Genomic DNA, 72,089 nt, shown 5'->3' with positions numbered 1-72,089 from the left:
CACCCTGAGGCCACGTGAAGTGTCGAACGCCCGCTGGCAGGAGGTCACGGGGCAGACCCAGGTGCCACGGGTCGACTGACTGAGATGACTGGCTGATGCACCACCTGTGCCCCCTACTGTGCCAACCTGCTGTGCTTTAGCCACCCGGCGCTCCGCTCGCTGTTGTGAGCGTCTCTCCTCCGCCCTCCGTTGTTGTTGGAGGGCGACTGCCTCCAACTGCCCAGTAGCATCCTTCACGAGCCTCCTCCACAGCGGCCGATCTTGACACCGCTGGTACCAGTCATCGGCAAGTCCACTCAGCTCCACGTCCTCCTGTACCACATCACTCCATCTCTTCTCTAGCCCGTGCCGCGCCCGCTTAGCACCCTCAATCCAGCCAAACAAAAGCTGTTTCGGCATGCGGTGGCTGGGCATGCGGGCTACATGACCCAGCCATCGCAGCCTTGCCTGCCGGAGGAGCTCACCGATGGGACCCTGCCCAGATCTTTCAAGGATTTGTGAGCTCCTCACATAATCCAGTCTGGTTAAACCCAGGATGGATCGTAGGCAGGCCAGCCTAAATGTTTCTAACCGGCGAAGATGTTCCATTAGGGGGGTCCACGTTTCGCAAGCGTAGATAAGGGAGGGAATGACCGTGGCCGAGAAGACCTGAAGCTTAGTGTGGAGCGACAGACCAGGTAGCTTCCACACAGCGTTACGCAACCGATGAAAAGATATTGCCGCTCGACTGATTCGGAGTGAGACCTCTGCTGTTAAACTGGAGCCAGTCATAAGCACACTGCCCAGGTATGGGAAACTCTCCACTCTCTCCACAACTGCCCCATCACCGATTGGGAGTTGTGGGGGTGGAGTGTCCGATGGTACAAAATATCCAGGCAGGTGCTTAGTTTTGGTGGGGCTGATGGTAAGGCCCCACCTCTTCGTGGCATGCTCCAGTCTCAGCAGCAGCGTCTCCAACTCCTCCTCTGACTGAGCAGCTATTACCAAGTCATCAGCATACATAACGTGGTTGAGCAATAGGGAGCCATCCCTTGACCGCACCCGGGCATCGATTAGCCTCCCATTATATCTGTACCATATGGAGATTCCCCCGGTACAGCTATTGAAGGCTTCACGAACTACGTGGTCAAAATAAATGTTAAATAATGTGGGAGCCAGAGGACATCCCTGTCGCACCCCAAGGTGTACAGGGAATGGCTCTGACTCCCGGCCACGTAGTTTTACCCGGGCCCGCTCACCATCATGAAGGTCCTTAATGATCGTGAGCAGAGGGTCAGGTACTCCAAAAGCACGAATAACGATCCAGAGCCCAGGCCTACTGATGGTATCATAGGCCTTGACCAGGTCAATAAAGCAGAGATGTAGGTCTTGTTGGAATTCCCTACACCTCTGCTGTAGCAGACGGACAGAAAATATGGCATCTGTGCAGGACCGCCCTTTCCTGAAACCGCATTGGGGCTCCGCAAGCCTCTCCTCAGCGTGCCTGGCAAGGCGATGCTGAATAATCCTTGCCAGGACCTTTCCCGGCACACTGAGGAGTGAGATGCCCCTGTAGTTGTTACAGTCTGTGCGGTCCCCCTTCTTAAAAAGGGGGACCACCAGGGCATCCTTCCAATCCTGCGGAACCCATCCAGTGGTCCAGACTGTTGTTATGATGTCATATAGGGCAGTCTGTGCACAAACGCCACCCTCCCTCAGCATTTCGCTTGGGAGATCATCTCTGCCCGCTGCCTTTCCTGGTCTCAGACACTTACATACAGACACTTACATACAGACACTTACATACAGACACTTACATACAGACACATACAGACACTTACATACAGACACTTATATACAGACACTAAGACACTTACATACAGACACTTACACACAGACATTTACATACAGATACTTACATACAGACACTTACATACAGACACTTACATACAGACACTGAGACACTTACATATAGACACTTACATACAGAAACTTACATACAGACACTGATATACTTACATACAGACACTTAACATACAGACACTTACATACAGACACTTACATACAGACACTTACATACAGACACTTACATACAGACACTGAGACACTTACATACAGTCACTTACATACAGACACTTACATACAGACACTGAGATATTCACATACAGACACTTACATACAAACACTTAACATACAGACACTTACATACAGACACTTACATACAGACACTTACTTAGACACTTACTTACAGACACTGAGACACTTAAATACAGACACTTACATACAGACACTTACATACAGACACTTACAAACACACACTGACATACAGACACTGAGACTTACATACAGACACTTACATACAGACACTTACATACAGACACTTACATAAAGACATTTACATACAGATACTGAGACACTTACATACAGACACTTACATACAGACACTTACATACACACACTTACATACAGACACTTACATACAGACACTTACATACAGGCACTTACATACAGACACTTACATAGACACTTACATACAGACACTTACATACTGACACAAACAGACACTGAGACACTTACATACAGACACTTACATACAAACACTTACATACAGACACTTACATACAGACACTTACATACAGACACTTACATACAGACCCTTACATACACACACTTAGACACTTACATACAGACACTTACATACAGACTCTTACATAAAGACACTTACATACAGACACTTAGACACTTACATACAGACACTTACATACAGACTCTTACATAAAGACACTTACATACAGACAATTACATACAGACACTTACATACAGACACTAAGACACTTACATACAGACACTTACATACAGACACTTACATACAGACACTGAGACACTTACATAGACACTTACATAAAGACGCTTACATACACTTACATACAGACACTGAGACATTTACATACAGACACTTACATACAGACACTTACATACAGACACTTAGATACAGACACTGAGACACTAACATACAGACACTTACATACAGACACTGAGACACTTACATACAGACACTTACATACAGACACTTACATACAGACACTTACATACAGACACTGAGACACTTACATACAGACACTTACATACAGACACTGAGACACTTACATACAGACACTGAGACATTTACATACAGACACTTACATAAAGACACTGAGACACTTACATAGACACTTACATACAGACGCTTACATACAGACACTTACATACAGACACTGAGACACTTACATACAGACACTTACATACAGACACTTACATACAGACACTGAGACACTTACATACAGATGCTTACATACAGACACTTATATACAGACACTGAGACACTTACATACAGACACTTACATAGACACTTACATACAGAAACTTACATAAAGACACTTACATACAGACACTTACATACAAACACTGAGACACTTACATAGACACTTACATACAGACGCTTACATACACTTACATACAGACACTGAGACACTTACATACAGACACTTACATACACTTACATACAGACACTGAGACACTTACATACAGACACTTACATACAGACACTTAAATACAGACGCTGAGACACTTACATAGACACATACAGACGCTTACATACAGACACTTACATACAGACACTGAGACACTTACATACAGACACTTACATACAGACACTTACATTGAGACACTTACATACAGAAACTTACATACAGACACTGAGACACTTACATAGAGACACTACTTACAGACACTTACAAACATACACTTACATAAAGAAACTTACATACAGACACTTACATACAGATACTTACATACAGACACTTACAGACACTTACATACAGCCACTTACATACAGACACTTACATACAACAACAACAACCGCCATTCGCCACTAAGTGGCGGTGACGTCACCACGACGCTTGTGCCAGGCTATGTGCACCCTGAGGCCACGTGAAGTGTCGAACGCCCGCTGGCAGGAGGTCACGGGGCAGACCCAGGTGCCACGGGTCGACTGACTGAGATGACTGGCTGATGCACCACCTGTGCCCCCTACTGTGCCAACCTGCTGTGCTTTAGCCACCCGGCGCTCCGCTCGCTGTTGTGAGCGTCTCTCCTCCGCCCTCCGTTGTTGTTGGAGGGCGACTGCCTCCAACTGCCCAGTAGCATCCTTCACGAGCCTCCTCCACAGCGGCCGATCTTGACACCGCTGGTACCAGTCATCGGCAAGTCCACTCAGCTCCACGTCCTCCTGTACCACATCACTCCATCTCTTCTCTAGCCCGTGCCGCGCCCGCTTAGCACCCTCAATCCAGCCAAACAAAAGCTGTTTCGGCATGCGGTGGCTGGGCATGCGGGCTACATGACCCAGCCATCGCAGCCTTGCCTGCCGGAGGAGCTCACCGATGGGACCCTGCCCAGATCTTTCAAGGATTTGTGAGCTCCTCACACAATCCAGTCTGGTTAAACCCAGGATGGATCGTAGGCAGGCCAGCCTAAATGTTTCTAACCGGCGAAGATGTTCCATTAGGGGGGTCCACGTTTCGCAAGCGTAGATAAGGGAGGGAATGACCGTGGCCGAGAAGACCTGAAGCTTAGTGTGGAGCGACAGACCAGGTAGCTTCCACACAGCGTTACGCAACCGATGAAAAGATATTGCCGCTCGACTGATTCGGAGTGAGACCTCTGCTGTTAAACTGGAGCCAGTCATAAGCACACTGCCCAGGTATGGGAAACTCTCCACTCTCTCCACAACTGCCCCATCACCGATTGGGAGTTGTGGGGGTGGAGTGTCCGATGGTACAAAATATCCAGGCAGGTGCTTAGTTTTGGTGGGGCTGATGGTAAGGCCCCACCTCTTCGTGGCACGCTCCAGTCTCAGCAGCAGCATCTCCAACTCCTCCTCTGACTGAGCAGCTATTACCAAGTCATCAGCATACATAACGTGGTTGAGCAATAGGGAGCCATCCCTTGACCGCACCCGGGCATCAATTAGCCTCCCATTATATCTGTACCATATGGAGATTCCCCCGGTACAGCTATTGAAGGCTTCACGAACTACGTGGTCAAAATAAATGTTAAATAATGTGGGAGCCAGAGGACATCCCTGTCGCACCCCAAGGTGTACAGGGAATGGCTCTGACTCCCGGCCACGTAGTTTTACCCGGGCCCGCTCACCATCATGAAGGTCCTTAATGATCGTGAGCAGAGGGTCAGGTACTCCAAAAGCACGAATAACGATCCAGAGCCCAGGCCTACTGATGGTATCATAGGCCTTGACCAGGTCAATAAAGCAGAGATGTAGGTCTTGTTGGAATTCCCTACACCTCTGCTGTAGCAGACGGACAGAAAATATGGCATCTGTGCAGGACCGCCCTTTCCTGAAACCGCATTGGGGCTCCGCAAGCCTCTCCTCAGCGTGCCTGGCAAGGCGATGCTGAATAATCCTTGCCAGGACCTTTCCCGGCACACTGAGGAGTGAGATGCCCCTGTAGTTGTTACAGTCTGTGCGGTCCCCCTTCTTAAAAAGGGGGACCACCAGGGCATCCTTCCAATCCTGCGGAACCCATCCAGTGGTCCAGACTGTTGTTATGATGTCATATAGGGCAGTCTGTGCACAAACGCCACCCTCCCTCAGCATTTCGCTTGGGAGATCATCTCTGCCCGCTGCCTTTCCTGGTCTCAGACACTTACATACAGACACTTACATACAGACACTTACATACAGACACTTACATACAGACACATACAGACACTTACATACAGACACTTATATACAGACACTAAGACACTTACATACAGACACTTACACACAGACATTTACATACAGATACTTACATACAGACACTTACATACAGACACTTACATACAGACACTGAGACACTTACATATAGACACTTACATACAGAAACTTACATACAGACACTGATATACTTACATACAGACACTTAACATACAGACACTTACATACAGACACTTACATACAGACACTTACATACAGACACTTACATACAGACACTGAGACACTTACATACAGTCACTTACATACAGACACTTACATACAGACACTGAGATATTCACATACAGACACTTACATACAAACACTTAACATACAGACACTTACATACAGACACTTACATACAGACACTTACTTAGACACTTACTTACAGACACTGAGACACTTAAATACAGACACTTACATACAGACACTTACATACAGACACTTACAAACACACACTGACATACAGACACTGAGACTTACATACAGACACTTACATACAGACACTTACATACAGACACTTACATAAAGACATTTACATACAGATACTGAGACACTTACATACAGACACTTACATACAGACACTTACATACACACACTTACATACAGACACTTACATACAGACACTTACATACAGGCACTTACATACAGACACTTACATAGACACTTACATACAGACACTTACATACTGACACAAACAGACACTGAGACACTTACATACAGACACTTACATACAAACACTTACATACAGACACTTACATACAGACACTTACATACAGACACTTACATACAGACCCTTACATACACACACTTAGACACTTACATACAGACACTTACATACAGACTCTTACATAAAGACACTTACATACAGACACTTAGACACTTACATACAGACACTTACATACAGACTCTTACATAAAGACACTTACATACAGACAATTACATACAGACACTTACATACAGACACTAAGACACTTACATACAGACACTTACATACAGACACTTACATACAGACACTGAGACACTTACATAGACACTTACATAAAGACGCTTACATACACTTACATACAGACACTGAGACATTTACATACAGACACTTACATACAGACACTTACATACAGACACTTAGATACAGACACTGAGACACTAACATACAGACACTTACATACAGACACTGAGACACTTACATACAGACACTTACATACAGACACTTACATACAGACACTTACATACAGACACTGAGACACTTACATACAGACACTTACATACAGACACTGAGACACTTACATACAGACACTGAGACATTTACATACAGACACTTACATAAAGACACTGAGACACTTACATAGACACTTACATACAGACGCTTACATACAGACACTTACATACAGACACTGAGACACTTACATACAGACACTTACATACAGACACTTACATACAGACACTGAGACACTTACATACAGATGCTTACATACAGACACTTATATACAGACACTGAGACACTTACATACAGACACTTACATAGACACTTACATACAGAAACTTACATAAAGACACTTACATACAGACACTTACATACAAACACTGAGACACTTACATAGACACTTACATACAGACGCTTACATACACTTACATACAGACACTGAGACACTTACATACAGACACTTACATACACTTACATACAGACACTGAGACACTTACATACAGACACTTACATACAGACACTTAAATACAGACGCTGAGACACTTACATAGACACATACAGACGCTTACATACAGACACTTACATACAGACACTGAGACACTTACATACAGACACTTACATACAGACACTTACATTGAGACACTTACATACAGAAACTTACATACAGACACTGAGACACTTACATAGAGACACTACTTACAGACACTTACAAACATACACTTACATAAAGAAACTTACATACAGACACTTACATACAGATACTTACATACAGACACTTACAGACACTTACATACAGCCACTTACATACAGACACTTACATACAACAACAACAACCGCCATTCGCCACTAAGTGGCGGTGACGTCACCACGACGCTTGTGCCAGGCTATGTGCACCCTGAGGCCACGTGAAGTGTCGAACGCCCGCTGGCAGGAGGTCACGGGGCAGACCCAGGTGCCACGGGTCGACTGACTGAGATGACTGGCTGATGCACCACCTGTGCCCCCTACTGTGCCAACCTGCTGTGCTTTAGCCACCCGGCGCTCCGCTCGCTGTTGTGAGCGTCTCTCCTCCGCCCTCCGTTGTTGTTGGAGGGCGACTGCCTCCAACTGCCCAGTAGCATCCTTCACGAGCCTCCTCCACAGCGGCCGATCTTGACACCGCTGGTACCAGTCATCGGCAAGTCCACTCAGCTCCACGTCCTCCTGTACCACATCACTCCATCTCTTCTCTAGCCCGTGCCGCGCCCGCTTAGCACCCTCAATCCAGCCAAACAAAAGCTGTTTCGGCATGCGGTGGCTGGGCATGCGGGCTACATGACCCAGCCATCGCAGCCTTGCCTGCCGGAGGAGCTCACCGATGGGACCCTGCCCAGATCTTTCAAGGATTTGTGAGCTCCTCACACAATCCAGTCTGGTTAAACCCAGGATGGATCGTAGGCAGGCCAGCCTAAATGTTTCTAACCGGCGAAGATGTTCCATTAGGGGGGTCCACGTTTCGCAAGCGTAGATAAGGGAGGGAATGACCGTGGCCGAGAAGACCTGAAGCTTAGTGTGGAGCGACAGACCAGGTAGCTTCCACACAGCGTTACGCAACCGATGAAAAGATATTGCCGCTCGACTGATTCGGAGTGAGACCTCTGCTGTTAAACTGGAGCCAGTCATAAGCACACTGCCCAGGTATGGGAAACTCTCCACTCTCTCCACAACTGCCCCATCACCGATTGGGAGTTGTGGGGGTGGAGTGTCCGATGGTACAAAATATCCAGGCAGGTGCTTAGTTTTGGTGGGGCTGATGGTAAGGCCCCACCTCTTCGTGGCACGCTCCAGTCTCAGCAGCAGCATCTCCAACTCCTCCTCTGACTGAGCAGCTATTACCAAGTCATCAGCATACATAACGTGGTTGAGCAATAGGGAGCCATCCCTTGACCGCACCCGGGCATCAATTAGCCTCCCATTATATCTGTACCATATGGAGATTCCCCCGGTACAGCTATTGAAGGCTTCACGAACTACGTGGTCAAAATAAATGTTAAATAATGTGGGAGCCAGAGGACATCCCTGTCGCACCCCAAGGTGTACAGGGAATGGCTCTGACTCCCGGCCACGTAGTTTTACCCGGGCCCGCTCACCATCATGAAGGTCCTTAATGATCGTGAGCAGAGGGTCAGGTACTCCAAAAGCACGAATAACGACCCAGAGCCCAGGCCTACTGATGGTATCATAGGCCTTGACCAGGTCAATAAAGCAGAGATGTAGGTCTTGTTGGAATTCCCTACACCTCTGCTGTAGCAGACGGACAGAAAATATGGCATCTGTGCAGGACCGCCCTTTCCTGAAACCGCATTGGGGCTCCGCAAGCCTCTCCTCAGCGTGCCTGGCAAGGCGATGCTGAATAATCCTTGCCAGGACCTTTCCCGGCACACTGAGGAGTGAGATGCCCCTGTAGTTGTTACAGTCTATGCGGTCCCCCTTCTTAAAAAGGGGGACCACCAGGGCATCCTTCCAATCCTGCGGAACCCATCCAGTGGTCCAGACTGTTGTTATGATGTCATATAGGGCAGTCTGTGCACAAACGCCACCCTCCCTCAGCATTTCGCTTGGGAGATCATCTCTGCCCGCTGCCTTTCCTGGTCTCAGACACTTACATACAGACACTTACATACAGACACTTACATACAGACACTTACATACAGACACATACAGACACTTACATACAGACACTTACATACAGACACTAAGACACTTACATACAGACACTTACACACAGACATTTACATACAGATACTTACATACAGACACTTACATACAGACACTTACATACAGACACTGAGACACTTACATATAGACACTTACATACAGAAACTTACATACAGACACTGAGATACTTACATACAGACACTTACATACAGACACTTAACATACAGACACTTACATACAGACACTTACATACAGACACTTACATACAGACACTTACATACAGACACTGAGACACTTACATACAGTCACTTACATACAGACACTTACATACAGACACTGAGATATTCACATACAGACACTTACATACAAACACTTAACATACAGACACTTACATACAGACACTTACATACAGACACTTACTTAGACACTTACTTACAGACACTGAGACACTTAAATACAGACACTTACATACAGACACTTACATACAGACACTTACAAACACACACTGACATACAGACACTGAGACTTACATACAGACACTTACATACAGACACTTACATACAGACACTTACATAAAGACATTTACATACAGATACTGAGACACTTACATACAGACACTTACATACAGACACTTACATACACACACTTACATACAGACACTTACATACAGACACTTACATACAGGCACTTACATACAGACACTTACATAGACACTTACATACAGACACTTACATACTGACACAAACAGACACTGAGACACTTACATACAGACACTTACATACAAACACTTACATACAGACACTTACATACAGACACTTACATACAGACACTTACATACAGACCCTTACATACACACACTTAGACACTTACATACAGACACTTACATACAGACTCTTACATAAAGACACTTACATACAGACACTTAGACACTTACATACAGACACTTACATACAGACTCTTACATAAAGACACTTACATACAGACAATTACATACAGACACTTACATACAGACACTAAGACACTTACATACAGACACTTACATACAGACACTTACATACAGACACTGAGACACTTACATAGACACTTACATAAAGACGCTTACATACACTTACATACAGACACTGAGACATTTACATACAGACACTTACATACAGACACTTACATACAGACACTTAGATACAGACACTGAGACACTAACATACAGACACTTACATACAGACACTGAGACACTTACATAAAGACACTTACATACAGACACTTACATACAGACACTTACATACAGACACTGAGACACTTACATACAGACACTTACATACAGACACTGAGACACTTACATACAGACACTGAGACATTTACATACAGACACTTACATAAAGACACTGAGACACTTACATAGACACTTACATACAGACGCTTACATACAGACACTTACATACAGACACTGAGACACTTACATACAGACACTTACATACAGACACTTACATACAGACACTGAGACACTTACATACAGATGCTTACATACAGACACTTATATACAGACACTGAGACACTTACATACAGACACTTACATAGACACTTACATACAGACACTTACATAAAGACATTTACATACAGATACTGAGACACTTACATACAGACACTTACATACAGACACTTACATACACACACTTACATACAGACACTTACATACAGACACTTACATACAGACACTTACATACAGGCACTTACATACAGACACTTACATAGACACTTACATACAGACACTTACATACTGACACAAACAGACACTGAGACACTTACATACAGACACTTACATAAAAACACTTACATACAGACACTTACATACAGACACTTACATACAGACACTTGCATACAGACCCTTACATACACACACTTAGACACTTACATACAGACACTTACATACAGACTCTTACATAAAGACACTTACATACAGACACTTAGACACTTACATACAGACACTTACATACAGACTCTTACATAAAGACACTTACACACAGACAATTACATACAGACACTTACATACAGACACTAAGACACTTACATAAAGACACTTACATACAGACACTTACATACAGACACTGAGACACTTACATATACACTTACATACAGACGCTTACATACACTTACATACAGACACTGAGACATTTACATACAGACACTTACATGCAGACACTTACATACAGACACTTACATACAGACACTTACATTGAGACACTTACATACAGAAACTTACATACAGACACTGAGACACTTACATAGAGACACTACTTACAGACACTTACATACAGAAGCTTACATACAGACACTTACATACAGACACTGAGACACTTACATACAGACACTTACATACAGACACTGAGACACTTACATACAGACACTTACATACAAGCACTTACAAACAGGCACTTACATACAGACACTTACATACAGACACTTACAAACATACACTTACATACAGAAACTTACATACAGACACTTACATACAGATACTTACATACAGACACTTACAGACACTTACATACAGCCACTTACATACAGACACTTACATACAGACACTTACATACAGACACTAAGACACTTGCATACAGACACTTACACACAGACATTTACATACAGATACTTACATACAGAAACTTACATACAGACACTTACATACAGACACTGAGACACTTACATACAGACACTTACATACAGAAACTTACATACAGACACTGAGATACTTACATACAGACACTTACATACAGACACTTAACATACAGACACTTACATACAGACACTTACATACAGACACTTACATACAGACACTTACATACAGACACTGAGACACTTACATACAGACACTTACATACAGACACTTACATACAGACACTGAGATATTCACATACAGACACTTACTTACAAACACTTAACATACAGACACTTACATACAGACACTTACATACAGACTCTTACATTAAAGACACTTACATACAGACACTTACATACAGAAACTTACATACAGACACTGAGATACTTACATACAGACACTTACATACAGACACTTAACATACAGACACTTACATACAGACACTTACATACAGACACTTACATACAGACACTGAGACACTTACATACAGACACTTACATACAGACACTTACATACAGACACTGAGATATTCACATACAGACACTTACTTACAAACACTTAACATACAGACACTTACATACAGACACTTACATACAGACACTTACTTAGACACTTACTTACAGACACTGAGACACTTAAATACAGACACTTACATACAGACACTTACAAACACACACTGACATACAGACACTGAGACTTACATACAGACACTTACATATAGACACTTACATACAGACACTTACATAAAGACATTTACATACAGATACTGAGACACTTACATACAGACACTTACATACAGACACTTACATACACACACTTACATACAGACACTTACATACAGACACTTACATACAGGCACTTACATACAGACACTTACATAGACACTTACATACAGACACTTACATAGTGACACAAACAGACACTGAGACACTTACATACAGACACTTACATACAAACACTTACATACAGACACTTACATACAGACACTTACATACAGACACTTACATACAGACCCTTACATACACACACTTAGACACTTACATACAAACACTTACATACAGACTCTTACATAACAACAACAACAACAACAACCGCCATTCGCCACTAAGTGGCGGTGACGTCACCACGACGCTTGTGCCAGGCTATGTGCACCCTGAGGCCACGTGAAGTGTCGAACGCCCGCTGGCAGGTGGTCACGGGGCAGACCCAGGTGCCACTGAGACACTTACATACAGACCCTTACATACAGACTCTTACATAAAGACACTTACATACAGACAATTACATACAGACACTTACATACAGACACTAAGACACTTACATACAGACACTTACATACATACACTTACATACAGACACTGAGACATTTACATACAGACACTTACATACAGACACTTACATACAGACAGTTACATACAGACACTGAGACACTTACATACGGACACTTACATACAGACATTGAGACACTTACATACAGACACTTACATACATACACTTACCTACAGACACTTACATGCAGACACTGAGACACTTACATACAGACACTTACATACAGACACTGAGACACTTACATACAGACACTGAGACACTTACATACAGACACTTACATAAAGACACTGAGACACTTACATAGACACTTACATACAAACGCTTACATACAGACACTTACATACAGACACTGAGACACTTACATACAGACACTTACATACAGACACTTACATAGAGACACTGAGACACTTACATACAGATGCTTACATACAGACACTTATATACAGACACTGAGACACTTACATACAGACACTTACATACAGACACTTACATACAGACACTTACATACAGACACTTACATACTGACACTGTGACACTGACATACAGACACTTACATACAGATACTTACATAGAGACAGTTACATACAGAAACTTACATACAGACACTTACATACAGATACTTACATACAGGCACTTACATACAGACACTTACATAGACACTTACATACAGACACTTACATACTGACACAAGCAGACACTGAGACACTTACATACAGACACTTACATACAAACACTTACATACAGACACTTACATACAGACACTTACATACAGACACTTACATACAGACCCTTACATACACACACTTAGACACTTACATGCAGACACTTACATACAGACTCTTACATAAAGACACTTACATACAAACACTTAGACACTTACATACAGACACTTACATACAGACTCTTACATAAAGACACTTACATACAGACAATTACATACAGACACTTACATACAGACACTAAGACACTTACATAAAGACACTTACATACAGACACTTACATACAGACACTGAGACACTTACATAGACACTTACATACAGACGCTTACATACACTTACATACAGACACTGAGACATTTACATACAGACACTTACATACAGACACTTACATACAGACCCTTACATACAGACACTGAGACACTAACATACAGACACTTACATACAGACACTGAGACACTTACATACAGACACTTACATACAGCCACTTACATACAGACACTTACATACAGACACTGAGACACTTACATACAGACACTTACATACAGACACTGAGACACTTACATACAGACACTGAGACACTTACATACAGACACTTACATAAAGACACTGAGACACTTACATAGACACTTACATACAGACGCTTACATACAGACACTTACATACAGACACTGAGACACTTACATACAGACACTTACATACAGACACTTACATACAGACACTGAGACACTTACATACAGATGCTTACATACATACACTTATATACAGACACTGAGACACTTACATACAGACACTTACATACAGACACTTACATAAAGACATTTACATACAGATACTGAGACACTTACATACAGACACTTACATACAGACACTTACATACAGACACTTACATAGACACTTACATACATACACTTACATACTGACACAAACAGACACTGAGACACTTACATACAGACACTTACATACAAACACTTACATACAGACACTTACATACAGACACTTACATACAGACACTTACATACATACCCTTACATACACACACTTAGACACTTACATAGAGACACATACAGACTCTTACATAAAGACACTTACATACAGACACTTAGACACTTACATACAGACACTTACATACAGACTCTTACATAAAGACACTTACACACAGACAATTACATACAGACACTTACATACAGACACTAAGACACTTACAAACAGACACTTACATACAGACACTTACTTACAGACACTGAGACACTTAAATACAGACACTTACATACAGACACTTACATACAGACACTTACAAACACACACTGACATACAGACACTGAGACTTACATACAGACACTTACATACAGACACTTACATACAGACACTTACATAAAGACATTTACATACAGATACTGAGACACTTACATACAGACACTTACATACAGACACTTACATACACACACTTACATACAGACACTTACATACAGACACTTACATACAGGCACTTACATACAGACACTTACATAGACACTTACATACAGACACTTACATACTGACACAAACAGACACTGAGACACTTACATACAGACACTTACATACAAACACTTACATACAGACACTTACATACAGACACTTACATACAGACACTTACATACAGACCCTTACATACACACACTTAGACACTTACATACAGACACTTACATACAGACTCTTACATAAAGACACTTACATACAGACACTTAGACACTTACATACAGACACTTACATACAGACTCTTACATAAAGACACTTACATACAGACAATTACATACAGACACTTACATACAGACACTAAGACACTTACATACAGACACTTACATACAGACACTTACATACAGACACTGAGACACTTACATAGACACTTACATAAAGACGCTTACATACACTTACATACAGACACTGAGACATTTACATACAGACACTTACATACAGACACTTACATACAGACACTTAGATACAGACACTGAGACACTAACATACAGACACTTACATACAGACACTGAGACACTTACATACAGACACTTACATACAGACACTTACATACAGACACTTACATACAGACACTGAGACACTTACATACAGACACTTACATACAGACACTGAGACACTTACATACAGACACTGAGACATTTACATACAGACACTTACATAAAGACACTGAGACACTTACATAGACACTTACATACAGACGCTTACATACAGACACTTACATACAGACACTGAGACACTTACATACAGACACTTACATAGACACTTACATACAGACACTTACATAAAGACATTTACATACAGATACTGAGACACTTACATACAGACACTTACATACAGACACTTACATACACACACTTACATACAGACACTTACATACAGACACTTACATACAGACACTTACATACAGGCACTTACATACAGACACTTACATAGACACTTACATACAGACACTTACATACTGACACAAACAGACACTGAGACACTTACATACAGACACTTACATAAAAACACTTACATACAGACACTTACATACAGACACTTACATACAGACACTTGCATACAGACCCTTACATACACACACTTAGACACTTACATACAGACACTTACATACAGACTCTTACATAAAGACACTTACATACAGATACTTAGACACTTACATACAGACACTTACATACAGACTCTTACATAAAGACACTTACACACAGACAATTACATACAGACACTTACATACAGACACTAAGACACTTACATAAAGACACTTACATACAGACACTTACATACAGACACTGAGACACTTACATATACACTTACATACAGACGCTTACATACACTTACATACAGACACTGAGACATTTACATACAGACACTTACATACAGACACTTACATACAGACACTTACATACAGACACTGAGACACTTACATACAGACACTTACATACAGACACTGAGACACTTACATACAGACACTTACATACAGACACTGAGACACTTACATAGAGACACTACTTACAGACACTTACATACAGAAGCTTACATACAGACACTTACATACAGACACTGAGACACTTACATACAGACACTTACATACAGACACTGAGACACTTACATACAGACACTTACATACAAGCACTTACAAACAGGCACTTACATACAGACACTTACATACAGACACTTACAAACATACACTTACATACAGAAACTTACATACAGACACTTACATACAGATACTTACATACAGACACTTACAGACACTTACATACAGCCACTTACATACAGACACTTACATACAGACACTTACATACAGACACTAAGACACTTGCATACAGACACTTACACACAGACATTTACATACAGATACTTACATACAGAAACTTACATACAGACACTTACATACAGACACTGAGACACTTACATACAGACACTTACATACAGAAACTTACATACAGACACTGAGATACTTACATACAGACACTTACATACAGACACTTAACATACAGACACTTACATACAGACACTTACATACAGACACTTACATACAGACACTTACATACAGACACTGAGACACTTACATACAGACATTTACATACAGACACTTACATACAGACACTGAGATATTCACATACAGACACTTACTTACAAACACTTAACATACAGACACTTACATACAGACACTTACATACAGACTCTTACATTAAAGACACTTACATACAGACACTTACATACATAAACTTACATACAGACACTGAGATACTTACATACAGACACTTACATACAGACACTTAACATACAGACACTTACATACAGACACTTACATACAGACACTTACATACAGACACTGAGACACTTACATACAGACACTTACATACAGACACTTACATACAGACACTGAGATATTCACATACAGACACTTACTTACAAACACTTAACATACAGACACTTACATACAGACACTTACATACAGACACTTACTTAGACACTTACTTACAGACACTGAGACACTTAAATACAGACACTTACATACAGACACTTACAAACACACACTGACATACAGACACTGAGACTTACATACAGACACTTACATATAGACACTTACATACAGACACTTACATAAAGACATTTACATACAGATACTGAGACACTTACATACAGACACTTACATACAGACACTTACATACACACACTTACATACAGACACTTACATACAGACACTTACATACAGGCACTTACATACAGACACTTACATAGACACTTACATACAGACCCTTACATACACACACTTAGACACTTACATACAAACACTTACATACAGACTCTTACATAAAGACACTTACATACAGACACTGAGACACTTACATACAGACCCTTACATACAGACTCTTACATAAAGACACTTACATACAGACAATTACATACAGACACTTACATACAGACACTAAGACACTTACATACAGACACTTACATACATACACTTACATACAGACACTGAGACATTTACATACAGACACTTACATACAGACACTTACATACAGACACTGAGACACTTACATACGGACACTTACATACAGACATTGAGACACTTACATACAGACACTTACATACATACACTTACCTACAGACACTTACATGCAGACACTGAGACACTTACATACAGACACTTACATACAGACACTGAGACACTTACATACAGACACTGAGACACTTACATACAGACACTTACATAAAGACACTGAGACACTTACATAGACACTTACATACAAACGCTTACATACAGACACTTACATACAGACACTGAGACACTTACATACAGACACTTACATACAGACACTTACATAGAGACACTGAGACACTTACATACAGATGCTTACATATAGACACTTATATACAGACACTGAGACACTTACATACAGACACTTACATACAGACACTTACATACAGACACTTACATACAGACACTTACATACTGACACTGTGACACTGACATACAGACACTTACATACAGATACTTACATAGAGACAGTTACATACAGAAACTTACATACAGACACTTACATACAGATACTTACATACAGGCACTTACATACAGACACTTACATAGACACTTACATACAGACACTTACATACTGACACAAGCAGACACTGAGACACTTACATACAGACACTTACATACAAACACTTACATACAGACACTTACATACAGACACTTACATACAGACACTTACATACAGACCCTTACATACACACACTTAGACACTTACATGCAGACACTTACATACAGACTCTTACATAAAGACACTTACATACAAACACTTAGACACTTACATACAGACACTTACATACAGACTCTTACATAAAGACACTTACATACAGACAATTACATACAGACACTTACATACAGACACTAAGACACTTACATACAGACACTTACATACAGACACTTACATACAGACACTGAGACACTTACATAGACACTTACATACAGACGCTTACATACACTTACATACAGACACTGAGACATTTACATACAGACACTTACATACAGACACTTACATACAGACCCTTACATACAGACACTGAGACACTAACATACAGACACTTACATACAGACACTGAGACACTTACATACAGACACTTACATACAGCCACTTACATACAGACACTTACATACAGACACTGAGACACTTACATACAGACACTTACATACAGACACTGAGACACTTACATACAGACACTGAGACACTTACATACAGACACTTACATAAAGACACTGAGACACTTACATAGACACTTACATACAGACGCTTACATACAGACACTTACATACAGACACTGAGACACTTACATACAGACACTTACATACAGACACTTACATACAGACACTGAGACACTTACATACAGATGCTTACATACATACACTTATATACAGACACTGAGACACTTACATACAGACACTTACATACAGACACTTACATAAGACATTTACATACAGATACTGAGACACTTACATACAGACACTTACATACAGACACTTACATACAGACACTTACATAGACACTTACATACAGACACTTACATACTGACACAAACAGACACTGAGACACTTACATACAGACACTTACATACAAACACTTACATACAGACACTTACATACAGACACTTACATACAGACACTTACATACAGACCCTTACATACACACACTTAGACACTTACATAGAGACACATACAGACTCTTACATAAAGACACTTACATACAGACACTTAGACACTTACATACAGACACTTACATACAGACTCTTACATAAAGACACTTACACACAGACAATTACATACAGACACTTACATACAGACACTAAGACACTTACAAACAGACACTTACATACAGACACTTACATACAGACACTGAGACACTTACATAGACACTAACATACAGACGCTTACATACACTTACATACAGACACTGAGACATTTACATACAGACACTTACATACAGACACTTACATACAGACACTTACATACAGACACTGAGACACTTACATACAGACACTTACATACAGACACTGAGACACTTGCATAGAGACACTACTTACAGACACTTACATACAGAAGCTTACATACAGACACTTACATACAGACACTGAGACACTTACATACAGACACTTACATACAGACACTGAGGCACTTACATACAGACACTTACATACAGGCACTTACAAACAGGCACTTACATACAGACACTTACATACAGACACTTACAAACATACACTTACATACAGAAACTTACATACAGACACTTACATACAGATACTTACATATAGACACTTACAGACACTTACATACAGCCACTTACATACAGACACTTACATACAGACACTTACATACAGACACTTACATACAGACACATACAGACACTTACATACAGACACTTACATACAGACACTGAGACTTACATACAGACACTTACATATAGACACTTACATACAGACACTTACATAAAGACATTTACATACAGATACTGAGACACTTACATACAGACACTTACATACAGACACTTACATACACACATTACATACAGACACTTACATACAGACACTTACATACAGGCACTTACATACAGACACTTACATAGACACTTACATACAGACACTTACATACTGACACAAACAGACACTGAGACACTTACATACAGACACTTACATACAAACACTTACATACAGACACTTACATACAGACACTTACATACAGACACTTACATACATACCCTTACATACACACACTTAGACACTTTCATACAGATACTTACATACAGACTCTTACATAAAGACACTTACATACAGACACTGAGACACTTACATACAGACCCTTACATACAGACTCTTACATAAAGACACTTACATACAGACAATTACATACAGACACTTACATACAGACACTAAGACACTTACATACAGACACTTACATACATACACTTACATACAGACACTGAGACATTTACATACAGACACTTACATACAGACACTTACATACAGACACTTACATACAGACACTGAGACACTTACATACAGACACTTACATACAGACACTGAGACACTTACATACAGACACTTACATACATACACTTACCTACAGACACTTACATGCAGACACTGAGACACTTACATACAGACACTTACATACAGACACTGAGACACTTACATACAGACACTGAGACACTTACATACAGACACTTACATAAAGACACTGAGACACTTACATAGACACTTACATACAAACGCTTACATACAGACACTTACATACAGACACTGAGACACTTACATACAGACACTTACATACAGACACTTACATAGAGACACTGAGACACTTACATACAGATGCTTACATACAGACACTTATATACAGACACTGAGACACTTACATACAGACACTTACATACAGACACTTACATACAGACACTTACATACAGACACTTACATACTGACACTGTGACACTGACATACAGACACTTACATAAAGATACTTACATAGAGACAGTTACATACAGAAACTTACATACAGACACTTACATACAGATACTTACATACAGGCACTTACATACAGACACTTACATACTGACACAAACAGACACTGAGACACTTACATACAGACACTTACATACAAACACTTTCATACAGACACTTACATACAGACACTTACATACAGACACTTACATACAGACCCTTACACACACACACTTAGACACTTACATGCAGACACTTACATAAAGACACTTACATACAGACAATTACATACAGACACTTACATACAGACACTAAGACACTTACATACAGACACTTACATACAGACACTTACATACAGACACTGAGACACTTACATAGACACTTACATACAGACGCTTACATACACTTACATACAGACACTGAGACATTTACATACAGACACTTACATACAGACACTTACATACAGACACTTTCATACAGACACTGAGACACTAACATACAGACACTTACATACAGACACTGAGACACTTACATACAGACACTTACATACAGCCACTTACATACAGACACTTACATACAGACACTGAGACACTTACATACAGACACTTACATACAGACACTGAGACACTTACATACGGACACTGAGACACTTACATACAGACACTTACATAAAGACACTGAGACACTTACATAGACACTTACATACAGACGCTTACATACAGACACTTACATACAGACACTTACATACAGACTCTTACATAAAGACACTTACATACAGACAATTACATACAGACACTTACATACAGACACTAAGACACTTACATACAGACACTTACATACAGACACTTACATACAGACACTGAGACACTTACATAGACACTTACATACAGACGCTTACATACACTTACATATAGACACTGAGACATTTACATACAGACACTTACATACAGACACTTACATACAGACACTTACATACAGACACTGAGACACTAACATACAGACACTTACATACAGACACTGAGACACTTACATACAGACACTTACATACAGCCACTTACATACAGACACTTACATACAGACACTGAGACACTTACATACAGACACTTACATACAGACACTGAGACACTTACATACAGACACTGAGACACTTACATACAGACACTTACATAAAGACACTGAGACACTTACATAGACACTTACATACAGACGCTTACATACAGACACTTACATACAGACACTGAGACACTTACATACAGACACTTACATACAGACACTTACATACAGACACTGAGACACTTACATACAGATGCTTACATACATACACTTATATACAGACACTGAGACACTTACATACAGACACTTACATACAGACACTTACATACAGACACTTACATAAAGACATTTACATACAGATACTGAGACACTTACATACAGACACTTACATACAGACACTTACATACAGACACTTACATAGACACTTACATACAGACACTTACATACTGACACAAACAGACACTGAGACACTTACATACAGACACTTACATACAAACACTTACATACAGACACTTACATACAGACACTTACATACAGACACTTACATACAGACCCTTACATACACACACTTAGACACTTACATAGAGACACATACAGACTCTTACATAAAGACACTTACATACGGACACTTAGACACTTACATACAGACACTTACATACAGACTCTTACATAAAGACACTTACACACAGACAATTACATACAGACACTTACATACAGACACTAAGACACTTACATACAGACACTTACATACAGACACTTACATACAGACACTGAGACACTTACATAGACACTGACATACAGACGCTTACATACACTTACATACAGACACTGAGACATTTACATACAGACACTTACATACAGACACTTACATACAGACACTTACATACAGACACTGAGACACTTACATACAGACACTTACATACAGACACTGAGACACTTGCATAGAGACACTACTTACAGACACTTACATACAGAAGCTGACATACAGACACTTACATACAGACACTGAGACACTTACATACAGACACTTACATACAGACACTGAGGCACTTACATACAGACACTTACATACAGGCACTTACAAACAGGCACTTACATACAGACACTTACATACAGACACTTACAAACATACACTTACATACAGAAACTTACATACAGACACTTACATACAGATACTTACATATAGACACTTACAGACACTTACATACAGCCACTTACATACAGACACTTACATACAGACACTTACATACAGACACTTACATACAGACACATACAGACACTTACATACAGACACTTACATACAGACACTAAGACACTTACATACAGACACTTACACACAGACATTTACATACAGATACTTACATACAGACACTTACATACAGACACTTGCATGCAGACACTGAGACACTTACATACAGACACTTACATACAGAAACTTACATACAGACACTGAGATACTTACATACAGACACTTACATACAGACACTTAACATACAGACACTGAGACACCTACATACAGACACTTACATACAGACACTTACATACAGACACTGAGACACTTACATACAGACACTTACATACAGACACTTACATACAGACACTGAGATATTCACATACAGACACTTACATACAAACACTTAACATACAGACACTTACATACAGACACTTACATACAGACACTTACTTAGACACTTACTTACAGACACTGAGACACTTAAATACAGACACTTACATACAGACACTTACAAACACACACTGACATACAGACACTGAGACTTACATACAGACACTTACATACAGACACTTACATACAGACACTTACATAAAGACATTTACATACAGATACTGAGACACTTACATACAGACACTTACATACAGACACTTACATACAGAAACTTACATACAGACACTTACATACAGGCACTTACATACAGACACTTACATAGACACTTACATACAGACACTTACATACTGACACAAACAGACACTGAGACACTTACATACAGACACTTACATACAAACACTTACATACAGACACTTACATACAGACACTTATATACAGACACTTACATACAGACCCTTACATACACACACTTAGACACTTGCATACAGACACTTACATACAGACTCTTACGTAAAGACACTTACATACAGACACTTAGACACTTACATACAGACACTTACATACAGACTCTTACATAAAGACACTTACATACAGACAATTACATACAGACACTTACATACAGACACTAAGACACTTACATACAGACACTTACATACAGACACTTACATACAGACACTGAGACACTTACATAGACACTTACATACAGATGCTTACATACACTTACATACAGACACTGAGACATTTACATACAGACACTTACATACAGACACTTACATACAGACACTGAGACACTTACATACAGACACTTACATACAGACACTGAGACACTTACATACAGACACTTACATACAGACACTTACATACAGACACTTACATACAGACACTGAGACACTTACATACAGACACTTACATACAGACACTGAGACACTTACATACAGAAACTGAGACACTTACATACAGACACTTACATAAAGACACTGAGACACTTACACAGACACTTACATACAGACGCTTACATACAGACACTTACATACAAACACTGAGACACTTACATACAGACACCTACATACAGACACTTACATACAGACACTGAGACACTTACATACAGACGCTTACATACAGACACTTATATACAGACACTGAGACACTTACATACAGACACTTACACACAGACACTTACATACAGACACTTACATACAGACACTTACATACAGACACTTACATACAGACACTTACATACTGACACTGTGACACTGACATACAGACACTTACATACAGATACTTACATAGAGACAGTTACATACAGAAACTTACATACAGACACTTACATACAGATACTTACATACAGACACTTACAGACACTTACATACAGCCACTTACATACAGACACTTACATACAGACACTTACATACAGACACTTACATACAGACACATACAGACACTTACATACAGACAATTACATACAGACACTAAGACACTTACACACAGACATTTACATACAGATACTTACATACAGACACTTACATACAGACACTTACATACAGACACTGAGACACTTACATACAGACACTTACATACAGAAACTTACATACAGACACTGAGATACTTACATACAGACACTTACATACAGACACTTAACATGCAGACACTTACATACAGACACTTACATACAGAAACTTACATACAGACACTTACATACAGACACTGAGACACTTACATACAGACACTTACATACAGAAACTTACATACAGACACTTACATACAGACACTGAGACACTTACATACAGACACTTACATACAGACACTTACATACAGACACTTACTTAGACACTTACTTACAGACACTGAGACACTTAAATACAGACACTTACATACAGACACTTACATACAGACCCTTACTTAGACACTTACTTATAGACACTGAGACACTTAAATACAGACACTTACATACAGACACTTACATACAGACACTTACATAAAGACATTTACATACAGACACTGAGACACTTACATACAGACACTTACATACAGACACTTACATACACACACTTACATACAGACACTTACATACAGGCACTTACATACAGACACTTACATAGACACTTACATACAGACACTTACATACTGACACAAACAGACACTGAGACACTTACATACAACAACAACAACAACCGCCATTCGCCACTAAGTGGCGGTGACGTCACCACGACGCTTGTGCCAGGCTATGTGCACCCTGAGGCCACGTGAAGTGTCGAACGCCCGCTGGCAGGAGGTCACGGGGCAGACCCAGGTGCCACGGGTCGACTGACTGAGATGACTGGCTGATGCACCACCTGTGCCCCCTACTGTGCCAACCTGCTGTGCTTTAGCCACCCGGCGCTCCGCTCGCTGTTGTGAGCGTCGCTCCTCCGCCCTCCGTTGTTGTTGGAGGGCGACTGCCTCCAACTGCCCAGTAGCATCCTTCACGAGCCTCCTCCACAGAGGCCGATCTTGACACCGCTGGTACCAGTCATCGGCAAGTCCACTCAGCTCCACGTCCTCCTGTACCACATCACTCCATCTTTTCTCTAGCCCGTGCCGCGCCCGCTTAGCTCCCTCAATCCGGCCAAACAAAAGCTGTTTCGGCATGCGGTGGCTGGGCATGCGGGCTACATGACCCAGCCATCGCAGCCTTGCCTGCCGGAGGAGCTCACCGATGGGACCCTGCCCAGATCTTTCAAGGATTTGTGAGCTCCTCACACAATCCAGTCTGGTTAAACCCAGGATGGATCGTAGGCAGGCCAGCCTAAATGTTTCTAACCGGCGAAGATGTTCCATTAGGGGGGTCCACGTTTCGCAAGCATAGAGAAGGGAGGGAATGACCGTGGCCGAGAAGACCTGAAGCTTAGTGCGGAGCGACAGACCAGGTAGCTTCCACACAGCGTTACGCAACCGATGAAAAGATATTGCCGCTCGACTGATTCGGAGTGAGACCTCTGCTGTTAAACTGGAGCCAGTCATAAGCACACTGCCCAGGTATGGGAAACTCTCCACTCTCTCCACAACTGCCCCATCACCGATTGGGAGTTGTGGGGGTGGAGTGTCCGATGGTACAAAATACCCAGGCAGGTGCTTAGTTTTGGTGGGGCTGATGGTAAGGCCCCACCTCTTAGTGGCATGCTCCAGTCTCAGCAGCAGCGTCTCCAACTCCTCCTCTGACTGAGCAGCTATTACCAAGTCATCAGCATACATAACGTGGTTGAGCAATAGGGAGCCATCCCTTGACCGCACCCGGGCATCGATTAGCCTCCCATTATATCTGTACCATATGGAGATTCCCCCGGTACAGCTATTGAAGGCTTCACGAACTACGTGGTCAAAATAGATGTTAAATAATGTGGGAGCCAAAGGACATCCCTGTCGCACCCCAAGGTGTACAGGGAATGGCTCTGACTCCCGGCCACGTAGTTTTACCCGGGCCCGCTCACCATCATGAAGGTCCTTAATGATCGTGAGCAGAGGGTCAGGTACTCCAAAAGCACGAAGAACGACCCAGAGCCCAGGCCTACTGATGGTATCATAGGCCTTGACCAGGTCAATAAAGCAGAGATGTAGGTCTTGTTGGAATTCCCTACACCTCTGCTGTAGCAGACGGACAGAAAATATGGCATCTGTGCAGGACCGCCCTTTCCTGAAACCGCATTGGGGCTCCGCAAGCCTCTCCTCAGCGTGCCTGGCAAGGCGATGCTGAATAATCCTTGCCAGGACCTTTCCCGGCACACTGAGGAGTGAGATGCCCCTGTAGTTGTTACAGTCTGTGCGGTCCCCCTTCTTAAAAAGGGGGACCACCAGGGCATCCTTCCAATCCTGCGGAACCCGTCCAGTGGTCCAGACTGTTGTTATGATGTCATATAGGGCAGTCTGTGCACAAACGCCACCCTCCCTCAGCATTTCGCTTGGGAGATCATCTCTGCCCGCTGCCTTTCCTGGTCTCAGACTCCGGATCGCCTTCAATACTTCCTCAGCAGATGGCACCTCAGCCAGCCACTCACAGGGGGTGACTTCATCCAATATTTGAGGCACCGCAGCCTCAGCAGGGTCATCCTCACTTTGTGCCGCGATGTTTTCCTGGCTGAGGGATTTTCCCTCCCCCAGGACCTCACAGAAATGCTCAGCAAATCTGCGAACCTGTTCCTGGGGGTCGGAAATTGGATCACCGTTTTTTCCCCTAATGATGGTAATAGGTGTGGCGCTGCAGGTTACTTTTTTGATGGAGTTAAATAGAGATTTGTGATCACGGGCCACTGAGGCAGACTCCATCTCCTCAGCAACCCGCGACCACCACCCATCCTTGCAGCGCCTCACGGCTCTCCGAACCTCCGAGCGAAGGCTGCGGTAAGCCTCCTCATTCTCTGACGTGGGATTCTGTAGCCGATGACAGTGGGCCTGTCGCTTTTTCTCAACCATCCTGAACAACTCCTCTGTCATCCAGGGTGTCTGGGGAGGTCTGGACCGCGTACCCAAAGCAGCCATTGCAGCTGCATGAGTCACAGTCCTAAACCTCGCCCATTTACCCTCGACATCAGGAGGAGTCGGGGACGATGCCAATCCCAGCCGCAAGCGATGATGAAATTCTCGCTTGCAACTTTCATCAGATAACTGAGACCAGGCCACTTTAGGTTGGAATGGGGTCCTGGGTGTACACCCACCACCGGAGTGGAAGAATGGCAGGCGCATCTTACAGATGACTAGTCGATGGTCAGAGGGCAGATCAGCTCCACGGTAGGTCCTGGTGTCAAGGACATGGGCTCGCATTCGCTGGTCCGTCACTATGTAGTCCAGCAGATGTTCTTGCTTGGACCCGGCATGCATCCATGATGTTGTGTGGATGCGCCGATGCCGGAACAGCGTGTTGGTAATTACAAGCCCATGGGCTGCACAAAAATCTAGCAGCCTCCTACCGTTGTTATTGAGCTGATCTGGCCCATGCCCTCCAATCACTCCAGACCAGGTGCCAGTATCATGACCAACTCGGGCATTGAAGTCACCCAACATGATGACTCTATCCCGAGGGGCCACTTTAGCCAGCACCTGTGACAGGAGGTCATAGAAGGCATCTGACTCATCGGCTTTGCCTGCATCCCTCCACGGATGTTCATCTTCGGTGGGGGCATAAGTAACCACGACCACCATTCCTCGCCTCCGGTTGATGGGAAGGCGAGCCCAAAGTAGCCTGGGGCTTACAGCTTCCCACACCTCACCGCCACGCTCCCACGCCCCCTTCATTCTTTTGTTCAAAAGAAGACCCACACCCTGTTGTTTGGCAGTCTGCTGCCCCGAGTAGAGGACTGTCCACCCCTCATGGTGGCAGGAGCCAGAGCCGGTCCACCGGACCTCCTGAATGCCGCATAGATCCAGGCGGTACCGGTCCAGCTCCCGACAGAGGAGTGGCAGCCTCTCCTCTGCAGTGAGCGTTCGAACATTCCACGTGGCCAACCGTAGTGGCTTTTCGTTGTTTCTGGAGTAGCCCCGAGGGTAGGTATTCAATCTCCTGGCTCCGCCAATTGGGGTTTGGCCAGGAGACGTCATAGACGCCTGGCCCCCCGGGGCCTCCGGCACAAGCTTAGTTGTTACATATTTCAGTTTAATTCGTAGTTTCGTGGTAATTAATTGAAGGTGGAGGGGTTACCAGCCCCTCGCACCCGTCCAGAGCCCCCGTTTAGCCCCTGTGGTGGACACATATGCCATGAGGGGAGGAGCCAATCAAAATTGGATCTCCCCCCACAGCGCTGTCCACGACAGAGTTGCCCGTCCGGCACCGCGAGGAGGTAGGGGGTTGTTTTACATACAGACACTTACATACAAACACTTACATACAGCCACTTACATACAGACACTTACATACAGACACTTACATACAGACACTTACATACAGACACATACAGACACTTACATACAGACAATTACATACAGACACTAAGACACTTACACACAGACATTTACATACAGATACTTACATACAGACACTTACATACAGACACTTACATACAGACACTGAGACACTTACATACAGACACTTACATACAGAAACTTACATACAGACACTGAGATACTTACATACAGACACTTACATACAGACACTTAACATGCAGACACTTACATACAGACACTTACATACAGAAACTTACATACAGACACTTACATACAGACACTGAGACACTTACATACAGACACTTACATACAGACACTTACATACAGACACTGAGATATTCACATACAGACACTTACATATAAACACTTAACATACAGACACTTACATACAGACACTTACATACAGACACTTACTTAGACACTTACTTACAGACACTGAGACACTTAAATACAGACACTTACATACAGACACTTACATACAGACCCTTACTTAGACACTTACTTATAGACACTGAGACACTTAAATACAGACACTTACATACAGACACTTACATACAGACACTTACATAAAGACATTTACATACAGACACTGAGACACTTACATACAGACACTTACATACAGACACTTACATACACACACTTACATACAGACACTTACATACAGGCACTTACATACAGACACTTACATAGACACTTACATACAGACACTTACATACTGACACAAACAGACACTGAGACACTTACATACAGACACTTACATACAAACACTTACATACAGACACTTACATACAGACACTTACATACAGACACTTACATACAGACCCTTACATACAGACACTTAGACACTTACATGCAGACACTTACATACAGACTCTTACATAAAGACACTTACATACAGACACTTAGACACTTACATACAGACACTTACAGACTCTTACATAAAGACACTTACATACAGACAATTACATACAGACACTTACATACAGACACTAAGACACTTACATACAGACACTTACATACAGACATTTACATACAGACACTGAGACACTTACATACAGACACTTACATACAGACACTGAGACACTTACATACAGACACTGAGACACTTACATACAGACACTTACATACAGACACTTACATACAGACACTTACATACAGACACTGAGACACTTACATACAGACACTTACATACAGACACTGAGACACTTACATACAGACACTTACATACAGACACTTACATAAAGACACTTACATACAGACACTGAGACACTTACATACAGACACTTACATACAGACACTGAGACACTTACATACAGACACTGAGACACTTACATACAGACACTTACATAAAGACACTGAGACACTTACATAGACACTTACATACAGACGCTTACATACAGACACTTACATACAGACACTGAGACACTTACATACAGACACTTACATACAGACACATACAGACGCTGAGACACTTACATACAGACACTTACATACAGACACTTACATACAGACACGAAGACACTTACATACAGACACTTACATACAGACACTTACATACAGACACTTACAAACAGACACTTACATACAGAAACTTACACACAGACACTTACATACAGATACTTACATACAGACACTTACAGACACTTACATACAGCCACCTACATACAGAGACTTACATACAGACACTTACATACAGACACATACAGACACTTACATACAGACACTTAAATACAGACACTGAGACACTTACATACAGACACTTACATACAGACACTTACATACAGACACTGAGATATTTACATACAGACACTTACATACAAACACTTAACATACAGACACTTACATACAGACACTTATATACAGACACTTACATAGAGACACTTACATACAGACACTTACTTAGACACTTACTTACAGACACTGAGACACTTAAATACAGACACTTACATACAGACACTTACATACAGACACTTAATTTAACTTAGGTATAAAATAAATTTAATTTAAATAAAATAAAAATGTAAAAAAATAATTTAACGTAGGTATAAAATAAATTTAATTGAAATAAAATAATTTTAATTTATAAAAAAAATAATTTAACGTAGGTATAAAATAAAATTAATTTAAATAAATGAAATTAATTTAAAATAAATAAATTAAACGTAGGTATTAAATAAAATAAATGTTATTTTAATAAAATAAATTTATTAAAAATTTCAATTTAATTTAACGTAGGTATGAAATAAAATACATTTAAATTAAATGTAACGTAGGTATACAATAAAATGAATTTAATTTAAATAAAAAAACTCATTCATTTATAAAAAAATACGTAGGTATAAAATACATTTTAATTAAATAAAAATTTAAATGGAATTTAACGTAGGTATAAAATAAAATGTAATTAAATTCATTAATAAATAATTTTTATTTTTTATCTCCGTGACTTTACCGAAAGAAACAAAGAGTGTGGACCCACGTGACATCAAGGCTGTCCTAGTCTAGGCAAGGCCTCAGGGTGTACCGGGCCTTTCACAACAGCAGCAGCAGCAACAACGGTTCTCTTGAGAAAATGCTTTAAAAAAAAGTCAACGTAGCTTACCTTGACACTCGCGAACTTTAAAGATTAAAATAATTAAAACAAAACTAAACACTCACACGCACATGGGCGCGCAACGTTCAGCGTGCAGCGCATTAAAAATGGTAGCGTCCTCCCGCGATCTGATTGGTCGCCCTGCGTGCCAAAGTGGGGAGGGGGGAGGGCCAGCGATCCGATTGGTCGAGAGGCAAACCTGGGCGCGTCTCCGGCGGTGGTGCGCAGCGATTGGTCAACAGGTGTCCTATGCTAATTTTGGTATGCTAATTAGTTTTAATCTGTATGCTATTGTAGTTTATTTATCCATACTCATTAAGTTTAATGTTTATCCTAAATTAGTTAAAAATGTATGCTCGTTTAGTTAACATTCTATGATAGTATCGTTATATTTTTTATCCTATAACAGCAGTGCATACTGGCTGTGGTGGTACCTGCTATGATTACAGCAGTACATACTGACTAGTGGTACCTGCTATGATTACAGCAGGTATACTGACTAGTGGTACCTGCTATAATTACATCAGTGCATACTGTGGTGGTACCTGCTTTCACTACAGCAGTGCATACTGACCGTGGTGGTACCTGCTAAGGTTACAGCAGTGCATACTGCTTATATGCTTTATCACGTGTCGTGAATGTGATAGTTTCATCCCAGAAATGGTGTCCTTGACCGGCCCAGAGCAGACATTTCACTTTGCCTTAGAACCAGAGGTGGCACAGCATTAGCAATTCCAAGTTCTTTATGTGACCAATAGCAACGAATTACGTGGCAAGCATTTGAAATGAGTGGGTTATGACGTACTGTACTTCACTCTTACCGACCATTTACATAAGTCTGTTACTGGCGTTGTGCTGCCTTGGCTGGTACCAACTTCTTCTTTGACCACATGGACCACACGGATGAATGGTCTACACGAGTCGAGCGACCGATGGAGAAGACCTATGGGGGCACGCGGCGGGAGACTCTCAGGCGAAATTGTGGAAGTCGCGTGACAGAGGCCACGCGTGGAGGATAGACGCATGCTGGCGAGACGTCGTCTTCAGTTTAAGTTTCACGTTTTAGGTGTAGAGCCCTGTGAGCCGTGCGGCCCTTGACTCGGGTGCAACCGCAACAAACAAAAAACGTGAACATATTCATGTTGTGGGTCACTGTTGACGATATGGGTCCCTACTGACGAGGTGAGTGTCCATATTCATGTTGTGGGTCACTGTTGACGATGTGGGTCCCGATTGAAGATATGGGTCCGGATTAAAGAGGTGAGCGTCTCTTTTGATGTGGGTCTCTATTGACGAGGCGAGCATCCCTGTTGACGATGTTGGTCCCTGATGACGATGTGGGTCCGTGTTAACCATGTTAGTATTGAATTGGTCCTCGTCTAATAGCATATATGTTCTACCATATGTAAACCCATACGACAATAAATGTTACAATACATAGCATGTATAAGAATTCAAATTCATGTCAACCACCACTCACCCTCCCCTCGACTCACTCCCACGATCAGCCCTCCACTAGGGTACCCCCCCCCCCCCGTGCACACCGGTGGCAGAGGGCCTTGTTGGACCCAAGACACCTCTCCTTTCGATTTAAAGCTTTCGTGACTGCAATGATTCATCTTCTTTGGTTCTTTCGGTAAAGTCACGTAGAATGAGAATAAAATAATAAATTGATAAAATAAAATAACACAATAATATTCTCACGACGTTTCGGCCACAACACAAGCGGCCTTCATCAGGTGAAGGGAGCGAGACTGTCTGGTAGGACAGCGCTGGAGTGAGAGAGCCACGTTCAGATCACGGCTTTTAAGCTGTGTGAGAGGAACAAAGAACCTTGACGAAGGAATTAGCATAAAATTTAGCATTGAAAAGGCTGAATGATTAGCTTGTGACTGGTCACAGAAATAGCTATGTTAAAAGTTAAAGCATACACATCCGCAGAGGCACCCATTGTTAAAAGGAATTAGCATAGAATTTAGCATTGAAATAGCTAAATTAAGGCATTCGCTTGTAACTGCTACAGAAATAGTTACGTTGAAGTCAGAGCATACGCATTCACCGAGGCACTTAGTACAAATCAAAACAGGAGAATTTAGCATTGAAATAACTAGGCGAATTTAGCATTGAAATAACTGGGTGATTTGCTAGTGACTGGTCACAGAAATGCCTACACATCTGAGCTATTCACAGTACTATATAGTGAACCAATAAAAAAACTAAAATATAAATTACCTTCATGTTATCAATAAACTCTATATTCTCCAATCAGCTAAGCTACCAACCATAAGTCGTTATATATCACAATGCTATATGGCGAAAAAATGGGTGGATTCTTACCCTCAAATTTCCGTACCACGGATAGCTACGGGCCCCGTTCAGACGGACGAGTTCGTCCATGGTCGGAACAGAGGAGGGGGAGAGAGACAGCTGCGAAGCCCTAGTATACTCCATGTTGTAAACCATACCATTAACCGTGGTGTGAGAGGTATTAAGAGGCAATGCTGGCGAAAGAGCTGCGGTCTGAAGGTCATCGTAAAATTACAATTAATTAAGAACATAAATGATTTAACACATCTTTCCAGTGGTTGCTAAGCCTGAATCCATCTTCTCGGTTGAAATTGTCTCTGTGCTTGTATATGTGAATGGCCTCATGAACGAATCTCTCATGGTAGCCAGTTGGTTTGCAAAGAACCTCCGTCTTGGAGAAGTCAATGTCATGTGAGCCCACTGAATTGTAACAGTGATCTGCCACGGCAGAGGAGTTCGTCTTACCGTGTTTCAAGTCTGCTTTATGTTCGCGGATGCGGTCCGAGATATGTCTTTTGGTTTCTCCAATGTAGCTACTACCACAGAGGCACTTTAGTTTGTAAACGCCCGGGTACTGTATGTCTGGAAGAGCATCTTTTACAGATGGAACTAAATCACGGATTTTGTGTACTGTGTTGAATCGGACCTGGATCTTGTGTTTATTCAGGATTTTGGAGATCTTTTTAGTGACCCCTGCAATGTAGGGTAAGGTGATGGTTTTGAGTGGCTCCACAAGAGGATCCTTCTTCATGACTGGAGTGATGGCTTTGCGGATTGTGTAGTCGGAGTAGCCATTAGCCCTGAGAGCCTGGTGTACGTGCTTGAGTTCACTGGTAATGTGTTCCTGGTCGGAAATGCATTGGGCTCTATGGTATAGAGTCTTGATGAGGCAGTTCTTCTGGGATGGATGGTGGTGGGAATCCGGTTTCAAGTAAGCATCTGTATGGGTAGCTTTCCTGTAGACAGAGTGGCTCATTGAACCATCATGTCTCCTTTTAATTAAGACATCCAGAAAGGGTAGTTTGCCATCTTTTTCGACCTCCATGGTAAATCTGATGGCTGGGTGTATGGAATTGATGTGGTCGCGGAATTGGTCTAGAGCAGGCTGGCCATGTGGCCAGATGACAAAGGTGTCATCAACGTACCTCTTCCATAAGGTCGGGCGTAGAGTGGCAGTCTGGATCGCGTCAGTTTCAAATTTTTCCATGAATACGTTGGCTACAACTGGAGATAGGGGGGAGCCCATTGGGGTGCCCTCAGTTTGTTTGTAGAAAGTTCCATTCCAGGTGAAGTATGTGTTGGTTAAGCAATGTCTCACCAGGGGGGGTACATCAGTATGCAGTCCTTGATGAACCAGGTCTTCAATGATAGCGATGGTGTCAGGTACCGGGACTTTGGTGAACAAGGACACCATATCAAAACTGACAAGCAGGTCGTTTGGGGACAGGGAAATGTCTTTGATTGTCGATACCAGGTGAGTAGAATTTAGTACCGCAGAGGTGGTTTTTCCAGTGAAAGGTCGCAGTATATCAGCCAGAAAACGTGCCAGTTTGTAGGTGGGGGAGCTGATAGTAGAGACGATGGGACGAAGGGGTGTATCTTCTTTGTGTATCTTTGGAAGGCCATATAATCTTGGTGGTCTGGCAGCAGAGGGTTTCAACAAGAACTGTTTGTTCTCATCAATTAATGCTGTTGAATCAGAGATAATTTTGTTCGTTTTGGTGACCAGGCTGTTGGTGGGATCTCTTTTTATTTTTGTATAGCTGCCATCGTTGAGTAGTTCTTGAATTTTGTTGTTATATTCTGTTTTGTCCATGATGACAGTGGCATTGCCTTTGTCGGCTGAGAGAACGACAATATCATCCCTCTTTTTTAATTGAGATAATTCAAAACGTTCGTCTTTGCTGATGTTGCTAGGTGGCAACTTAGCGTTTTTGAGGGTTGCAGCGATTTCAGATCTTGCTACGTCTGCAGAGATGTGACTCAAGCCCTTGAGTGCAACGTCGACATGGGCAATGATATCATTAACCGGTAAGTGTCTCGGTGTGACAGCAAAGTTTAGACCTTTAGCTAAAACGGATTTCAGACCATCAGAAATGGAACTGTTACTGCGATTAATTACGACTTTGTTGACGTCTATCTTTTCGGTGTGTGGATCCGATTTTTTGCTGGAGAGGTGATTGAATTTGGAAATCAAATTGTCCCTACATTGGTTCGACATAGTGGCAGCCGAAGAGGTAGTCATATTGTTTACATGTTCCCAATCCGATGTAGACATTGTTGCTGTCAATTTTAAGTGTGATTTGTAGAGTGTCTTGTCTAACTGATCGAGTTCGGTGCGTGTAAGTCTGATTTTTTCCGAGATAAGAGCGAAGCTAGTTCTAGCTAGAATTCGTTTTGCATTGAGAGAAGTTGCAACAGCAGAGGTAGCCTACACATCTGATGCGGTTGGTATTACCTTAGAGTCGCGGCATCTCTTCAGAAAGGTGAGAGACTCGATTAGTTGAGCCTTCTTATCCCGAAGTCTGTTGAATGATCTTAAGGATGTGTGGAATCCCTCCCCGTAGAGGCGGTTAAATTTCGATTTAAAGCTTTCGTGACTGCAATGATTCATCTTCTTTGGTTCTTTCGGTAAAGTCACGTAGAGTGAGAATAAAATAATAAATTGATCAAATAAAATAACACAATAATATTCTCACGACGTTTCGGCCACAACACAAGCGGCCTTCATCAGGTGAAGGGAGCGAGACTGTCTGGTAGGACAGCGCTGGAGTGAGAGAGCCACGTTCAGATCACGGCTTTTAAGCTGTGTGAGAGGAACAAAGAGCCTTGACGAAGGAATTAGCATAAAATTTAGCATTGAAAAGGCTGAATGATTAGCTTGTGACTGGTCACAGAAATAGCTATGTTAAAAGTTAAAGCATACACATCCGCAGAGGCACCCATTGTTAAAAGGAATTAGCATAGAATTTAGCATTGAAATAGCTAAATTAAGGCATTCGCTTGTAACTGCTACAGAAATAGTTACGTTGAAGTCAGAGCATACACATTCACCGAGGCACTTAGTACAAATCAAAACAGGAGAATTTAGCATTGAAATAACTAGGCGAATTTAGCATTGAAATAACTGGGTGATTTGCTAGTGACTGGTCACAGAAATGCCTACACATCTGAGCTATTCACAGTACTATATAGTGAACCAATAAAAAACTAAAATATAAATTACCTTCATGTTATCAATAAACTCTATATTCTCCAATCAGCTAAGCTACCAACCATAAGTCGTTATATATCACAATGCTATATGGCGAAAAAATGGGTGGATTCTTACCCTCAAATTTCCGTACCACGGATAGCTACGGGCCCCGTTCAGACGGACGAGTTCGTCCATGGTCGGAACAGAGGAGGGGGAGAGAGACAGCTGCGAAGCCCTAGTATACTCCATGTTGTAAACCATACCATTAACCGTGGTGTGAGAGGTATTAAGAGGCAATGCTGGCGAAAGAGCTGCGGTCTGAAGGTCATCGTAAAATTACAATTAATTAAGAACAGAAATTATTTAACACATCTTTCCAGTGGTTACTAAGCCTGAATCCATCTTCTCGGTTGAAATTGTCTCTGTGCTTGTATATGTGAATGGCCTCATGAACGAATCTCTCATGGTAGCCAGTTGGTTTGCAAAGAACCTCCGTCTTGGAGAAGTCAATGTCATGTGAGCCCACTGAATTGTAACAGTGATCTGCCACGGCAGAGGAGTTCGTCTTACCGTGTTTCAAGTCTGCTTTATGTTCGCGGATGCGGTCCGAGATATGTCTTTTGGTTTCTCCAATGTAGCTACTACCACAGAGGCACTTTAGTTTGTAAACGCCCGGGTACTGTATGTCTGGAAGAGCATCTTTTACAGATGGAACTAAATCACGGATTTTGTGTACTGTGTTGAATCGGACCTGGATCTTGTGTTTATTCAGGATTTTGGAGATCTTTTTAGTGACCCCTGCAATGTAGGGTAAGGTGATGGTTTTGAGTGGCTCCACAAGAGGATCCTTCTTCATGACTGGAGTGATGGCTTTGCGGATTGTGTAGTCGGAGTAGCCATTAGCCCTGAGAGCCTGGTGTACGTGCTTGAGTTCACTGGTAATGTGTTCCTGGTCGGAAATGCATTGGGCTCTATGGTATAGAGTCTTAACGACTTATGGTTGGTAGCTTAGCTGATTGGAGAATATAGAGTTTATTGATAACATGAAGGTAATTTATATTTTAGTTTTTTATTGGTTCACTATATAGTACTGTGAATAGCTCAGATGTGTAGGCATTTCTGTGACCAGTCACTAGCAAATCACCCAGTTATTTCAATGCTAAATTCGCCTAGTTATTTCAATGCTAAATTCTCCTGTTTTGATTTGTACTAAGTGCCTCGGTGAATGTGTATGCTCTGACTTCAACGTAACTATTTCTGTAGCAGTTACAAGCGAATGCCTTAATTTAGCTATTTCAATGCTAAATTCTATGCTAATTCCTTTTAACAATGGGTGCCTCTGCGGATGTGTATGCTTTAACTTTTAACATAGCTATTTCTGTGACCAGTCACAAGCTAATCATTCAGCCTTTTCAATGCTAAATTTTATGCTAATTCCTTCGTCAAGGCTCTTTGTTCCTCTCACACAGCTTAAAAGCCGTGATCTGAACGTGGCTCTCTCACTCTAGCACTGTCCTACCAGACAGTCTCGCTCCCTTCACCTGATGAAGGCCGCTTGTGTTGTGGCCGAAACGTCGTGAGAATATTATTGTTATTTTATTTTATCAATTTATTATTTTATTCTCATTCTACGTGACTTTACCGAAAGAACCAAAGAAGATGAATCATTGCAGTCACGAAAGCTTTAAATCGAAATTTAACCGCCTCTACGGGGAGGGATTCCACACATCCTTAAGATCATTCAACAGACTTCGGGATAAGAAGGCTCAACTAATCGAGTCTCTCACCTTTCTGAAGAGATGCCGCGACTCTAAGGTAATACCAACCGCATTTACACTAACCTCTGCTGTTGCAACTTCTCTTAATGCAAAACGAATTCTAGCTAGAACTAGCTTCGCTCTTATCTCGGAAAAAATCAGACTTACACGCACCAAACTCGATCAGTTAGACAAGACACTCTACAAATCACACTTAAAATTGACAGCAACAATGTCTACATCGGATTGGGAACATGTAGACAATATGACTACCTCTTCGGCTGCCACTATGTCGAACAAATGTAGGGACAATTTGATTTCCAAATTCAATCACCTCTCCAGCAAAAAATCGGATCCACACACCGAAAAGATAGACGTCAACAAAGTCGTAATTAATCGCAGTAACAGTTCCATTTCTGATGGTCTGAAATCCGTTTTAGCTAAAGGTCTAAACTTTGCTGTCACACCGAGACACTTACCGGTTAATGATATCATTGCCCATGTCGACGTTGCACTCAAGGGCTTGAGTCACATCTCTGCAGACGTAGCAAGATCTGAAATCGCTGCAACCCTCAAAAACGCTAAGTTGCCACCTAGCAACATCAGCAAAGACGAACGTTTTGAATTATCTCAATTAAAAAAGAGGGATGATATTGTCGTTCTCTCAGCCGACAAAGGCAATGCCACTGTCATCATGGACAAAACAGAATATAACAACAAAATTCAAGAACTACTCAACGATGGCAGCTATACAAAAATAAAAAGAGATCCCACCAACAGCCTGGTCACCAAAACGAACAAAATTATCTCTGATTCAACAGCATTAATTGATGAGAACAAACAGTTCTTGTTGAAACCCTCTGCTGCCAGACCACCAAGATTATATGGCCTTCCAAAGATACACAAAGAAGATACACCCCTTCGTCCCATCGTCTCTACTATCAGCTCCCCCACCTACAAACTGGCACGTTTTCTGGCTGATATACTGCGACCTTTCACTGGAAAAACCACCTCTGCGGTACTAAATTCTACTCACCTGGTATCGACAATCAAAGACATTTCCCTGTCCCCAAACGACCTGCTTGTCAGTTTTGATGTGGTGTCCTTGTTCACCAAAGTCCCGGTACCTGACACCATCGCTATCATTGACGACCTGGTTCATCAAGGACTGCATACTGATGTACCCCCCCTGGTGAGACATTGCTTAACCAACACATACTTCACCTGGAATGGAACTTTCTACAAACAAACTGAGGGCACCCCAATGGGCTCCCCCCTATCTCCGGTTGTAGCCAACGTATTCATGGAAAAATTTGAAACTGACGCCATCCAGACTGCCACTCTACGCCCGACCTTATGGAAGAGGTACGTTGATGACACCTTTGTCATCTGGCCACATGGCCAGCCTGCTCTAGACCAATTCCGCGACCACATCAATTCCATACAACCAGCCATCAGATTTACCATGGAGGTCGAAAAAGATGGCAAACTACCCTTTCTGGATGTCTTAATTAAAAGGAGACATGATGGTTCAATGAGCCACTCTGTCTACAGGAAAGCTACCCATACAGATGCTTACTTGAAACCGGATTCCCACCACCATCCATCCCAGAAGAACTGCCTCATCAAGACTCTATACCATAGAGCCCAATGCATTTCCGACCAGGAACACATTACCAGTGAACTCAAGCACGTACACCAGGCTCTCAGGGCTAATGGCTACTCCGACTACACAATCCGCAAAGCCATCACTCCAGTCATGAAGAAGGATCCTCTTGTGGAGCCACTCAAAACCATCACCTTACCCTACATTGCAGGGGTCACTAAAAAGATCTCCAAAATCCTGAATAAACACAAGATCCAGGTCCGATTCAACACAGTACACAAAATCCGTGATTTAGTTCCATCTGTAAAAGATGCTCTTCCAGACATACAGTACCCGGGCGTTTACAAACTAAAGTGCCTCTGTGGTAGTAGCTACATTGGAGAAACCAAAAGACATATCTCGGACCGCATCCGCGAACATAAAGCAGACTTGAAACACGGTAAGACGAACTCCTCTGCCGTGGCAGATCACTGTTACAATTCAGTGGGCTCACATGACATTGACTTCTCCAAGACGGAGGTTCTTTGCAAACCAACTGGCTACCATGAGAGATTCGTTCATGAGGCCATTCACATATACAAGCACAGAGACAATTTCAACCGAGAAGATGGATTCAGGCTTAGTAACCACTGGAAAGATGTGTTAAATAATTTCTGTTCTTAATTAATTGTAATTTTACGATGACCTTCAGACCGCAGCTCTTTCGCCAGCATTGCCTCTTAATACCTCTCACACCACGGTTAATGGTATGGTTTACAACATGGAGTATACTAGGGCTTCGCAGCTGTCTCTCTCCCCCTCCTCTGTTCCGACCATGGACGAACTCGTCCGTCTGAACGGGGCCCGTAGCTATCCGTGGTACGGAAATTTGAGAGTAAGAATCCACCCATTTTTTCGCCATATAGCATTGTGATATATAACGACTTATGGTTGGTAGCTTAGCTGATTGGAGAATATAGAGTTTATTGATAACATGAAGGTAATTTATATTTTAGTTTTTTATTGGTTCACTATATAGTACTGTGAATAGCTCAGATGTGTAGGCATTTCTGTGACCAGTCACTAGCAAATCACCCAGTTATTTCAATGCTAAATTCGCCTAGTTATTTCAATGCTAAATTCTCCTGTTTTGATTTGTACTAAGTGCCTCGGTGAATGTGTATGCTCTGACTTCAACGTAACTATTTCTGTAGCAGTTACAAGCGAATGCCTTAATTTAGCTATTTCAATGCTAAATTCTATGCTAATTCCTTTTAACAATGGGTGCCTCTGCGGATGTGTATGCTTTAACTTTTAACATAGCTATTTCTGTGACCAGTCACAAGCTAATCATTCAGCCTTTTCAATGCTAAATTTTATGCTAATTCCTTCGTCAAGGCTCTTTGTTCCTCTCACACAGCTTAAAAGCCGTGATCTGAACGTGGCTCTCTCACTCCAGCGCTGTCCTACCAGACAGTCTCGCTCCCTTCACCTGATGAAGGCCGCTTGTGTTGTGGCCGAAACGTCGTGAGAATATTATTGTGTTATTTTATTTGATCAATTTATTATTTTATTCTCATTCTACGTGACTTTACCGAAAGAACCAAAGAAGACACCTCTCCTTCTTTCCACAGAGCTACAAGACAATCAGAGTCTAGTCGTCCTACACATCGTCAGCAAGACGGATGAGGTGAGCTACGTCTGGCTGTGTGTGGTGCCGAGCGTGAAGATTTTCTTCTCTTCTGCAGCGTGCGTCCACGTCAAGTTTCACCATCAAGCGCGCCCAGACTCCTCCACGGCTCCGCTGCCTCTCCTGCCCTCGTCCTCCTGCTTCCGCTCCGTCCGATCGCCCCCCTCTCCTCCCGCCCCTTGCTGTCTCTCTTCACACGCGCACTCCGACCTCCCTCGCCTTCCACGTCAGGAGGTACGCCCGAGATCATTCGTCCTGCCCGCACCAGCGGCTCACGCATCGTCTGACCGCGTCTCCGTTCATGCAGGTAAGGGCACCATCACGGCGTAGCGGTTAGCGGCGCTGCGCTATTCTCGCTCACGGCAAATACCAGCGACAATTAGGGGCCGTCCGTGAATGACGTCACGCACCTAGAGGGGGGGGGGGGGTGGGCGGGGTCAGACGTTTGTGACGATGTGTGACGAGGGGGGGGGGTTTGAGAAATGTGACATCACACCAAATTGCGCAACTTTAAATAAATATAGACACGTTCTACTTAATTAGACTTTGTAATAAATGTTTTCTACCTACATCAGAGTGCAGCGCCACATTAACAACGCACTACAATGACAACAATAGTTTAAAGCGATTTGAAGCATGTTTTATCTTTTTTTTGGGTGGAGGGGGCGGAGGGGGGCAGAGCTTTGTGACGTCATATTTGAGGGGGAGGGGTCTGACTTTGTGACGTCGTGTGACGATGGGGGCGGGGGGGGTCAAAAATCCTCTAAAATCACGTGACGTCATTTAAGGTCGGCCCCTGACCTGAAGCAGTCCTGAGCGTCACTTAGGTGGACTCAGCCATAATTAAGGAGGTGGTGAGGTGGGTGGGGGTGCTAACATCAGAATTGGAGAAACGAGCGGCCAGCTGTGGTTCTGTCCACACCAGCCCCTGGTGATGTTCCATCGCGACCCTCACCGTTGCTCGCTAACAGCGCACGCCCAGTGGGAGTCGATGAGTCCGTGGGTTTCTGTGCGAGTCCGTGGGTCCACGTGTGGGTCTGTGGATGCGTCAGTCTACATTGGGGAGCCTTTGTCTTTGCATTTTGGGGACTAGTGCAGCACTAGTGTGTAGTAGTGTATAGTGTAGTGTATAGTAGTGTAGTGCATAGTAGTGTATAGTGTAGTGTATAGTAGTGTATAGTAGTGTATAGTGTAGTGTATAGTAGTGTATGGTGTAGTGTATAGTGTAGTGTATAGTGTATTGTATAGTAGTGTATAGTAGTGTATAATGTAGTGGATAGTGTAGTGTATAGTAGTGTAGTGTATAGTAGTGTAGTGTATAGTAGTGTATAGTGTAGTGTATAGTAGTGTATGGTGTAGTGTATAGTGTAGTGTATAGTAGTGTAGTGTATAGTGTAGTGTATAGTGTAGTGTATAGTAGTGTGTAGTGTATAGTAGTGCATATTGTAGTGTATATAAGCTTTTAATGAAGAAATAAAATAATCTAATTCAAAACACAACACAATTCAAAGATGTTTCATTTTAAAACTTCAAAACGGAGCATGGGGTACTTGCGTGAATGCGTCCTTCGTGTGCAAATGTTGTGACTTTCCTGGCCTAAAGGCCGTCAATGTGTTTGACCATTATTGGTGCACAGCGTCTCAACAGCAGTGGGGTTTGCTTCAACCGATGGTTACGAACATCCAGACGTGAATCAGCAAGGAGCATTTCTAGTCCTAGCTAGACAAAATCTACGTCAACACGTAAGACAAAACAACAATTCATGTTGTAGAGAATGTACCTCCTCCTATACGTGTAACATTTAAGTGGTATGCCTTGTAACTGATGAATGATCCGAGCGTGCTACCTATTTCAAACACAATGAGTTGCTCCAGATGCTTCGTGGAACACAAAAACACCGTTTGACCTGTATCACAAGAACAACGGGTCTCACCTGAGTTCTCTGTACAGGTTACTTTCAAACACACACACACACTTTGTCCTAACATCACTTAATCAATGTTTGACCCTTATAGATCAAATGTTACAAGTATGCACAAAACCAGACAAGTATACATTCTAAATTATTGACAGGCATATTAACAAAATTGGATTACTGCAGTGAAATATACTGCATCACGTTACATCGTATTAACAAGAAGCTTTTAAAAAAAGTTGCACATTGTGCTTCACAGTGTATGTAAAACATACTATTGTGTCATTCAAAACGAGTAGGCCATTGCATGCTGGCGTCTGAGTGAAAATGTAGCAAATTCTAAACATTACCTACAAACTACACAACTGAGATGACACATCAATCATCGCCCCCTACTGACAGGCTCTTGTCCACATGCAGGCCGGTGCAGGGCCACCACCTTGTGCCACACAGGGGAAGCTGCTACTTGGGGATGCTCTTCGAGTGTTTGAGGCGAGGTACGTCACAAAACTCCGAGTTGCTGAGGCAATTAAGCAAGCACCATGTAAAAGCAATTATTATAACATAGTGGAAGCTTATTCGCTCTTGCTCCTGGCTAGAGGTCTACCCAACCCACGGGCCCACAAAGACTGGCCGCCCTTACTCTGCAGGTTGAACCTAGGAATTGAGTGTCCAAATTCACGTTCTTATCATTAAAGGCCTGTGACAAAGGTGCATCTATTGTAGCGACATCGTCTCTGGCTTACACATCTACCGGGTCTCCACTTGACTTTGTATTGTCTAGGAGCAAGTCCACCCACACCTCCACTTCCACAAACTGCTGGGAGTTGCCTCACTCTGATTCACAGTCAGAATTCTCCTCCTGCTTCACGATGTGAAGGTCCCATTTTGGAGTTGAATCTTCATCTTCACTTTTTACCTTCACTTCTTCGCTCATCACTTCTTCACATTTCACCATCACCTCTTCATATTTCACCTTTATACCTTTAAAAGTGTCCAAGCTGAGATTTTCGTCCGGTTCTTGTTTCATGAGGGATGGGATCATTGCGGCACTTTGACTTTCACAAGCTGATTTCAGACTCCGACTCCGCTCCTTGTGGATCTTCAGATGCTTTTGTGTTCTCTGGTGTCTTCGAAAAGTTGATGACTGTGTAAACGCCATCCCGCACATCGTGCACCTGAAGGGTTTCTCTCCCGTGTGTGTTCTCTGGTGTTTTACAAGAGCAGATGAATGTGCAAATGCCTTCATGCACACACTGCACTTGAAGGGTTTCTCTCCCGTGTGTGTTCTCTGGTGTACTTTAAGATGTGGTGACTGTGCAAACGCCTTCCCGCACAGAGTGCACCTGAAGGGTTTCTCTCCCGTGTGTGTTCTCTGGTGTGTTACAAGATTATATGAATCTGAAAATGTCTTCCCACACACACTGCACTTGAAGGGTTTCTCTCCTGTGTGTGTTCTCTGGTGTTTTTTAAGAGTAGATGACCATGAAAATGTCTTCCCACAAACACTGCACCTGAAGGGTTTCTCTCCAGTGTGTGTTCTCTGGTGTTTTTTAAGAGCAGATGACCGTGAAAATGCCTTCCCACACACAGTACATTTGAAGGGTTGCTCTCCTGTGTGAGTTCTCTGGTGGGTCTCAAGAACTGATGGCCATGCAAATGCCTTGTCACACACAGTGCACTTGAAGGGTTTCTCTCCTGTGTGAGTTCTCTGGTGCCGTGTCAAATTTCCAGTCCGATCCGTGCTGTATGCATGCTGGTCGCATTGTTGACTTGTCGTACCGAGCTGCTGGGCTGACTGCCTTTGCTCCATCAGACCAATTCTGCAGAGGAAGCGTCAGCTGCAGACATAAAAAAGAATATCCACACCATCTACACGTCAGGCACAGAGGAATGCACACGTGACTTACACGTCTATACTTATTAATATATTCATGATGTAGTGAAAAAGTTTCCCAAATTCATCAGATTTGATGAACGTGCAAACGCCTTCACGTACAGAGTGCACCTGAAGGGTTTCTCTCCACGGGCTGCTATGGCACACAATGAGAGGGCAAATGTCATTAATATGCCTGGAAGCCTTCATATCTTCAAGATGAATGTTAACCCAAAACTCTAAGCACAAAATTTCGGCTGTCTGACTACAAAAGGAATATTTATGAGAGCTAAATTCAGCTGACATAGCAAAGGGTGTTGAAAACAATACTATTTGTGTTATGCAGAAATGCATAAATCAATGTTCAATCGCAACTTAGAGGTGTGAATCCAGGCTCAGATGCATGTGTGTGCTGTGTTCACCTCCTGTTTCCATTCGTATAAAGAGTTCCAGAGGAAAACAAAAATAAACTATTATTTTGATATAACCTCCGTGTTCAACAGAGTTAATAGACTTTACTGCAAACACAAACTTGACACTGTCACACACTGCCATGAGTAAACAGGTGGTGGTGTGACCAGAACCATGCCTGGCCACCTTCATCTGCTCAGCATCAATTCTTCCTCACTCCACCAAGTAATGAATCGAGGATCAATCAACACAGCCGAGGCTATCCGTGTCTCTGTCTCTCTCTCCCCGTGGTGAAGGTGTTCCCCTCCACACATTCAGAGTCAACAGCGGCACGCGCTTAGCGTCTTTGACCGATAGATACATTGACACACGTATTGTTGGTTCTTTCAGTAAAGTCACGTAGATAGAAAATAAAAATAACAGATTAAATTTAATAAGATAAAGACCACTTGTGTTGCGATCGAAACGTTGTGGGTTTTTTGCTTTATTTTAAAAAAAATATTTTATTTTTATTGTATTTTTTATCTACGTGACTTTACCGAAAGAACCAAGAATATTAATTCCTGCAGTCACCAAAGTTTTAAGTCAAAACATTCACACACGTTGACAAAGCCTCACCTTGTGTTGTTGTGGGCAGGTCGCTTCTAATAACAAGAGCGGTATAGCAGCTCAAGCGGGCTTGGCCTGCTAACAAAAGAAAATAAAAACTGCGTGAATATTTACAATAAAACAAAGTTACAAAGTGGCGAGCCGGGTGAAGACAAATTAAACTTAAGCGAGATAATTAAAGTGAATTCAATCAGGCGAGGGCAGGAGGCAAGGCCCCGCGTGGCTAGGCCCCGCGTTGTAAAGTTCCAACCTGGACATCGATTCCCATGCTCGCTGCTACTCAACTGACATCCCTACGAGAGAGAGCGAGGCTCTACCTTGGTAAACAACAACCACAACAGCCATCACCACAACCACCACAACGACCACCACCACAATCGCAATGAGAATTTTTCACCTCGGATTTCAGTGCAGGAAGCGATAGCTTCCTGTTACCTAGTGACGTCACGCGGCAGCAGGTGACGTGACGTCACATCCGGGGTACGAGACACGCTCCTCCCACAATGAGCGGCTCCGTAACTAAATAAATTAGAGAATGAATAAATTATGTTAATGTTACTCGTCCCGTGTGTCGTGGCAATGAACTCGTCGCAAAAAACTCGGGATGGCTTTAACGAACACATTATGTTAATGAGTTGCCGTCACTGGGCGTAGCTTTGCCCAAATAAGGATTGGCACTGGAATGCAATCGGCAGTAACCCAAGCGGAGCTGACGTCACGCTCAAGAGCTCGGTGGAATACCTTGGTAACATGACGTCACTAGCGAGGAACACCCCCCCTGGCGTTTCACGCCGATGAAGTAATGCTGAGTGGTGCGGGATTGGAGTTTAAGTTGATTTAGATTCATTTTCCATTGCTCCCTCCCTTGGGTGCGTGGGCTCAGCTACAACAACGTGGACATTATTGTGTATACACCGTGTGTGTGTACACTGTGTGTATACACTGTGTGTGTGTGTGTACACTCTGTGTGTATACACTGTGTGTATACACTGTGTGTGTGTACAGTGTGTGTGTACACTGTGTGTGTGTGTACACTGTGTGTATACTGTGTGTGTGTACACTGTGTGTGTGTGGACAGTGTGTGTGTGGACAGTGTGTGTGTGTGTACACTGTGTGTACACTGTGTGTGTATATATACTGTGTGTGCACACTGTGTGTATATACTGTGTGTGTGTACAATGTGTGTGTGTACACTGTGTGTATACACTGTTTGTGTGTACACTGTGTGTGTGTGTGTACACTGTGTGTGTGTGTACACTGTGTGTATGTACACAATATGTGTGTGTACACTGTGTGTGTACACTGTGTGTGTATACACTGTGTGTGTACGCAATGTGTCTGTGTGTACACTGTGTGTGTACGCAATGTGTCTGTGTGTACACTGTGTGTGTGTAAACTGTGTGTGTACACTGTGTGTGCACAGTGTGTACACTGTGTGTGTACACAATGTGTGTGTACATAATGTGTGTGTGTACACAATGTGTGTGTACACTGTTTGTGTGTGTACACAATGCGTGTGTGTACACTTTGTGTGTTTACACTGTGTGTGTTTACACTGTGTGTGTTTACTCTGTGTGTGTTTACACTGTGTGTGTACACTGTGTGTGTGTATATATACTGTGTGTGCACACTGTGTGTATATACTGTGTGTGTACAATGTGTGTGTGTACACTGTGTGTATACACTGTTTGTGTGTACACTGTGTGTGTGTGTACACTGCGTGTGTGTGTACACTGTGTGTGTACACTGTGTGTGTGTACACTGTGTGTGTATACACTGTGTGTGTACGCAATGTGTCTGTGTGTACACTGTGTGTGTACGCAATGTGTCTGTGTGTACACTGTGTGTGTGTAAACTGTGTGTGTACACTGTGTGCACAGTGTGTACACTGTGTGTGTACACAATGTGTGTGTACACAATGTGTGTGTACATAATGTGTGTGTACACTGTTTGTGTGTGTACACAATGCGTGTGTGTACACTGTGTGTACACTGTGTGTGTGTACAGTGTGTTTATACTGTGTTTACACTGTGTGTATACTGTGTGTACAGTGTGTGTGTACACTGTCTGTGTACACTGTTGTATATATAGGTGTTATGAAAATTGATGAAAATGATGAAAATTAAATGAAATTTGATATTTGCATAATTTATCCGAATTTATGTTAATTGGTGTAATTATGCGCATAAATTATGCTGATTCGAGAGATAATCGTATTCATTTATGCGAGTGAGCGTGGTTAGGATAATGCAGGTCGTTATGGATTATCAGGTCGAGCCTCGGTGACTAGGATTGTGTTATGAATTGGAATAACGCAATTAATCGTATGCAGTGACGCAGGCGTTGTGAGCGTGAATGAGAGAGAGTCGATTCGACTCTGCTCTTTAATTCCGTATTATCGATAAGGATACGATTACTCTTGATTGAACATTATGAATTATGTGTGTTATGGATTATGTGTGGTGATAGTGTGCTTATGATAGGTCCCCAGGATTCAGATCTCATACGCAGAACAATATTATGCAGAATTTCAGGAAGAATCACACACAAACCTTCTGCTTTAATCAATTTTATTTTCTAGCTAACTTTAATTTTTGGATAATATGAAAACTCAATCTCGGGATTTTGGAATTTCAACACAGCGTTAACATGATACCATCACGATTGCGTTGTTTCACCTCGATAGCTGCACCTGTGGTTAATTCCCGACGCGTAACGCAAACGATCGGTTGTTGAGAGAGAGATTAAAAACATGCAAACTATTCTATCAAACCTTAACTTTATAATATGCAAACTCGTATACTTGAATTGTTACACAACACGGCACTCGGTCTTTGATTCGTATCCAATCCTTAACACATTCTGATATGCGAAGTTATTATGCTTGAAATCGTCAGCACAGTACCACGTCGATGTTCGTTCATTGATTCATAACGATTATGAAATTAAAGTGTTCGACTGAAATACTTCTAATTGCCTTATCAATACCACTCAATGGCCGCAATGTTTCGTTACTTGAATTGTCACACAACACAGCATTCGGTCATTGATCATGCGCGGCCCTTATTGTCACGTTGTTAACAATAGGGTGACTGATTATTATGCAACTCTACTCGTTGAGGAGTGAGATGCCCCTGTAGTTGTTACAGTCTGTGCGGTCCCCCTTCTTAAAAAGGGGGACCACCAGGGCATCCTTCCAATCCTGCGGAACCCGTCCAGTGGTCCAGACTGTTGTTATGATGTTATATAGGGCAGTCTGTGCACAAACGCCACCCTCCCTCAGCATTTCGCTTGGGAGATCATCTCTGCCAGCTGCCTTTCCTGGTCTCAGACTCCAGATCGCCTTCAGTACTTCCTCAACAGATGGCACCTCAGCCAGCCACTCACAGGGGGTGACTTCTTCCAATATTTGAGGCACCGCAGCCTCAGCAGGGTCATCCTCACTTTGTGCCAAGATGTTTTCCTGGCTGAGGGATTTTCCCTCCCCCAGGACCTCACAGAAATGCTCAGCAAATCTGCAAACCTGTTCCTGAGATTGGATCACCGTTTTTTCTCCTAATGATGGTAATAGGTGTGGCGCTGCAGGTTACTTTTTTGATGGAGTTAAATAGAGATTTGTGATCACGGGCCACTGAGGCAGACTCCATCTCCTCAGCAACCCGCGACCACCACCCATCCTTGCAGCGCCTCACGGCTCTCCGAACCTCCGAGCAAAGGCTGCGGTAAGCCTCCTCATTCTCTGACGTGGCATTCTGTAGCCGATGGCAGTGGGCCTATTGCTTTTTCTCAACCATCCTGAACACCTCCTCTGTCAGCCAGGGTCTCTGGGGAGGTCTGGACCGCGTACCCAAAGCAGCCATTGCAGCTGCATGAGTCACAGTCCTAAACCGCGCCCATTTACCCTCGACATCAGGAGGAGTCGAGGACGATGCCAATCCCAGCCGCAAGCGATGATGAAATTCTCGCTTGCAACTTTCATCAGATAACTGAGACCAGGCCAAATTAGGTCGGAATGGGGTCCTGGGTGTACACCCACCACCGGAGTGGAAGAATGGCAGGCGCATCTTACAGATGACTAGTCGATGGTCAGAGGGCAGATCAGCTCCACGGTAGGTCCTGGTGTCAAGGACATGGGCTCGCATCCGCTGGTCCGTCACTATGTAGTCCAGCAGATGTTCTTGCTTGGACCCGGCATGCATCCATGATGTTGTGTGGATGCGCCGATGCCGGAACAGCATGTTGGTAATTACAAGCCCATGGGCTGCACAAAAATCTAGCAGCCTCCTACCATTGTTATTGAGCTGATCTGGCCCATGCCCTCCAATCACTCCAGACCAGGTGCCAGTATCGTGACCAACTCGGGCATTGAAGTCACAGACACAACAGACACAACACACACAGAGACACACACACACAGAGACACACACACACACAGAGACACAGACACACACACAGACACACACACAGACACACACACACAGAGACACACACACAGACACACACACAGAGACACACACAGACACACACACAGACACACAGAGACACGCACACACAGACACAACACAAATGTCTCCCCGTGTAGTCTCCCTGACGGGCTGCGTGAGGCTTACAGAGACACACAGAGAGACACACACAGAGACACACACACACAGAGACACACACAGAGACACACACAGAGACACACACACACACAGAGACACACACACACAGAGACTCACACAGATACACACACAGATACACACACAGATACACACACAGAGACACACACAGACACACACACACAGACACACACACACAGACACAACACAAATGTCTCCCCGTGTAGTCTCCCTGACGGGCTGCGTGAGGCTTACACACAGACACACACAGAGACACAGACACACACAGAGACACAGACACACACAAAGACACACACACACACAGACACACACACACAGACATACACAAACAGAGACACACACAGACACACAAACACAACACAAATGTCTCCCCGTGTAGTCTCCCTGACGGGCTGCGTGAGGCTTACACACACAGAGACACACACACAGAGACTCACACAGATACACACAGACACACACACAGACACAGAGACACACACACAGACACACACAGAGACACACACACAGACACACACACAGACACAACACAAATGTCTCCCCGTGTAGTCTCCCTGACGGGCTGCGTGAGGCTTACACACAGACACACACAGAGACACAGACACACACAGAGACACAGACACACACAGAGACACACACACACACAGACACACACACACAGACATACACAAACAGAGACACACACAGACACACAAACACAACACAAATGTCTCCCCGTGTAGTCTCCCTGACGGGCTGCGTGAGGCTTACACACACAGAGACACACACACAGAGACACACACACAGAGACACACACACAGAGACATACACAGAGACAACAACAACAACAACCGCCATTCGCCACTAAGTGGCGGTGACGTCACCACGACGCTTGTGCCAAGCTATGTGCACCCTGAGGCCACGTGAAGTGTCGAACGCCCGCTGGCAGGAGGTCACGGGGCAGACCCAGGTGCCACGGGTCGACTGACTGAGATGACTGGCTGATGCACCACCTGTGCCCCCTACTGTGCCAACCTGCTGTGCTTTAGCCACCCGGCGCTCCGCTCGCTGTTGTGAGCGTCGCTCCTCCGCCCTCCGTTGTTGTTGGAGGGCGACTGCCTCCAACTGCCCAGTAGCATCCTTCACGAGCCTCCTCCACAGAGGCCGATCTTGACACCGCTGGTACCAGTCATCGGCAAGTCCACTCAGCTCCACGTCCTCCTGTACCACATCACTCCATCTCTTCTCTAGCCCGTGCCGCGCCGGCTTAGCCCCCTCAATCCGGCCAAACAAAAGCTGTTTCGGCATGCGGTGGCTGGGCATGCGGGCTACATGACCCAGCCATCGCAGCCTTGCCTGCCGGAGGAGCTCACCGATGGGACCCTGCCCAGATCTTTCAAGGATTTGTGAGCTCCTCACACAATCCAGTCTGGTTAAACCCAGGATGGATCGTAGGCAGGCCAGCCTAAATGTTTCTAACCGGCGAAGATGTTCCATTAGGGGGGTCCACGTTTCGCAAGCGTAGAGAAGGGAGGGAATGACCGTGGCCGAGAAGACCTGAAGCTTAGTGCGGAGCGACAGACCAGGTAGCTTCCACACAGCGTTACGCAACCGATGAAAAGATATTGCCGCTCGACTGATTCGGAGTGAGACCTCTGCTTTTAAACTGGAGCCAGTCATAAGCACACTGCCCAGGTATGGGAAACTCTCCACTCTCTCCACAACTGCCCCATCACCGATTGGGAGTTGTGGGGGTGGAGTGTCCGATGGTACAAAATACCCAGGCAGGTGCTTAGTTTTGGTGGGGCTGATGGTAAGGCCCCACCTCTTAGTGGCACGCTCCAGTCTCAGCAGCAGCGTCTCCAACTCCTCCTCTGACTGAGCAGCTATTATCAAGTCATCAGCATACATAACGTGGTTGAGCAATAGGGAGCCATCCCTTGACCGCACCCGGGCATCGATTAGCCTCCCATTATATCTGTACCATATGGAGATTCCCCCGGTACAGCTATTGAAGGCTTCACGAACTACGTGGTCAAAATAGGTGTTAAATAATGTGGGAGCCAGAGGACATCCCTGTCGCACCCCAAGGTGTACAGGGAATGGCTCTGACTCCCGGCCACGTAGTTTTACCCGGGCCCGCTCACCATCATGAAGGTCCTTAATGATCGTGAGCAGAGGGTCAGGTACTCCAAAAGCACGAAGAACGACCCAGAGCCCAGGCCTACTGATGGTATCATAGGCCTTGACCAGGTCAATAAAGCAGAGATGTAGGTCTTGTTGGAATTCCCTACACCTCTGCTGTAGCAGACGGACAGAAAATATGGCATCTGTGCAGGACCGCCCTTTCCTGAAACCGCATTGGGGCTCCGAAAGCCTCTCCTCAGCGTGCCTGGCAAGGCGATGCTGAATAATCCTTGCCAGGACCTTTCCCGGCACACTGAGGAGTGAGATGCCCCTGTAGTTGTTACAGTCTGTGCGGTCCCCCTTCTTAAAAAGGGGGACCACCAGGGCATCCTTCCAATCCTGCGGAACCCGTCCAGTGGTCCAGACTGTTGTTATGATGTCATATAGGGCAGTCTGTGCACAAACGCCACCCTCCCTCAGCATTTCGCTTGAGAGATCATCTCTGCCCGCTGCCTTTCCTGGTCTCAGACTCCAGATCGCCTTCAATACTTCCTCAGCAGATGGCACCTCAGCCAGCCACTCACAGGGGGTGACTTCATCCAATATTTGAGGCACCGCAGCCTCAGCAGGGTCATCCTCACTTTGTGCCACGATGTTTTCCTGGCTGAGGGATTTTCCCTCCCCCAGGACCTCACAGAAATGCTCAGCAAATCTGCGAACCTGTTCCTGGGGGTCGGAAATTGGATCACCGTTTTTTCCCCTAATGATGGTAATAGGTGTGGCACTGCAGGTTACTTTTTTGATGGAGTTAAATAGAGATTTGTGATCACGGGCCACTGAGGCAGACTCCATCTCATCAGCAACCCGCGACCACCACCCATCCTTGCAGCGCCTCACGGCTCTCCGAACCTCCGAGCGAAGGCTGCGGTAAGCCTCCTCATTCTCTGACGTGGGATTCTGTAGCCGATGACAGTGGGCCTGTCGCTTTTTCTCAACCATCCTGAACAACTCCTCTGTCATCCAGGGTGTCTGGGGAGGTCTGGACCGCGTACTCAAAGCAGCCATTGCAGCTGCATGAGTCACAGTCCTAAACCTCGCCCATTTACCCTCGACATCAGGAGGAGTCGGGGACGATGCCAATCCCAGCCGCAAGCGATGATGAAATTCTCGCTTGCAACTTTCATCAGATAACTGAGACCAGGCCACTTTAGGTTGGAATGGGGTCCTGGGTGTACACCCACCACCGGAGTGGAAGAATGGCAGGCGCATCTTACAGATGACTAGTCGATGGTCAGAGGGCAGATCAGCTCCACGGTAGGTCCTGGTGTCAAGGACATGGGCTCGCATTCGCTGGTCCGTCACTATGTAGTCCAGCAGATGTTCTTGCTTGGACCCGGCATGCATCCATGATGTTGTGTGGATGCGCCGATGCCGGAACAGCGTGTTGGTAATTACAAGCCCATGGGCTGCACAAAAATCTAGCAGCCTCCTACCGTTGTTATTGAGCTGATCTGGCCCATGCCCTCCAATCACTCCAGACCAGGTGCCAGTATCATGACCAACTCGGGCATTGAAGTCACCCAACATGATGACTCTATCCCGAGGGGCCACTTTAGCCAGCACCTATGACAGGAGGTCATAGAAGGCATCTGACTCATCGGCTTTGCCTGCATCCCTCCACGGATGTTCATCTTCGGTGGGGGCATAAGTAACCACGACCACCATTCCTCGCCTCCGGTTGATGGGAAGGCGAGCCCAAAGTAGCCTGGGGCTTACAGCTTCCCACACCTCACCGCCACGCTCCCACGCCCCCTTCATTCTTTTGTTCAAAAGAAGACCCACACCCTGTTGTTTGGCAGTCTGCTGCCCCGAGTAGAGGACTGTCCACCCCTCATGGTGGCAGGAGCCAGAGCCGGTCCACCGGACCTCCTGAATGCCGCATAGATCCAGGCGGTACCGGTCCAGCTCCCGACAGAGGAGTGGCAGCCTCTCCTCTGCAGTGAGCGTTCGAACATTCCACGTGGCCACCCGTAGTGGCTTTTCGTTGTTTCTGGAGTAGCCCCGAGGGTAGGTATTCAATCTCCTGGCTCCGCCAATTGGGGTTTGGCCAGGAGACGTCATAGACGCCTGGCCCCCCGGGGCCTCCGGCACAAGAGACACACACAGACACACAAACACAACACAAATGTCTCCCCGTGTAGTCTCCCTGACGGGCTGCGTGAGGCTTACACACACAGACACACACACACAGAGACACACACACAGAGACTCACACAGATACACAGACACACACACAGAGACACACACACAGACACACACAGAGACACACACACAGACACACACACAGACACACACACACAGACACAACACAAATGTCTCCCCGTGTAGTCTCCCTGACGGGCTGCGTGAGGCTTACAGAGACACACAGAGAGACACACACAGAGACACACACACAGAGACACACACAGAGACACACACACACAGAGACACACACACACAGAGACACACACACACAGAGACTCACACAGAGACTCACACAGATACACACACAGATACACACACAGATACACACACAGAGACACACACAGACACACACACACAGACACACACACACAGAGACAACACAAATGTCTCCCCGTGTTGTCTCCCTGACGGGCTGCGTGAGGCTGACAGAGCCCGCGCGTCTTTGTGGGCCTCAGGCTGTGAGCGAGAGGTCGGCTCCACTCTCTCACTCACCGCCCTCGATGTTGTGTCGCCCGCTCTCGTTCACGTTTTTGTTTTATTATAGTCGTAGTAGTTGTTGTTGTTACAGTATTAGTTATTATAGCAGTTCATGTTTTTATTACTAGTGTAATTGTTTATATTATTGCTGTTGTAAGTCGTTGATGTTATTATTGTTTATATTATTGTTGTTGTAAGTTGTTGATGTTATTATTAGTGTTATAGTTACGATTGTAGATGTTGTTATTTTAGTAGTAGTTATACTTATGATTATAGATGTTGTGGTGGTGGTTGCTGGTCTCCTCAGAACACACAGCCGCCTTCTCCCGCCAAAACGCGACACTTTGGTGGTGGAGGGAGAGGGTCGTGTGGGCAAAACCAACACGGGCAGCGGGCGAGGGAGGGGTGAATGTAACCGGCGAACTTAAATTGTTTTAATTTAGGGGGGTACACAGCAAACTCCACCTTTCACTAACGCTAGCGAGCCCCTCTTGCTTCTTGTCGCTATGGATGAAATAATTAAACATCAAACAAATTCGCTACATTTATTCAGCGCGTCTTGAGTTTTTATGCTTTTCATCCCCCTCCCCCTCTTCCGGGCTATGCTTTGTATAGTCTGAAACGCAGCAGCGCCTTATCTAGTCTATGCTATTTACCATGGGCCTTAATCGGGCTATGAAATAAAGTTCAATGTCACGTGCAATGGAGCTGACCAATTAAAAAAAACACCCACAAAATATCAACACCACGTGACTCGTGGTGGGAGGGGGGTTGCCATCTTGGTAAGGGAGAAGCCACCACACACCCCCCTACCCAAGATGACCGCCCAAACGTTGTTTGACTGGTTGTTGGGGAGAACCTCTGATAGCCAATAGCGACTATTAGGCGACTATTCACACTCGACTATTGCGGAGCTGTAGAAGCCCATCACGCTTTTACCCCGTCGTGGTCTTTGCGCAGGCAAAGTGAGTTCTCAGGCCCGTACGGGCGTACAGCCGTTTCAATACGGGCAAACAACAATACAAATCCGTGTCGATTTGTTTGTGTTTCTTCCTTGTGATGGGACTTTGTAGGATTAACGTTGAGATTTATAAGGGGCACGGGGTGATCAGTAAGGTCTGAATTGGTCTGTAATAAGGTAGGGCACTGATAAGGGGTTGACAGCTGTGTAGTGTATAGTGTAGTATAATGTATAGGATGAACGTTGAGATTTATAAGGGGCACGGGGTGATCGACAAGGTCTGAATTGGTCTGTAATAAGGCAGAGCGCCGATAAGGGGTTGACAGCTGTGTAGTGTATAGTGTAGTATAATGTATAGGATGAACGTTGAGATTTATAAGGGCCATGGGGTGATCAGTAAGGTCTGAGTTGGTCTGTAATAAGGTAGGGCACTGATAAGTGGTTGAGAGTTATGCTACTGACACTAACGGTGTGACTATGCATACGTAGTCGTTCAGAGTGTTCAACGTCGGCCTGGGTGCTGCGGTCGTCCAGGCGGGCACCGTTCTGGCCCATGTATAGGATGAACGTTGAGATTTATAAGGGCCACGGGGTGATCAGTAAGGTCTGAGTTGGTCTGTAATAAGGTAGGGCACTGATAAGTGGTTGAGAGTTATGCTACTGACACTAACGGTGTGACTATGCATACGTAGTCGTTCAGAGTGTTCAACGTCGGCCTGGGTGCTGCGGTCGTCCAGGCGGGCACCGTTCTGGCCCACGCAGTGGCCGTGTGTCGCGGGAAGGCCGGCGAGGCGACCACAGATGTCTCGTGGCCACGGTGAAGCGGAGGAGCGAGCCGGGCGAATCATGGATGGACGCGTTGCGTTGCAAGAATTCCGATTTTATCCGGCGAGCGGCGGGGCGAATTTTCAAAACATTTTCAGTCAGGGTAAATATGACACTTTGGCCGCACGTCCCTGATGGCAGCACCGCATTGACACGGGCAACGCCGCTTCCGTACGCCAGAATTCACACGGGCTCAGTCGTCAGGAGGAGGACCACGTTCGCCACTGCGGTCGACGAGGGGAGCTCACGTTGTTCCCGTTAAGAAACACGATGGGAGTCTGCGGCTTCGCGCGGATTTCTGCCAATTGAACAAGGTCTCCGTGGCAGATGCACACCCGCTCCCACGGTTGGACGATTCATTGGATGCCCTGTCGGCTGTGTGGGTTTTCTACCACACTTGACTTGTCGTCGGGGTGTTGGCAGTTGCCTCTTGATGAGAGCTCTAAACCAAATCCTGTGTTCTGAACACCTCGGGCTCTAAATTTTGATTTAAAGCTTTCGTGACTGCAGTGATTCATATTCTTAGCTCTTTCGGTAAAGTCACGTTGAAGGGAAACAATAAAATAATAAAATATATATAAAAAATAAAAATTCTCACGACGTTTCGACCATAACGCAAACGGTCATCATCAGTTTGTGTTATGGTCGAAACGTCGTGAGAATTTTTATTGTTTTATATATTTTATTATTTTATTGTTTCCCTTCAACGTGGTGACTTTACCGAAAGAGCTAAGAACACCTCGGGCTCTGTTCCAGTTTAATTGTCTCCCGATGGGACTCCACTCGGCTCCTGTCACGTTCCAGCGACTCACGCAGCTGGACCTAGCAGGCCTCCAATGGGACTCGCGCCTCGTTTATTTGGACGACGTGATCGTCTTCGGACGCACGTTCCAGGAGCAGCTGCAGCGGCCGCGATCGGTGTTTGTTCAAAGTTCGGGCGGCCAATCTTACGTTTAAACCACAGTCAAGTGTCACCTCCTGCAGACATCGGTTCGCTACTTGGGGCGCGTCGTCAGCGAGTCCGGGGATAGCCACGGACCCCAACAAAACTGCGTGCGTGCGCAACATGGCCAACCCCCACGTCGGTGGGTGACGTTTGCAGATTTGTCGTATTACCGCCGCTTTGTGCCCAAATTTTGCAAAAATTGCAAACCGCTCCACGCTCTCACCGCGAAAAGGCCAAAGATTTCGGTGGGGGGGGGGGGGGGGTGGAGGAGGAGGAGGAAACCTCGTTTGTCGCGCCGGGGGACGGCCTCGTGACTGCTTTGTGATGTCATACACCAACGTGCATTGAGGCGCTTGTAAGGACTGCTTTGATACGTCATACACCAACGTGCATTGAGGCCCTTGTAAGGACTGCTTTGTGACGTCATACACCAACGTGCATTGAGGCCCTTGTAAGGACTGCTTTGTGACGTCATACACCAACGTGCATTGAGGCCCTTGTAAGGACTGCTTTGTGACGTCATACACCAACGTGCATTGAGGCCCTTGTAAGGACTGCTTTGTGACGTCATACACCAACGTGCATTGAGGCCCTTGTAAGGACTGCTTTGTGACGTCATACACCAATGTGCATTGAGGCCCTTGTAAGGACTGCTTTGTGACGTCATACACCAACGTGCATTGAGGCCCTTGTAAGGACTGCTTTGTGACGTCATACACCAACGTGCACTGAGGCCCTTATAAGGACTGCTTTGTGACATCATACACAAACACACCACATCCGGGGGCTCGCTCTAATGAGTTGAAAAACATTCCAAGGGGCAATTCAGTGGCCCTGTATCTACACAAGTTTTTTGGGACGACCTCCGGAGGGAGAATACTAGCGGGGGGGGGGGGGGTGATGACATTAAACGCCAGGAGGTCCGTGGAGCCAGAAGCAAAGATGACCCAAGGCTGGCCCCATGAATCCTCAGGAGGCGTGAAAGTGGCAGGAGCTTTGAGCTTTTGATGCGTCTAAGAGAATTAATGAAGCAAGGTAGAAATTCCTACATAACAGGTACCGTGTACAAACTTCACATTCGTCAGTCCTGCACAGATTCCGAGTAGTACTCGCAATCAGCCTTAAGTTGAGATTTGCAGAAGCAAAAGCTCTGATCAATTAAGAGTTCAGTTATTGCTCAAGCAGATGAAGTATCACTGAAAGTTTTATTTTATTTTTTTTCTTAATATTTCGAGTCACTTGCAGAGTCAAGGACCTCAAGAAGGTGTACTGCACTAAGCTAAGAGTTTGTGATAAAGTTAAGACTCGTGACAAATGGAGACTTGAGTCGCACACCGATAACAAGTGCGCATTAACTTATTGTCCAAGGGATAGGCTGACCGGGTGTTCAACTCCCCCCACTCGCCTCGGCACTCTCGCAGGCCAATGGCAATTTCTGGTTCGGACTGCAGAAGGTTGGAATCGCACCACCAGGAGCAGGCAACAAGCAGCAGTGGTAGTGGTGGATGGATGAATTTTTATTATGAACGGGTGTTGATTTACCTTGCATCAACACCATCCTCAACATCACTAACAACATTCAAAACATCATCAACATCAAAATCATTAACACCATCTTCAACATCATCAACATCGTCTCTCTCTCTCTCTGTCTCTTTGTGTCTCTCTGTGCATATCTCCCCGTCTCTTTCCCCATGCCTCTCCCTATCCATCTCTCTGTGTGGCCATGTATCTCTCTGTCTCTCTGTGTCTCCGCTGTCTCTGTGTCTCTGTATTTCTCCCCGTCTCTTTCCCCATGCCTCTCCCTATCCGTCTCTCTGTGTGGCCATGTATCTCTCTGTCTCTCTGTGTCTCCGCTGTCTCTGTGTCTCTCTCTCTATTTCTCCCCATCTCTTTCCCCATGTCTCTCCATCTCCAACTCTCTCTCTCTGTCTCTCCATGTCTCTCTCTGTCTCCCTGTCTGTGTCTATCTCGCTTTCGGTTTGAGCGGTCGATGTCCCGCAGAGGGCGGTGGAAATGATAAAACATTTTTTTTTTTACAATGAACATTAAGTAAATACAATTAAACATCCCGGCATCGAGTTGCAGTTTGTAAAATTAACTCTCAAATTACAATTCTCGCTACGCATCATCACACGGCGGATATACGCACAATCGTCGTGTTCGGCAAAGGAATGACAAATCCTCTTCAAGTCAAAATATTAAAATATGATCGCCCGTGAAGAACCAACGGTGAACGAGCAGTTAACAATGAACACCGGCAAAGTGGCTCAGTGGAAAAGGGGGCCAGATTCAATCCCTGGTTGACGCAGCCCATCATCATCACAACTAAAGTGAGCACCACTCTGCAGGGAAGTGAACCTGCAGTGTGCCACAGCTACCGCGCTCCTTTCCTCTCGCACATCCAGCCTTCTCACTCTCTCCTTCATTTCTACCCCACACCTCTCCCTCCCTCCCCCCCGCTCACCCTCTCCTTACAGCACCCCGTGTCCCTCTCACTCTCTCCCTCCCTCCCTCTCCTGGCCTCCCTCAGGGCTCCTAATCGGAACGAATCTCCCCAACAATCTCAACAGACCCCTCTGCCTCTCTCCCTCTCCACCTCCTCTCCCGCCCTCCCTCTCTCCACCTCCTCTCCCACCCTCCCTCTCTCCACCTCCTCTCCCGCCCTCCCTCTCTCCACCTCCTCTCCCACCCTCCCTCTCTCCACCTCCTCTCCCGCCCTCCCTCTCTCCACCTCCTCTCCCGCCCTCCCTCCCGCTCTCTCCCTGTCGGTTCCTAATCGGCACGACCCTTCCCGGCAGCCCCACGGCGCCCACGGCCGCGGCGATCTGCCGCAGCGTCCGTCTCTGCTCCGCCGCCGCCCCCGTCTGCGGCCGCCCCCCCTCCACGTCCCGGCGGCCTCCCTCTCTCGCTCTCCCCACCTCTCGCCTCGTCGCCTCCACCGCCCTCTCCACCAGTCTGTCGACCGTCCTCTCGTTCTCCCTCGCGGCAATATCAAACCGAGCTTGCTGCGCCTCGGTCCTTGGCCGCGAGTCGCCGACCCTCTGATCCACTCGCCTCCTCGCGTCTGCCTGTCTGTCCCACGCAGCCCTCTCCGCCTCCAGCCTCTCTCTCCCCGCCTCCTCCCTGTTGAGCGTCCTCTCTTCGCCAATGGCTCGTCTCACCCACGCCGTCAGCAGCCTGGCTCTCTCCGCGTTGGGCATCGCCATCTCCACGTCCTCCCCGCGGGGCACCGACCGGTTCACCAGCCTCCTCACGGGCATCTCTCTCCGCCACTGGTCCCTGTCTGCGATGAGCCCCTGTCGGGCCCGCACGCCCGCAGCAGCCGGCTCTCTCCTCGGCTCCCTCTCGACCCCCCTCTCTCCCCTTCGCCTCGCTTCCTCCTCCCTGCCGCGTCCTCTCCTCGCTCCCCCTCCCCTCTCCATGGCGCTCCTCTGGATGCCGCTTCGGCCCACACACGCTTCCCGTACCGTCACAAACATCGCCATCATCGTCAAAACACACGTACACACACAGATACACACGCAGATACATACACACACACACAGACACACACAGATACACACGCAGACAAACACATATAACAATAACCGCCATTCACCACTAAGTGGCGGTGATGTCACCACGACGCTTGTGCCAGGCAATGTGCACCCTGAGGCCACGTGAAGTGTCGAACGCCCGCTGGCAGGAGGTCACGGGGCAGACCCAGGTGCCACGGGTCGACTGACTGAGATGACTGGCTGATGCACCACCTGTGCCCCCTACTGTGTCAACCCGCTGTGCTTTAGCCACCCGGCGCTCAGCTCGTTGTTGTGAGCGTCGCTCCTCCGCCCTCCGTTGTTGTTGGAGGGCGACTGCCTCCAACTGCCCAGTAGCGTCCTTCACGAGCCTCCTCCACAGAGGCCGATCTTGACACCGCTGGTACCGGTCATCGGCAAGTCCACTCAGCTGTACCACATCACTCCATCTCTTCTCTAGCCCGTGCCGCGCCCGCTTAGCCCCCTCAATCCGGCCGAACAGAAGCTGTTTCGGCATGCAGTGGCTGGGCATGCGGGCTACATGACCCAGCCATCGCAGCCTTGCCCGCCGGAGGAGCTCACCGATGGGACCTTGCCCAGATCTTTCAAGGATTTGTGAGCTCCTCACACAATCCAGTCTGGTTAAACCCAGGATGGATCGCAGGCAGGCCAGCCTAAATGTTTCTAACCGGCGAAGGTGTTCCATTAGGGGGGTCCACGTTTCGCAAGCGTAGAGAAGGGAGGGAATGACCGTGGCCGAGAAGACCTGAAGCTTAGTGCGGAGCGACAGACCAGGTAGCTTCCACACAGTGTTACGCAACCGATGAAAAGATATTGCCGCTCGACTGATTCGGAGTGAGACCTCTGCTGTTAAACTGGAGCCAGTCATAAGCACACTGCCCAGGTATGGGAAACTCTCCACTCTCTCCACAACTGCCCCATCACCGATTGGGAGTTGTGGGGGTGATAGTGTCCGATGGTACAAAATACCCAGGCAGGTGCTTAGTTTTGGTGGGGCTGATGGTAAGGCCCCACCTCTTAGTGGCACGCTCCAGTCCCAGCAGCAGCGTCTCCAACTCCTCCTCTGACTGAGCAGCTATTACCAAATCATCAGCATACATAACGTGGTTGAGCAATAGGGAGCCATCCCTTGACCGCACCCGGGCATCGATCAGCCTTCCATTATATCTGTACCATATGGAGATTCCCCCGGTACAGCTATTGAAGGCTTCACGAACTACGTGGTCAAAATAGATGTTAAATAATGTGGGAGCCAGAGGACACCCCTGTCGCACCCCAAGGTGTACAAAGAATGGCTCTGACTCCCGGCCACGTAGTTTTACCCGGGCCCGCTCACCATCATGAAGGTCCTTAATGATCGTGAGCAGAGGGTCAGGTACTCCAAAAGCACGAAGCACAACCCAGAGCCCAGGCCTACTGATGGTATCATAGGCCTTGACCAGGTCAATAAAGCAGAGATGTCGGTCTTGTTGGAATTCTCTACACCTCTGCTGTAGCAGACGGACAGAAAATATGGCATCTGTGCAGGACCGCCCTATCCTGAAACCGCATTGGGGCTCCGCAAGCCTCTCCTCAGCGTGCCTGGCAAGGCGATGCTGAATAATCCTTGCCAGGACCTTTCCCGGCACACACACACACAAAGACACACACACAGACACACACTCACAGACACACACACAGACACACACAGACAACGCTAACCGCTACACTGCAATGCGTTACGCTTCCACGTGCGAAGATCACGTGACAGATTTGACGTCACAGCACCAACTTACCCGCTTGAGGCTGAGTCGACCTAGGGGAGGGCCCAGGAGTGCTGCTGCTGCTGGTGGTGGTGGCCGTGAGCGGGAATCGAACTCGGCTCGCGCGCTCAACGACTGCGCGTGTTGGGGGAGGGGCGCACCTCTGGTTGGCTGTCCCGGTCACGTGACGCACTTTAACCAATCCGTGCAACGTACATATTTGGGGAGGGGCGCACCGTCTGGTTGGCTGTCCCGATCACGTGACGCACTTTAACCAATCCGTGCAACGTACATTTGTGGGGTGCGCACCTCTGGTTGGCTGTCCCGGTCACGTGACGCACGTTAACCAATCCGTGCAACTTACATTTTTTGTGAGGGGCGCACCCTCTGGTTGGCTGTCCCGGTCACGTGACGCGCTTTAACCAATCCGTGCAACGTACACGTTTGGTGAGGGGCGCACGCTCTGGGTTGGCTGCTTGGTCCCGGTCACGTGACGCACTTCAACCAATCCGTGCAGCGTTAGCAGCAGTAACGACAGAGCTGGGTGTTTGTATTATGGCTGTTACACATTTCACTTTTGTAGAGTGGCAATGTCGTTAGTGCAAGGCAGAGTTGGTAGTTAATTGTAGTGTAATTATTTTTTACAATTTTGTACAAGTAACATGATAAAGCGTTATCTTTCAGCTAACCAGAGTTTTGATGAGTGTTAAGAGATTCACATTTGTATGCAGCCTCTGGCAAAGAGGCATCTGTGGGGGGCTAATGCCCCCCTCCCCACTACGTGGGGGGGGCTGATCTCCCCCTCTCCCCTCCCCATTACTTGAGGGGGGGCTGATCTCCCCCTCCCCACTACGTGTGGGGGGGGGGCTGATCTCCCCCCTCCCCACTACGAGGAGGGGGGGGGCTGATCTCCCCCTCCCCACTACGTGTGGGGGGGGGGCTGATCTCCCCCTCCCCGCGAGCGGGTGGGGTGTGACGTCAGTGCCCCCCACTCACGGCTGTTTAAGAGTTAATGATTTATACTAAGCCGTCGTGTCAACAAGGCTGTGCCACAACACGTATTGAGTACAATTCTTAAAGATTGTGTGTCTTGTGTGTGTGCGTTGTTCCTCAAGGCTGGGATTTAGAATGAAACCGTGCGAATTTTCACCGTGTTCATAGTGTCATCTTCATTGGAAGCTTCCTTCATTAACAGAACTTCCCAGCTTGTTGAGAGAAACATCAAATAGTCCACTCAACACAAATACAGTTGTGTAACTTTAATAACGCACGTTGATATTTAGCGCCTGCTAATGATGCCAGGGCTGGGCACACAGGAAGGAGTTTGTGCAACAGCGTTGTGTAACAGTCTGAATGTGTACATCATAGCCTGTCAAAGACTTGGTGGTGGTGATGGTGGTGAGGGTGGTGGTGGTGAGGGTGGTGAGGGTGGTGGTGGTGATGGTGGTGTAGGTGATGATGGTGGTGGTGATGATGATGGTGGTGAGGGTGGTGGTGGTGGTGAGGGTGGTGGTGATGGTGGTGAGGGTGGTGGTGGTGAGGGTGGTGGTGGTGAGGGTGGTGGTGGTGGTGATGGTGGTGAGGGTGATGGTGAGGGTGGTGGTGATGGTGGTGGTGATGGTGGTGAGGGTGGTGAGGGTGGTGGTGGTGAGGGTGGTGGTGGTGATGGTGGTGATGGTGGTGAGGGTGATGGTGGTGGTGATGGTGGTGGTGGTGAGGGTGGTGGTGATGGTGGTGAGGGTGGTGGTGATGGTGGTGGTGAGGGTGGTGGTGATGGTGGTGGTGATGGTGGTGGTGGTGAGGGTGGTGGTAGTGATGGTGGTGATGGTGGTGAGGGTGGTGGTGATGGTGATGGTGGTGATGGTGGTGGTGAGGGTGATGGTGAGGGTGATGGTGGTGATGGTGGTGGTGATGGTGGTGGTGGTGATGGTGGTGGTGAGGGTGGTGGTGATGGTGGTGGTGGTGGTGGTGATGGTGGTGGTGAGGGTGGTAGTAGTGATGATGGTGGTGGTGGTGATGGTGGTGGTGATGGTGGTGGTGAGGGTGGTGGTGGTGATGGTGGTGAGGGTGGTGAGGATGGTGGTGATGGTGGTGGTGGTGAGGGTGGTGGTGATGGTGATGATGATGGTGGTGGTGGTGGTGAGGGTGGTGGTGATGGTGGTGATGGTGATGATGATGGTGGTGGTGGTGATGGTGGTGAGGGTGATGGTGGTGGTGATGATGGTGGTGGTGATGATGATGGTGATGGTGGTGATGATGATGGTGATGATGATGGTGGTGGTGGTGATGGTGGTGATGGTGGTGCTGGCAAGGGGGTTGACAGGCCTCATCAACATCTGGGTCTATGCAGGAGGACCATAAACCCCTCACGCAGACTCTGGGTCATCCTCGCCGCGGCTACAGTCAAAACCACCCAACACAAAGGTGATCACTGCATCATCATCATCATAATTACAACAATAATAATAACAATAATAATAACAATAATAGGGGTGGGGGGGTTCCCTTTTTTTTCTGGCAACAAAACTGAAACCTTTTTACAAGGATTCATGTCGCTACATTAACCACAATACCTGCAGTCAAAATGTGAACAAAACACAAACACTATGATAATATTTACGTGGCATTGTCCTTCAAACTGATTGGTCCACACCTGATGATGATTGCTTCTTGTGTTGCAGTCGAAACGTCGTGAGAATTTTATTGTTTTATATTTTTATTATTTTATTGTTTCCCTTCTACGTGGTGTACACAAACAGTGTGATTAACATGGTGTACACACACAGTGTGATTAACATGGTGTACACACACAGTGTGATTAACATAGGTGTACACACACAGTGTGATTAACATGGTGTACACACAGTGTGATTAACATAGGTGTACACACACACAGTGTGATTAACATAGGGGTACACACACAGTGTGATTAACATAGTGTATACACACAGTGTGATTAACATAGGTGTACACACACAGTGTTGTATACGGCCCTTTTTCCACAATTAATATCCATAAGAATATTTACGGATGCATACACCTAGATTTCTTTTTCCTTTCTTTCGTGACAAACAATATATATATTTTTTTAATGAATCAAACCAGTAAGCCAGAAACACGAAAAACCAGATGTCGGTCATAAACAGACCATTAAAGAATAAAGAAATAATAAAACTCTCAAGGCGAGGATGTAACAGCTATCGGCGAAAATCTCCAGATGAACAAGAGTTTGATGGGCCCCTTAGGAAAGGTCCCTCCGAGGTCAGAACACCAAGAGAGCAGACACCAGACGCCAACAGGGTAAATCGTATACATATTCTTTTCCTTATTTTCCAGTAAAACAACAAAAAAATTAAAAGGCAACAACAAGAATAAGATAAAATTAGCGATCCTAACGCTCACTCCAATTAAGAACAGGCCACCAGACACAACAGTGAATTATTATCCAATGATTAATTCGCTATCAAATGATTTTCACCTTTAATACTTTTACTGTTAAAACAAAGCTTGGAGCAAGAATACCGAGTCACATCAAAGGTTATCGAGAAGGAATGAGACAACGGGCAAACTTGCGAAAGAGTTTAAACAATATTCCAAGCAACCCCGACCACATTTGTCTCTCTCACAGCGGGGAGAAGCAGGAATTGCACCTTATCACAAGGGGCCATCTGGAAAAGCCAGCCGGGTTTGATGAGGAGACACACCCACCCCACACACGGCAACCAGGCAAAGAAAGTTTTAAAGAAAATTGCAAAATAATATTAATAATAACAACGTGTTAACCTTACACGATATTCCATTATAGAACCTTACAGAACCAAGGGATATGGATTCCAACAATCAAGAAACGGACCTCTTAAACTCAGGATGATAATTATTTTTCTTTTTAATAATTCCATCATAACAATTCGAACCTCGGTAAAACCGAGAGGTGTCGGGAGGACGCAGTTACAAACACGAGTCTTGGCGAACATGGGACCAAATGGTATTTGAGCAATATAAGTCAAAAGTATAAAGAGGTGCTCCCGGCCACCTTTGTCTTTCCCTGCAGAACGTGATAAAATGCATACGCTCGGAAGAGCATCTTCACTTGGAAATAAATCAAATACTATGAATCACAAGCAGGATCATAACTGTGTATGATAAGATACCAACTGTGATGTGAAATGTTAAACTTAAAAAAAATCTTAACCATTTCTTTGTGCGTCGGAACGCGTACGGAAAAGGGGGGGGGAACCCGCCCCTCTCTCTGGGTGGAGGGATCAGACAACCAGACGCCACCAAGATGAATCGAGGTGTCTGTTGTCTTGATGTTTATGGCTTGAGGAAAGACCCGAACAGGACCGTGTCATAAATGACACACACACAAACATACACACTGACACACGAACCCCCCCCACCACCGACACACGAACCCCCCCACCGACATACGATCAGATCAAAGATAGCTCCACCTCGTGAGGGGGAGCCGAGAAGGGGAGAGATTTTTGGCATAAAAAGGAGCCGTTTCAGCATTGAAACCAGCTCGTCAGCCCTCGGGGCCAACTCATCAGCCCTCGGGGGCAGCTCAACAGAAGAAGACTCATCTCAACTCAGCTCAACAGAAGAAGACTCATCTCAACTCAGCTCAACAGAAGAAGACTCATCTCAACTCAACTCAGCAGAAGAAAAACTTGACCTGTCGCTCGCGAGCGCAGCGTCAGCTACTACAGCAGCGGAAAGAGCGCGCGCCGGCGTAGCTCATCCAGCAGTGGAGGAAACTGCTGTCAGCGAATCAGCACGGGCGCGTTCGCGCATCTTCAAGGAGAAAGAGCGCGGCCAGCAACGCCAAGCAAGAGCGTGCAGCAGCTCAGCCAGCAGTGGAGAGAAACTGCTATCAGCGAACCAGCACGGGCGCGTTCGCGCGTCTTCAAGGAGAGGAAGCGCGCGCCACCAGCGTGCCATCAGCACCAGCCATCAGCACCAGCGCGCCGCTGCGGGCGTGCTTCTAACGCCGTCTACCAGACGGTCATCTCAGCTACAACAACGCATCTACTCGTTCACCAACGTCCGTCGAGTCCGAACCAACTACTGAAAGAAGAATCAACTGATACGTATGATACGCTGCCCCCCACTACACACAAACCAGACGTCTGCTTGACGCAAAGAATCGATTCCGAACATTGGCCTACTCTTTCACCACTCACACCATTCAACACACACACACACGGGTCATTAACAAAGCCTAAAAACCTCAAGCCATTGAACCATCCGTGATTGTGGAAACATCGCAACGACCGAGTGAATAATCTATCGTTTTTAAGAGTGTTCATAATTTTCTCTGTAATGTTGTGCTGGGGCTGTACTTCTAACCGCATAAATTACCAACTGACCCATTAACAAGGATTCATTCTTGGTACCTCACCACGGAGCGCCGCTCGCGGGGTTGAAGAGCGGGTTCAACCGGTTCCCTGTCAGGGGTCTGGCCACAATCAATTAAAAGATTGGCCCGAGATAAGGATCTCAAAAGGAAACATCGCCACCCATTGAGTCGCGTTGAGAAGTTGATTAGGAATACTTGAGTCGTTCGTTAATATTTGTCTTTCTGCATAATCTTGCCGGTATCCACGAATGAAATAACGAATTCAGACGCATATTTGTGCCTCCAAGAATAATACTGGTTGGAGTGCCCTGTCAACCAGTAGCATTGCATAATAATCAGTCATCCTATTGTTAACAACGTGACAATAATTGC

At 44.9% G+C, this 72,089-nt stretch overlaps 1 protein-coding gene across 1 annotated transcript; it reads right to left on the bottom strand.

The window, feature by feature from the left end:
* Positions 1 to 62,043: 62,043 nt before the first annotated feature.
* On the bottom strand, positions 62,044 to 66,479 carry LOC142915777 (uncharacterized). Its single transcript, XM_076061453.1, has 3 exons — positions 66,389 to 66,479; positions 63,767 to 64,534; positions 62,044 to 62,087 (listed from the first exon to the last, which is right to left on the bottom strand). Exons 2-3 carry the CDS (start codon positions 64,497 to 64,499, stop codon positions 62,044 to 62,046), a joined length of 777 nt encoding a protein of 258 aa, XP_075917568.1. The 5' UTR covers positions 64,500 to 64,534; positions 66,389 to 66,479.
* Between the last annotated feature and the right edge of the window lie 5,610 nt (positions 66,480 to 72,089).

This window comes from Petromyzon marinus, unplaced genomic scaffold (assembly GCF_048934315.1).
Source record: "Petromyzon marinus isolate PM22_M1 ecotype Great Lakes invasive population unplaced genomic scaffold, UKy_Petmar_22M1.pri1.0 PM_G_Scaffold_35, whole genome shotgun sequence".
NCBI lineage: Eukaryota > Metazoa > Chordata > Hyperoartia > Petromyzontiformes > Petromyzontidae > Petromyzon > Petromyzon marinus.
Note: the sequence above shows the minus strand (reverse complement) of the source record. Positions and strands in the feature narration are given on the sequence as shown.

Coding starts and splice junctions, on each gene's coding strand:
- LOC142915777 (XM_076061453.1), bottom strand. CDS start 64,499: ATGGAGAGGGGAGGGGGAGCGAGGAGAGGACGCGGCAGGGAGGAGGAA. Junction 62,088..63,766: donor AGGAGGTGGAGAGAGGGAGG/GTGGGAGAGGAG, acceptor TAATTCTCTTAG/ACGCATCAAAAGCTCAAAGC.